At 45.8% G+C, this 72,089-nt stretch overlaps 1 protein-coding gene across 2 annotated transcripts; it reads left to right on the forward strand.

The window, feature by feature from the left end:
- Positions 1-11,207: 11,207 nt before the first annotated feature.
- Positions 11,208-38,758, forward strand: LOC123410814 (1,4-alpha-glucan-branching enzyme 3, chloroplastic/amyloplastic). Of its 2 annotated transcripts, XM_045103755.1 has the most exons (22): positions 11,208-11,688; positions 11,910-11,981; positions 12,072-12,136; positions 12,810-13,487; positions 14,186-14,358; positions 14,426-14,515; positions 15,287-15,362; positions 16,059-16,166; positions 16,382-16,472; positions 16,717-16,818; positions 18,050-18,152; positions 19,114-19,251; positions 19,355-19,417; positions 29,563-29,670; positions 30,738-30,815; positions 31,090-31,197; positions 34,971-35,051; positions 35,192-35,296; positions 36,363-36,448; positions 36,550-36,604; positions 36,678-36,813; positions 38,144-38,758. In XM_045103755.1, exons 1-21 carry the CDS (start codon positions 11,354-11,356, stop codon positions 36,708-36,710), a joined length of 2,748 nt encoding a protein of 915 aa, XP_044959690.1. In that variant the 5' UTR covers positions 11,208-11,353; the 3' UTR covers positions 36,711-36,813; positions 38,144-38,758. The 2 variants fall into 2 exon arrangements, with proteins under 2 accessions (XP_044959690.1, XP_044959691.1); XM_045103756.1 differs by lacking the exons at positions 31,090-31,197; positions 34,971-35,051; positions 35,192-35,296; ... (2 more) ...; positions 36,678-36,813; positions 38,144-38,758 and adding an exon at positions 30,345-30,613.
- The last annotated feature ends 33,331 nt before the right edge of the window (positions 38,759-72,089 follow it).

Here is a 72,089-nt window from a genome sequence, read left to right on the forward strand (position 1 = left end):
TATGCCGAGTGGTATCTGTATCAAACTTTGGCCACTGCTGTTGGCCGTCACATTCGTGGTTCGGTGTGGATAAGCTTGATTCACACCGAGCTGATTGATCGTAGATCCAACTTTGAATTTGAATCGAATATTTTGCTCTTCTTTCGCCAAGTTTTTTTTGACACGATTTTGGCTCGTGGTTTTTGTTTGGCGTTTCTTGGTGAAGCCAATGGAAAACATGAGGAAGCTTTTTTACTTAGGCGACTCTGAGTCGCAGCTAAGTCCCCGAGTGTGACTTTTCGTGCACACTCGAAGTGAGTTGTTACTCATGTAGTTGTCAGTTGTCTTCACATCCACATGAGCCTCAATGAGGGTCTGCTAAGCCTTCGAGTGTATCTCGAGTACACACTCGGAGGAAGCTTTTTACTTAGGCGACTCTGAGTTGCAGCTAAGTCCCCGAGTGTGACTTTTCGTGTGCACTCGGAGTGAGTTGATACTCATGTAGTTGTGAGTTGTCTTCACATCCACATGAGCCTCAATGAGGGTCTGCTAAGCCTCCAAGTGGATCTTGAGTATACACTTGGAGTAAGCTTTTTTACTTAGGCGACTCTGGATCGCAGTTAAGTCTCCGAGCATGTCTTTTAGCGCGCACTCGGAGCGAGTTTGTACTTAGGCGACTCTGGGTAGCAGCTAAGTCCCCGAGTGCGACTTTTAGTGCACACTCGGAGCGAGTTTGTACTTAGGCGATTCTGGGTCGCAGCTAAGTCCCCGAGTGCGTCTTTTAGCGCGCACTCGGAGCGAGTTTGTACTTAGGCGATTCTGGGTCGCAGCTAAGTCCCCGAGTGCGGCTTTTAGTGCACACTCGGAGCGAGTTTGTACTTAGGCGATTCTGGGTCGCAGCTAAGTCCCCGAGTGCGCCTTTTAGTGCACACTCGGAGCGAGTTTGTACTTAGGCGATTCTGGGTCGCAGCTAAGTCCCCGAGTGCGACTTTTAGTGCACACTCGGAGCGAGTTTGTACTTAGGCGATTCTGGGTCCCAGTTAAGTCCCTGAGTGCGACTTTTAGTGCACACTCGGAGCGAGTTTGTACTTAGGCGATTCTGGGTCGCAGCTAAGTCCCCGAGTGCGACTTTTAGTGCACACTCGGAGCGAGTTTGTACTTAGGCGATTCTGGGTCGCAGCTAAGTCCCCGAGTGCGACTTTTAGTGCACACTCGGAGCGAGTTTGTACTTAGGCGATTCTGGGTCGCAGCTAAGTCCCCGAGTGCGACTTTTAGTGCACACTCGGAGCGAGTTTGTACTTAGGCGATTCTGGGTCGCAGCTAAGTCCCCGAGTGCGACTTTTAGTGCACACTCGGAGCGAGTTTGTACTTAGGCGATTCTCAGTCGCAGCTAAGTCCCCGAGTGCGACTTTTAGTGCGCACTCGGAGCGAGTTTGTACTTAGGCGATTCTGGGTCGCAGCTAAGTCCTCGAGTGCGACTTTTAGTGCGCACTCGGAGTGAGTTTGTACTTAGGCGATTCTGGGTCGCAGCTAAGTCCCCGAGTGCGACTTTTAGTGCGCACTGAGAGCGAGTTTTTTAGGCCGGAGTCTGCAAACGCGGAAGAATTTTGAATTGGCAAGAAATCAATCTGCTTTGTATTACTTCAATGATACTTGCTCTTTACATTGCCCCCGTCGGCGGTTATGTGTAGAAGCGCTTCAGGAGATCTCCATTCCATGCTCGCGGCTCGTCCGTTTCCCTGTCGAGGTTGTAGAGTCGATATGCTCCGTTGTTCAGCACCTTAGAGACGATGAAGGGTCCTTCCCAGGCGGGAGCCAATTTGTGTGGTCTCTGCTGATCCACTCGGAGCACCAGGTCGCCTGCTTGGAATGTGCGACTCCTGACGTGCCGTGTGAAATCGCCGCAGATCTTGTTGATAAATTGTTGAGCGAGTCAGTGCCATCTCGCGCTCTTCCTCTAGAAGATCCACTCCGTCTTGCCTGGCTTGCTCTGCTTCGGCTTCGGAGAAGAGTTCGACTCGTGGAGAGTTGTGAAGCAAATCGCTCGGAAGGACTGCCTCTGCTCCATAAACGAGGAAGAACGGGGATCGCCATGTAGATCTATTCGGAGTTGTACGGAGGCCCCACAGCATCGAAGGCAGCTCGGTGACCCACACGTCGGCGGCATGTCCAACTTCTCGCAGGAGTTGAGGCTTCAACCCTTGAAGAATAAGTCCATTCGCCCACTTTGCTTGCCCGTTTGTTTGGGGGTGCGCCACGGATGCAAAATCCACTCGGATACCTTGGCCTTTGCAAAAACCTTTGAATCTGTCTGAGTCAAAATTCGTGCCATTGTCGGTGATTATGATGTGCGGAACCCCGAATCTGGCGATGATGTCTCTGATAAACTTGATGGCCGTAAGGGCGTCGAGCTTCTTGATGGGCTTGGCTTCGATCCACTTGGTAAACTTGTCGACTGCTACTAGCAGATGAGTGAATCCTCCTTGGCCTGTTCTGAATGGTCCGACTATGTCTAATCCCCACACGGCGAATGGCCAAACAAGAGGAATTGTCTTCAGTGCAGACGTTGGCTTGTGGGACTTGTTCGAATAGAACTGACAGCCTTCGCATCGGTGGACCATATCTTTTGCCATTTCATTCGCCTGTAACCAGAAGAAACCAGCTCTAAATGCTTTGGCGATGATTTCTCTTGAGGAGGCATGATGACCGCAGGTTCCCGAGTGAATTTCTTCCAAGATTAAATGTCCCTCCTCAGGGGAGATACACCGCTGAAGGACGCCCGAAACACTTTCCCTGTACAACTGGCCATCAATGACGGTGAAGGACTTCGACCTGCGGACGATCGGCCTAGCTTGGACTTCGTCTTATGGTAACTCTTGCCTCATGATGTACGCAATGAACGACACAGTCCACTCGGGGATGACAGCAAGAATCTCCATGATCAAATCAACCACAACGGGGACCTCGACTTCAGTCGGATCTGTTGAGCTCTTTGGTTGTACTGGCTCCTCTGTAAAGGGATCTTCCTTCACCGAGGGGAGATGTAGGTGCTCGAGGCAGATATCACTCGGGACTGGTCTCCGAGTGGATCCAAGTTTTGCCAATTCATCTGCTGCTTGGTTTTTCAGTCGGGGAACATGGTGAAGTTCCAGACCTTCAAACTTCTTCTCGAGCTTCCTTACTGTGTTGCAGTATGCAGTCATGGTGGGGTTCCTTACATCCCACTCCTTCATTACTTGATTAACCACCAGATCTGAGTCGCCATAGATCATCGGGCGACGGACACCGAGTGTGATGGCCATGCGCAACCCGTAAAGGAGAGCTTCGTACTCTGCTTCGTTGTTGGAGGAATCGAAATGTATCTGCAACACATACTTGAGTTTATCACCCTTAGGGGATATGATCACTACGCCAGCGCCAGAGCCATTCAACATCTTGGACCCATCGAAGAACATAGTCCAATGGGCCGAGTAGATGTGAGTCGGTTGCTGTTGTTCTACCCATTCTGCTATGAAGTCAGCCAGAGCTTGAGACTTTATAGCTTTCTTGGCTTCGAACTTGATGTCGCAATATAGCATCTCCATTGCCCACTTTGCCACTCGGCCCGATGCATCCCGATTGTGGAGAATTTCCGACAACGGAGCATCAGATACGACAGACACCGAGTGGTCTTGGAAGTAATGAGCCACCTTCTTTGCAGTCATGTAGATCCCATAAATAAGCTTCTGATAATGGGGATACCTCTGCTTGGGAGGAGTCAGGACTTCGGAGACATAATATACTGGTCGCTGAACCTTGTACGCTTTGCCTTCTTCTTCGCGTTCGACTGTCAGAACGGTGCTGACGACTTGATTTGTATCCGCGATGTACAGAAGAAGGGGTTCTTTACTGAGCGGGGCAGTAAGAACCGTCTGGGTGGAAAGTAGGGCTTTGAGGTCGTCGAATGCAATTTGGGCTTCGTCTGTCCACTCGAAGGTATCTGATTTCTTCATGAGTTGGTACAGAGGTAACGCCTTCTCGCCGAGTCGAGCGATAAACGTGCTCAAAGCCGCTAGGCAACCCGTGAGCCTTTGAACATCATGTATTCTTACCGACCGTTCCATTCGGATGATGGTCCCGATCTTTTCGGGGTTGACATCGATCCCTCGTTCGGAAACGAAGAAACCGAGTAACTTCCCGCTGGGAACACCGAATGAACACTTGGCTGGGTTGAGCTTGATATCGTACCTACGTAGGTTGGTGAATGTTTCTGCCAAGTCAGTCAGTAGGTCGGAACCTTTGCACGATTTGACTATGATATCGTCCATATATGCCTCCACATTTCGACCGATCTGGTCAAGGAGGCATTTTTGGATCATGCGCATAAAAGTTGCTCCTGCATTCTTCAAACCGAATGGCATAGTGATGTAGCAGAAACACCTGAATGGGGTGATGAAGGCTGTTTTTAATTCATCCGGACCATACAGACGGATCTGATGATAGCCCGAATAGGCATCAAGGAAGGATAAACGCTCGCAACCCGCAGTCGAATCGACAATTTGATCGATGCGGGGGAGCGGGAAGTGATCTTTCGGACAGACCTTATTGAGATGCTTGAAATCGATGCACATACGGAGAGACTTGTCCTTCTTGGGCACCATGACCACATTAGCGAGCCACTCGGAGTGGTGCACCTCGCGAATGAAGTTGGCTGCCAAAAGTTTAGCCACCTCCTCTCCGATTGCCTTCCTCTTGTGCGCGGCGGACCGACGCAGGCGTTCTCGGATGGGCCGAGTAGCAGGATCCACATGCAATCGGTGCTCAGCCAACTCCCTGGGTACACCTGGCATGTCAGCGGGCTTCCATGCGAAAATGTCCTAGTTCTCACGGAGGAATTGGATGAGCTCGGCTTCCTATTTTGGATCAAGGGTGGTGGAGATGTTCGTCGGGGCAGCGGTGTCGTCTGTCGGGTAGATGATGACTTTCTTCGTGTCGCCCACCGACTGGAATGCGGACTCGTAAGCTGGCTTCTTTGAACGCATCAGGTCAGCGGGGTCGACGGTCTTCTTGTACTAATCCAGCTCGAGAATAGCCATCTGTTGATCGGCAATCCTCGACCCCTGCTGCAAACACTCCTCGGCTCGCTGCCGATTGCCTGTAACCGTGATCACACCTTTGGGGCCTGGCATCTTCAGCTTCAAATACACGTAACATGGACGGGCCATGAAACGCGCATACGTCGGACGGCCCGGAATCGCATGGTATGCACTCTGGAAATCCACCACCTCGAATGTCAGCTTCTCCTTGGGGAAGTTCTTGTCAGAGCCGAAGACGACATCCAACACGATCTGGCCGAGTGACTTGGCCTTTCGTCCTGGGACAACTCCGTGGAACTGCATACTGCTCTCGCTAAGCTTGGACATTGGAATGCCCATTCCCTTGAGAGTGTCGGCGTACATGATGTTCAAACCGTTGCCACCGTCCATGAGGACCTTGCACAGTCGGACTCCTTCCACCACCGGGTCGAAGACCAGAGCTTGCCTTCCTGGGGTGGGCACGTGTGCTGGATGGTCCGACTGATCAAAGGTGATCGCAGTCTGTGACCATTTGAGGAACGTGGGGGTGGCTGCGGTTGTCATGTTCACCTCCCTGTTCACCAGCTTCAGTCGACTTTTGCTTTCCACATCAGCAAAAATCATCAATGTTGCATGGACTTGGGGGAACGGATCCTCCTTGTCCTCATCATCCTGCTCGGTGTCCTTTTCACTCGGTTGCCCTTCACCGAATCCTTGGATCAGGAGACGACACTGCCGAGTGGTATGCTTCGGGAATATGGCGTTGCCTTCTTCGTCCATCTTCGTGTGGATTGGACATGGCTTATCCAGGATGGAATTCCCGAACTGTTTCTTCTTGGGGGTGTACTGAGCTTTCCCCTTCCCTTTGAACTTGGCATTTGTAACGGCTGCTGCCTCTGCCTGCGGAGTGGATTGAGCCTTCTGCTTCTGCTTCCGACTGCTGTTCCCATCTCCATCGACGACTGACTTATGCTTGCCGCTACGTATGCGGTCCTCCTCTTCGCCATTTGCATAGCGTGCGGCTATCTCCATCATCTTGCTCATGGAGATGTCGCCTGTCCGACCGAATTTCAGGTACAAATCCCTGTACCGCACGCCTGCCTTGAAGGCGCAGACTGCTTGATGCTCCGTGACATTCTCCACCGTGTGGTAGAGGGTCGTCCAACGCTGGATGAAATCGCGCAAGGGCTCGTTCTGCTTTTGGACGCAGTGCTGGAGCTCCACGAGACCAGCAGGGCGTTTGCACGTGCCCTTGAAGGTCCCGATGAAGACTCGGGACAGATCTGCCCAGCTGTAGATGCTTGACGGAGCCAACTGGTTCAGCCAAGCTCGCGCCGAGCCGTCGAGCATCAGGGGGAGATGTTTCATGGCGACCTGGTCATCTCCGCCACCGATCTGGACCGCCACTCTGTAGTCGTCCAACCACGTTTCTGGCTTGGACTCTCCCGTGAACTTGCTGATTCCCGTCGCCAATCGGAAGTTGGGAGGGATATCAGCTGAACGGATGGCCCGACTGAAGTACTCGGGGCCCGAGACGACGGTCTTGCTTCCACTCGGACGGTCTCTATCGTGACCATCACGGTGGGCTCGACTCTTGTCGACCTTCTTCTGGGCGATGTACCCTCTTGCGTCGGGCCTTGGATCATGCGCGTCGCCGACTGAACGACGATCATCGTGATGCCGAGGTCGTAGGGCCCATCCCGCAGAGGGGTGCGTGAACGGCGACGATCTTCGGTATTCCTGGAACGGCTGCCCCCTCTGCGTCGCTGATGAGAGTCGGGGCTGAAAACCGACCGATGCGTGTTCGCGTGAACATAACTGTTGTGGATCCTGTTGTGCGACTGAGAGACCGCCGAATTTTGCTGCTGCGCCGTATGCAACAGGGCACGGATTTGCTCGATCCCTCTGCGAGCCTCCGAATCAGTCGGCTGGAGAGAATCGGCTATCCTGGTAGCCGCAGCCAGGTTAAGAATGGGTGTGCGGAACACCTCGATGTCGCTCTAGCGAGTGCGTTGACTGACAGAACGACGGTGTTGACGACGAGCGCCGGATGATTCTCCGACCCCGTGCTCGTTCCGACTAGTCCGGAGGGGACTTTCATGGGAATCGGCCATGAGAACTTCGGCTGCAGGCCCGCGACCCAGGTACTCGGAAGGTAGCTCAGTCGGAACTGAGTCCAAGCACTGGGATGGTGGCGCGATCACAACCGATTCGAGCACCGCCACTTGAGAGGACGCGCTCTGTCGCGCCTGGGCGTGTCGCACCCAACGCTGGAGCCAGGGGCGACGGGATCGCTTGTTGCGACTCGTGACGGGGGCGAGGATCGACACCGGGGCCGATGGTTGGAGAAGAAGGATGCCGCGGGAACCGGCACGGAAGTGCGTAGCCCCGCGACTGGGGAGCGTCTCGACGTCGAGGGGCGCATCCCGAAGCCATGTTGAATCGTCGACGATGAAGGAGAGTGCGCCAAAGAGGATCTCGTGACCCATGCACAAATCTCCGCCGGACGACATGATGAAAAGATGAAATCGCAAACTCGCCGGAAGTCACTTAGACGCCTGCCCCACGGTGGGCGCCAACTGTCGTGGGTATAAGTCTGACAGTAGAAGTGTAGGGTACGAAAGGATGGGCAGAGCCTTAGCTACGGCGAGGATGTATGAGTTCAGGCCCCTCTACGGTGGAGGTAAAAGCCCTACGTCTCAGTGCTCTTGGGAGCTTAGTGTCGAGTGGAATATAGGATTACAGTAAAAGCCAACCCCCGCATCAGTGGGGAAGGGCGGCTTATATAGAGTGCGCTGCCCTTCATAATGGCCCGGTGGACAGGGGTGGAATAGTGGCGAATAAATGCCTACGTTACAGGTAACATAAGCCTTAAATGTTAATAATGGTGTATGAAAACGTATGACCGTTGCCCTCCTCGGAGGTTACGATGTACATAATGGAATCCAGTCGGTACGTTAAATACGCTCCGAGTGCTCGTCACCGACTGGATGATGGGGGAGTCCTTAGTTCAGTCGGAACTGTCCAAGGGCCTCGTCCTCTATGAAGGGTAGTCCTTGGGTAGGACCTATAGGGCAGGCCTATGACCCTATCCTGGGACTATAACCCCATCAACCCTCAAATTGGCAATTAAGTTAAACAAACTGTAGTCGCTTATTCATCCCCGTCTAGTCCAGCGAATCGATCCTTTCAACTATATATTCCACTTCAAATTTATCGCACATTTTCACCGCCACCACTTCACGCTCTGAGCTGATCCAGTACGAAATCATGTGTTTGATACTATGGCAGAGGGAGAACTGTTACCTCAGTCATCAACATCAACACTTGTGGCTCCCATAGTGATTGGTTACCTCGATCTGATAGTATATATTTATAATATTGTGTTTCTTTACATAGAGACCCTAGGTTTATCGACCATGGGAAGTATGGAGTGGGCAATGGACGTCGTGCAAGCCCTTAGAGTCTTAACCGTTCTTTGTTTCTGAATCATGTCGCGAGTCTTAGCAACACAAAGCTACTGCAAAACATGAAAGAAAGTTGTATATATCCAGAAAATAGGGGAATGCAGAGAGTATCACATGCAACATCATACACACGCACATGATAATAAGATAGATAAATAACATTGACATGATACATAAAATAAGACACTATGTAAATTGATAAGTGGGTGATGCGTGCAAGGGGTACCACGGATAACTATCTTCGAATCATGGATTAAATTGTCCTACCTTGATCCTATTTTGCATCATGGGGTTACCCTCATAGTTAAGGAGAACCAGACCAACACCTTAAACGTTCTTTGACTACGTCATTTATTCCCAAGGATTTGGCTTGAAATGCCCTACTAATTCTTATTGTTACCATTCTTCGGTGTAGTTCTCCAAGTTTTCCTGCATTCTACCTCCTTTCTTCGACCTTCGGTTCACCGGTATAATTGGTGCTAGGATTGAGAAGAGACAAATCGACTAAATGTTGCATCGACATAATATAATCATATGCATAACGTGGATCTAGTCTGAATCACATATGTGGGATGTGAGGATACGCCTCCGGCTTTGGGGCTAATTTGGTTCGCACCCTGAATTCCATGCCTGAGAAAATCTGCTACCTGGCACCAACCTGAAAAATTGATGTTATCTGCCTGTCTAGGCTAGCCTGGCAGGAGAGTGTTTGGATTCTTTCCTCGCCTGCTAGTTTGCCATCTTCTGATTAAGACATATTTAAATATTTACACGCTTGCTGCAGCGCCTCCAGGCGCAAGGAACCGAACGCCTGGGCTAACCATATGTCCAACAACTAACTTAACCCGGCCAATCACACTCCAGGGGCAGCCAGGCCAGACTGGCTTTTCCTCTCCCACGACACAAACAAAACACCTACCAGGTGGACTCCAGGCAATGTCCAGGCCAGACGTGTGGTTCCGTGGACTCCAACCAAACTAGCCCTTAGCCCATGAGATCTACTCACATACCACGATCAGGTCGTAGACCAAAGTTATTGCAGACATTTTTTCTGGGTATGAACGATTATACCGTCTTACAATCTTGTCGATCACGAGAAAATCTCGAGTACAAGATGAAACTACGGCTGTGGCGGAGATGATGGTTGCAGATGGTGCGAAGAATATGTGAACCTGACAAAGAGTAAAAATGTGTCAAAGCGAGCCCCGGCTCTAAACTCTTCCTTCTTTATATAGTTGTAACCTTGGACTAGGGTTTTAAATGTGCAATAGGTTGAAATGGATCAGGCTCCCTTCATAAAGATGGACCAGTTTGATACCCTGTCACTTAATACGAGCGGTAAACAAGCGGACACACTCATAAAGGTGCTCGACTACCCTTCTGTTGAAGCTGCTACTAAATTTTTAAATGTGAACGATCATCTCGATTTATAGATCTAGTACTGTATGCATTCATTGCTTTTAAGTCTATTTTAGCAACATCTTAACAAAGCAAGGAGATTTAGACTATCCACAATGGAAGGTAACATGAAGTAACTCATTTATGTTACTAGTCTAAGTTATCATAATGGATAGTAACATATAAGTGGTAACATAGAAGTTTACATTTATTAGCATATAGACTCATCTTGTCTTGGTATGTGTGATGTTACTCATAATATGAGTAACTAGCTATGTTATTCAATTTGTCTCTATCCTCGTTAATTAACTGTCACATTATTTTTTTCGTCTAGGTGCCATATATATTATTATCTATGTTATTTTCACTGTAGGTAGTCTTACACAATTTCAAAATTATCAGTGATTATTTGACAAGTGAAAGTGACAATCAAAGAGAATATTTAAGAATATCAAGTGAAAAGATGGATGCAAAATGAGAAAGAAAGAAACAAAGACCCTTGAAAAAAGGGGCCTGCTACGCATCCACCGGCGGATGTTTAGACACCGGCGGATGTTTACTAAACATCCGCCACTTGGAGGACCGTCTGATCCGCTCCGGCCCTCCGATCCGCTCCGGCTAGGCACCCCATAATTCCTGAAACGATGGCTGAGTTGCAGAAACTTTCGCTTTGTTGCAGAAATAAACTTTGGATCCGTTAATTTCTGAAACAATGGTCGAGTTTCAGAAACAATTTGCTTGTTGTAGATTTTTTTTCTTCGTCTTTCTGTAACATAGGTACTTTTACGGTAGAATTTTTTGAACAAATGTCATGTTTCAGGATTTTTTTGCAACAAGGATCAAGTTGCGGATTTTTTTTGCAACGTTCATGGTCGGCTGGCGGCGACCGGATGGCTGACCGGTGTCGGGGCTGAGCGGCTGGCGGCGCGAGGGGGTGGGGGAGGGGAGGGCCCCGACATCGGGGGCGGCGACGCGGCTGGGGAAGCCGGACTACGATGAGCTCGTGGATGCCTGGTCGCTCGGTTGCGTCATGGCGGAGCTGCTCGCCGGCGAGCCACTGCTCCCTGGCCACCGCGCGACCAACCAGTTACTCACAATCTTCCGTGTGCTCGGGTCCATGCCGCTCGTCGCTGTAGGACAGATGCCGCCGACCCGCCGAGAAGTCAGCCGACTGCGCGAGCTGTTCTACGAGGAACGTGTGACACATGCTCATGTGTCGATTGAAGGAGGTGGCGGATGTCCTCCGCTTGATGTTGAGGAATATACTTTTCCTTGAAAAAAACAGAATTCCAGAAGCTTGCCGAAGCGCCAAGCTTATCCCTCTCCAAAACCCCCCATTCCACCTCGCTTCCTCCCCCCGCTCCACCTGCCGGCGCGGCTCGCCCCTATTCGCCATCGCCGCCGCACAATACCATACCACACACCTACACCAACACCAACACCAAGCCCACCGGAATGGCGTCTTGCCCTCTGTTCCTCCTAGCCCCACAACCTCCTCCTCTGCTCGTCGCCGCCCGCCACTGCCGCTCGCCTCTCGCTGGCAGCGCACACCCCCTAACCAGCTGCCGTCACCCCCGCCTCCGCCGCCGGCAGAGCTGCCGCTGCTCCTCGTCCCCCTCTTCTTCGTCTTCATCCTCCTCCGGGCCCCGCGAGCGCTCGCCTCGGCCTCGGCAGCAGAAGCAGCGAACGGAGCAGCGGCCCGGCCGCGGCAGCAGCGCCGTGGACCCCGTGGGCTTCCTCGTCAAAACTGGCGTCTCCGACCGCGCATTCGCCCAGTTCCTCCGCGACCGGTACGTTCGCCCACCGTCTGGTACTCTGGTATGGTTGGGGGAATGGCACCCGAATCGTCTTCCTGCAAACCCCGGCTCCGCCTCGTTATCGAACTTTGTTCTCTCATTATGGAACACCAGAGGCGGGAATTGATTGAGGGTTTTGACGGAAATGATACGCAAATAGGTAGCCAGTAGGTAGGTATCAATCGCTTGTTTGCTTATTGGATTGTTGTTGTCAGGCACAAGGCCTTGAAGGACCGCAGATGGGAGCTGTACTCTCGGTTTATTGATCTAAAAGAGGGCTCCTCTGGGTAACTTTGCCACCATCTTCTCGATTTAGTGTTTTGATTGTGTTCGGGATCTTTGGGGGTGATGCTGGTCTGTTTGTGTTTTCCTGGTAGGTACGAGTTATTGGGAATGCACCGCCACCGGCAGCATCGTGTGGATTTCATGGACTGGGCACCAGGTATTGATCATTTTTGTGTGTGACTAAGTTTGTATTAGTAGATTCTGATATGTGGTCAGATATGATATAATTTAAAATAGAATATAGATTCATGGTTTCGGGAGATGATAAGGATAAACGGTACGGGTAGCAAAGTTTGCCGCCCTTATGTTTCCAGCAGTTAGACTCAGACCTGCTCGATTTGCTTCAACACGCAAGGGCCCTCATTCATCCCATAGTATTTTGATTTTCTACAATTCTGCAATAATACGCATCCACCATTAAATCAATGGAATAACTATTTTTCTTGTTAATGAGCAGCTGGAAATATCCTTAAAATGCCATCTTCCTGGTTTTTATGTTCTTATAGATAGCTTGAAGTGCTCATTAAAGTAATAAATTATATAGTTTGTAATTATAGTTCTTGGCTGTTGTAACCCTGCTGTTTCAGTAGGTTAGTTGTCTTTTGGTCCCTACATTTTTCTCTATGTATCTTGTTTTATTTTCAGCCTGAACATGTTATGTCAGCCACTTTGAACTTGTCATTTTACTTGATTATTGAGATGCTACTTTGTGATTGCGAACTACTATATATTTGGGTATTGCTACAGCCTCTTTGATATAAGTTTCTGTGCTTAAGCATTAGATTGAACATTTGTTACATTCAATTATTGAAAGGAGGATTGTCATGTAGGTGCTCGGTATTGTTCTCTGATTGGTGATTTTAATCAATGGTCGGCAACTGAAAACTGTGCACGAGAAGGCCATCTGGGACATGATGATTTCGGGTATTGGTTTGTGATACTTGAAGATAAGCTCAGAGAAGGGCAAGAACCAGATGAATACTTTTTCCAGGAGTACAATTATGTGGATGATTATGATAAAGGTGACAATGGTGTTGATGCTAAAGATTTAATCCGTAGAATGAATGAAGAGTATTGGGAACCTGGAGAACTAAAGTCACGCATGTCTCGGTGGGAAACAGTTGCAAAGCTATACGAGCAGATGTTTGGCCCAAATGGTCCGCAGACAGAAGAAGAGCTAGGTGAAATACCTGATGCTGAAACCAGATATAAAAACTGGAAAGCCACTCAGAAGGATGAGTCATCCAGTTCATCGCCTTCCTATGATATCATTGATACGGGGCAGGAGTTTGACATTTTCAATTTTGTAACTGATCGAGCATCATTTGAAAAGTTTCAAGCAAAGGCAACTCCTCTTGCTTACTGGGTTGAAATGAGGAAAGGAAGAAAAGCCTGGATAGAGAAATATGTTCCAGCAATTTCTCATAAAGACAAGTACAGGATTTATTTTAATACTCCTGATGGTGCTTTAGAACGCGTGCCTGCTTGGGCAACTTATGTTCTTCCAGGTTCATTCCTACTTATCTCTGTGATGATGATGCCTCCATTGTCACTGCTTCTCATCATATCGAAAGATTTATTAATCTATTGCAAACATTATTTACAGTAATAGTGCACATGAAGCTAGGTTCTGGATTGGTTGCTAGTTCATAACCTTTTGCTTCATGGTTGGTCCTCAGGAAAAAAGATGATGCATTACAAGGGTGCTAGCCAAAAAGAAATAGTCTGTTTTAGTATCTTTGAGAGTGAATCTAGATTATTATGATTTAAGGTTCTATTTTCCCTCCTGTTTTCTTCTTCCCTTTCGCACATGTGTTGTAGGAGGTGGGATAGGAGTTTAGTGAAAACTTGGACATCTGTCCAGGGACTGGTAGTGGTTGAGACTTGAGGATCCCAGTGAACATAGAACATTAAGCTCATTATTGCTTATTTTCATGGGACTCCCAGGGATAATTATGACACACTGACATTATAATGGAGCCGACATCTTCCCTATCTCTTTGCATAGGTTTCTGTTTGAGTTGTAATGTTCATGAACTCACTTCAAATAGTTGTTGTACTTTATGTATGCATTACTGCTATTTCCGCAATGACAATTTTGGATTATCTTGTTAACATGGTATTACTTATCTAACATGCTTCTTTGCTTCTTTTATGTGTAATTTTCTGATGCTGCTTAAATCTCTTCTTTTTTCTTTTTTGGTAGACGCGGAGGGGATGCAATCCTATGCAGTACATTGGGAGCCTCCTCCAGAAGAAATTTACAAATGGAGATTTGGACGACCGAAAGTGAAAGGTTCACTTAGGATATATGAATGCCATGTTGGAATAAGTGGATCTGAGCAAAAGATATCATCGTTTCAAGAGTTCACATCCAACGTATTCCCTAATCCTTGTTTTGTCTGTTTTGGTGGTAACTTCACTTCTCTAACTTCATCCCCATTAGGTACTACCTCACATAAAAGATGCTGGATATAATGCTGTTCAAATAATTGGAGTCGTGGAGCACAAGGATTACTCCTCCGTTGGCTATAAGGTGACACTATGTTGATATAATTAGTATTGATCAATAAGATTTTTTTTGAGTTAAACTGCGTATTATTAATGTTAGATTGCCATAATAAAAATGACAGTGGTTTGTAGTTTCAACATTTGAAGCCTTTCTGATTCATCCAGAATTGACCATGATATTATCATTTTAGAATTGCAAATAAGTACTTGCCGAACCTCCAATTTTGAACTTACAATATGTTTAGACTTTAGACAGCCCATGGTCAACCGCCATGAATCTCATATTGGTTGATCATCATCGGAACTCATAATTTCCAAAGTGAACCTTTTCTCCTTGCTTGCTTGATCTTTATGGATGAATGCATCTATGATGCAGAGGCCGGGGGTAATAAAAGCTTCCATTTCTAAAAAAACTGATATTGTCCCACACTGTTTCAAGTCACAAGTGTGCACATATGGAATGTTGATATTAAACGTAAGCTGAGATACCAGATTGTTTCATAGTAATTTTTAGCAGTTTAAAGAAGCTACTATAGAAACTAGAATATTGTCTAATGTTCAAGTATGCAGCTAGCTTTCCTTTGAGTTTGAGGATATATGAAGTAATGAATATTTTGTCGATGCTAGAGTAATTGATATTGTTAAACTAATTGCAAATGACATTTTTTTCATTTGTAGAGTTATTAGCAGATGTTCTAATTTTAATGATTCTCCATTTGTTATAGATGATAGCAGTGGTCACTGCATCGTGTTAATTTTTTCTCTGTCTGTGTGTTGAAGTGCATTGTAACTGCAGGTCACAAATTATTTTGCAGTCAGTAGCAGATTTGGCACCCCAGACGACTTCAAGAAACTAGTGGACGAGGCACACGGTCTGCTTTTCAAGATCACTATCATCCTCTTACTCTCATAACCATCAAAATCTATTCTAATCGCACATGTGAAACACAGACACATATGAAGCCGGGTTTAATATACCATAAACGTTTATAGAGTGTTCATTTGAAAAGTGAAAACACAATGTGCACATTAGCTCAACATGCAGTACCACTTGTGTTATTTGTGACAGGCACACTTTATCCTTATAAAACATGGCAGCATTTATTCTGACAACAACATAAGTGTAGGAGAGGAGTATACATAGAACAGAGTACTCCTCGTATAACACATTCTCTTTTCTTTTTATTTGTCTCTATAGATCATCTTCTGGCCCAGATGGCGAATATGAGATACATTTTAGTCGAAGTCCTGTAATATTGCCTCTTAGTAGAACATTTTTGTTGTCCATTCGCCATTCTCCATTTTCCTTGATTTTAACATAAGTTGGCATCTAAGCGTGGTAGTTGAAAAGTGTTTTTACAATAGAAGTTTTTTCTATACTGCTGGTCGGCCATCTTCCTAGTGTTTTTCCTCCATTATGTTTCCTTGTGCATTTAAGTTTGGAACTTAAGTGACATCTCTAGCAAGCTTTACGATTGCATACATTATTTTACCATCCAATGTTAAGAATGAGTGAAACACCGATTAACGTATCATCTTTTCTTTGTGCTCATCCCTTCTTTTCTCAGGCCTTGGGTTACTGGTTCTTATTGATATTGTCCACTCCTATGCATCAGCAGACGAAATGGTTGGCTTATCCCTTTTTGATGGCTCTAATGATTGTTACTTCCACAGCGGTAATACAGTTTTTTTTACTTCTTAAAGTTTTGTCGGTGTTCACGAGGAATCATGCGAATAATATATTTGGAAGACGTTAATAACAATATCCTTTTTTCCAGTTGTGCACTTTGAATATTTTACATACTCTATTTCACTTCCTTGTTCGAGGTACTTGTGTGCTTCTCTGGCTCTTTGGTACTTTAACATATTTGTTGTAATGTATCCTTGTCAGGGAAAAGAGGGCATCACAAATACTGGGGCACTAGAATGTTCAAATATGATGATGTTGATGTTCTGCACTTCTTGCTGTCTAATTTAAGTTGGTAAAATAGTGAAAGCTCTGTTCACACTCTTTTCTTTGTTCTTCGGTTTCCTATCTGCTCCCTCCGTTCCTAAATATTTGTCTTTTTAGAGATTTAACTATGGACTACATACAAAGCAAAATGAATGAATCTACATTCTAAATTATGTCTATATACATCCGTATGTAGATAGTGAAATCTCTAAAAAGACAAATATTTAGGAACAGAGGGAGTACATAGTACTTATGGATCTCTTACTTGTTAGGTGGGTCACTGAATACAAGATTGATGGATTCCAGTTTCACTCACTCTCTTCTATGTTATATACCCACAATGGGTTTTCTACATTTACTGGTGCCATAGAAGAGTAAGCGTTAACTACTGTTTACAGTCAACATTCTTTGGCCATCTTGTATTACGTTTTACTGAATTGTTCTCTATTGGACGGAAATGGGACAAGCTCATGTATCCATCAAATATAGATCTGGCACTGGGAGGATCTACACCCCATACTAGCATGTTTTGGGGACAGTACCACTGCCAACTAACATTGAATTTTCTGTTTTTACTCTGCTACTATTTCTCTGTTCTACTCGTTTTCTTGTATCAACATCTTTAATTGTATTTGTGTGGTAAGACAAATGTTGTCAGAACATTGTTCTCTAGCCTACAATGACATGGGGTTGTTCTGACCCTGGTCGTATATAGCATCAAAGTTAAGGAGAGCACTATAAAACAAGGTTCTAGATATTTGATATTCCGAGTCATGTCTATCTACGAGGATCTAGCTAAATTCTCTTTAAAGAAGAAGAATGGGGCTGTAATTCGAGGATCCAAACCTCACGATGAGGGGTGTACAGTCACACCTCCCACCAACCTAGGCTCAGTTCCTGAGAACCGAGATTATGGTGATCTTAGCATTGATCCTATGATCTTGATCCTGTCAACATGAGGACAACCTTGTCAAGCCGTGGATCCTGATGCTGACAACTATTGGATAACATATAACTGTATCCAGAATTATGTCTAGGTTAAATATTATCTGATCTAGGTTAACTCTCAGCATGTCGAACCTGTAAACCTGAATTTGGAGAACATTGATGATACCTTCTTTTCGGTGTGTTTCCCCCATTCCCATCTATATTTCCTACTTCGCTGGAGTTATCTGCTTGTTTGAAACCAATTATAGCCACATAGCAAGATCACAAAACAGGAAAGTGTGAGCATATTTATAGGCAGTTACTGTTTGCTAAGGATCAGCTGCATCCATTTGTCATTGACAAATCCCCATCCAGGAGCTGATGGTACTACGGCTAAACATTCTAAACAATGCAAGCCACATATCAATGTTCTACTGATTTGCAACATAGATGGAAGTCAAAGGGAAGGCCCTCTGCTGGTCCTTGAATGCATATCCTTGTGATCAATTTGGAGTGATCCCGCGTGCAGTGAGGAACTGCCAGTGCTATTCAATGTTCTAATTTTCATGTTCTTTTGAATGTCTCCTCTATGTCTTCATTAAGTACTCATTGCTGTTTATGTAATACACTTGTCACCTTTCTCCAGTCTCTTTATGCTCATTCCAATGTTAATTATAGGTATTGCAATCAATACGTTGACAAGGATGCGTTGATATACATAATTCTAGCAAATGAGATGTTACATGAACTCCATCCAGATATTATAACAATAGCAGAGGATGTAAGTTGCTGCTGTACTAGCTGTCCCTTTCATGTAATTTTTTGTTAATGTGAAATAGTTAGTGGTTTTAGGCATGCAATTTGGTATGGACATATACCACATCCGTTGCAAAATGTAAGGCCTTACACATCCCATGAATTAAGTTTGATCAACAATGAGTTATGTGACACAAAAATAAAAAATCACATGATTGGACTGGTATTAAAAAGCATCTTCAAACGATATATCACTTTTTCGTCACATGACCCACATTTTAAATCTTGGAATGCATGGCCCCCTTAGTTTACCCATGTTGAACTTGGTGCTAAGCTGTTAGAAGATAGTAAATACTCCCTCTGTTGAATCAAACTTGGTGCTAACCTGTTATAAGAATATAAGATAGTAAATACACATTTTAAATCTTGGAATCCATGGCCCCCTTAGTTTACCCGTGTAGAACTTGGTGCTAACCTGTTATAAGATAGTAAATACACATTTTAAATCTTGGAATGCATGGGCCCCTTAGTTTACCCATGTTGAACTTGGCAGTGCTAAGTAGTACTCCCTCCATTCCGTAATGTAGTGCGCCCACGCTTTTCGAGGTTTAAGTTTGACCATAAATTTAACCAAGGTGGGCGTTTGCGGGAGCAAAAATTATACCATTGAATTCGTATTCGGAAGAAGTTTTCAATGGTATAATTTTTGCTCCCGCCGTAGTCCTCCAAGTTGATTAAATTTATGGTCAAAGTTAAATCTCGAAAAGCGCGGATGCACTACATTATGGAACGTAGGGAGTAAGTGATTCTCATATCGAGTCTTGTCTAACAGAGCTAAACAGAACACAAGGCATATATACTTTTGTTCAGTGTCTAGGGATAACTGTTCTCACCGACTATTCAGTGGATGATATTTGCAATTCCAGCAACTGATATACGTTCAGACAACCAGTGCTTCTGTTTCATTTCTTAATTTTATTTTATAGGCAACGTATTATCCTGGGTTGTGTGAACCAACCACCCAAGGTGGATTAGGATTTGACTACTGGGCCAATCTTTCTATTCCAGAAATGTGGTTGTGGCATCTTGAAAATGTTCCAGAGCGAGAATGGAGCATGAACAAGGTTTGCATGCCTAAACTTTCGCATGTCATCATCTTATTGGCACCATGTGTAGACTAGAAGTATTATATTTCATATTTAATAGCTATCTTGGATCATTTTGCAGATTATGAAAGTATTGATAAGCAGCAACCATCATATGCTATCTTACGTTGAAAATCACAACCAGGTTTGCATATATCTTTTTCTGGGTGCCAATTGTATCATCATGCTTAGAAAGAAAATACTCCCTCCGTCCGAAAATACTTGTCCTAAGGATGAATGTATCTAGACTTATTTTAGTTATAGATACATCCATTATATCCATTTCTAGGACAAGTATTTCCGGACGGAGGGAGTAACAGATTATATTTCATACAGACCAAATCTTGTTTTTAAGATCGAGTCACTTCCTAAGACACTTAGCCCATAGACAACTTCTAGTTCCTTTTGTTCTTTATATTGTGTTTCACCCTATTTCCGTCTCAGACTTGCTCAAATGCTCTCTTGTGCATCTTCACTAGAACCTATCATACATGACATCTGTGGGTGTTATGGGCTTAGGATTTAGGCCTTAGCCCGACCTTGATCTGCACAGCTGCATACCACGATCTTAGGGGACCTGCAATCCTGGGAAAGAGAGGCTATATTATAAGTCTGGCTTGCTTTTTATTGATAATTTGATCCTCTTGCAATCAAACTTTGGCTATATGCGTCTATGATGCAGAGGCCGAGGGTAATAAAAATTTCCATTATCTAAAAAACAATTAGCCCATTAACTCAGTTTACTCTTTCCTAACTTGCCTTGAACATTTAAATTCCTGACTTTATACAAAAATAATATTAATTTCTAATCCTGAGCAACTGGCTATGGAGATCGCCTATTGAACCTATGGCCATGTGAAAGGTCTCCCAAGACATTTCTCCCTCTTTCAAAAGCGGCTCATCTCCAGCTGGAACAAGGGTTAATGATGCTTGAGCTCCGCAACATCCTCCAAGTAGCTATGAGATCAGCCCAGTGAACGAGCGCCTACCATAGATCTTCAGCGTGACTGCCACAAAACATGCACAAGGGAGTACGTGAATCAACCCATGGTGCATCAACAGAAGTGTGTCAGAACGCTCCAGAAAGTTAAGCATTGAGGGATCGGTCGCTCTTTCCTCTCCTCTCCCTCTCGCGTCTGTCAGGTCCCTGGGACCGGGGGTACCCAGGCCCGTCGGCCTGCGGCCCCGGACATGAGCGGTGGGATAAGCCTGGTTCAGCCCATCGACGTGCCCGACAAGGAGAATCCTCGTGAGGGCCTGTGCCTCATGAGGTGAGCGCTTGAAGATCGTCGCCAAGGGCCTCGGGAGGGCGCCCATCACGAGGTTTTCCCCTGAGGCCCCCGCGGAGCGAGCCCGTCGAGGGCGATTTGGTCGGGTCCCACGACCCAACTCCTTCATGTGGATGAGGCAGGCCGTGCAGGCGCCGCAGGAGCGGTGCCAGCGATTGCGTATGGGGAGGTTTTCCCCTTCCGTGCTAAAGTAAGGTGGGGTAGCAGGCGTGCACGTGGAGCGACTCCCAAGGGTTTCCTGTTCGGTGCAAGAGGGCTAAAGTTGGAGGCTCCGCTGGACGGAGGTCATCCTCGAGCCCACCAGCGCGTCATGAAGAGAAGCTTTTGCAGGCGAAGACCGCCTTTTTCAGGGCAGACTGCAGTCCTGTCCCCTTTCGAAATGGCCGTTGTGGCAACCCTTCCTGCCAATGTTTTCGGGGGAAGAGGACCAATGCCAGTATATAGGAGAGGCCCGGCCTCCATAGAGGGGATCCAACCTCACCCCCGAGCTAGGGCAAGAACCCACCTTTGTACTTGTTTTCCACCTCAAGCAATCCCACCACAAGCAGTAGTAAGGTTTTACACCGTGAGGTGGCCCAGACCTGGGTAACTGCCGCGTGTTTCAGTTCGTCTCCCTAGCTCGCTCTACCGTAGAGCCGTCGTGAAGCCGTGAGGTAGAACAGGGTAGAAGAGCGATTGCGTCCCAGTGTTCGAACCTTTCCTTGGGTCCGCGAAGCCCCGATTCTGACATTTGGCGCGCCAGGTAGGGGTGCGCAGCTGCTCTCTTGCTCCGGTTTTGCTCCAGCTTCAACGATCCCATGGCTGACGCCCACCGCATGCGCCCCGAGAGCTCGACACCGGACGATCGTTACCGGCCCGCCAGCGTTGTGCCACCGCCGTCTTCGCCCTCGCCGCGCACGGGCAATAGGGCTTCCTATGGCCACGGGCGCATCAAGGAGCCTTGCTGCGTCCCCCGCGGCCTCAGCCTCAGCCTGCGTTCACGTTGATGGATAAGTCTCTGTACTAAGGTCTTTGTGGGGCTGCAACACATTGTCCTTGTGTCCTTATGGCTGTTAGGATAGCATCCTTGACCACCAAGGACTAGCAGATAGGATAGCATCTTAGCAACATCTTAGACTAGCATCTTAGCATATGCTTGGCTGGCTAGCAGCCTATAAATATGTATCCCCAACCCCTCAGGTTGGTATGGCATTGTGTGAGAAATAAACCAACGAAAATTGCCCCAACTCTCCCAGTGTCATCCACGCTATCAATGCTCAGGCTGAAACGACTAACAAGTGGTATCAGAGCTAGTGTTTCTTGTAGCCTGAGCATTTCCTGCCCACCTCTCTCCTCGGGAGCTGAGCAGCCCCAGTCGGTAGCAGCAGTTGCTCCGACTGCCCCTGGTTACCTCCCTCCCTCCGGACTGTCGAGCAGCAGCTCGTCAGAAGCAGCTTCTTCTCCATGCAACAGCCCCCCCAGCGGCGAGCCATGTCTGCAGACCGCTCTTAGCACACGGCTACCTCGAGCACACAACGTTGGCAGGAGGCCGAGCGCGCCGTGGCAAAGGAGCGTGAGCGAGTGGCTGCAGTAGCCGCTGCGGCGGCAACAAGGGCGTCGAGGCTGGCAGCGACGGAACTGGCAGCAGCCAGAGCGGAGGTAGAAGCAGCAGCAGGGGAGGCAACACGTGAGGCTATGGCGGATGCCAAGGCACTCCGCGGCGGCTCCAACGGCTCTGCGCGTGCGGACGACGGCGCCGACGCTGACCACGCCAATGTGGCGCGAGAGCGGACGACACAGTGGGCAGCCGAGCACGCCCGCACACATCACGATGGCGCTCCAGGTGGAGGTACGCACAACAACGGCGGCTGCGACGACCAGGACCGCGGCCTCTACGAGGTCCGGACTATGGTCAGGGATGTTGGTCCCGGTGTTGGGTGGCCTACCCTCACCAAAACCAACTACGTCGAGTGGGCCGCGATCATGAAGACCAGGCTCCAGGTGCGGCACCTGTGGGAGGCGGTCCAGGACGGCAACGTCGACCACCAAGAGGATCGGCGGGCGCTGGGCGCCCTCATCGCCGCAGTCCCGCCCGAGATGCAGTTCTCGCTTTCCAACAAGCGGACTGCCAAGGAGGCTTGGGACGCCATCGCCACGGCACGCATCGGCAACGACCTTGCTTTCAAGTCCACACTGCAGGCACTTCGCAAGGAGTGGGAGAGCCTGGCCTTCAAGCCAGGTGAGGAGGACGTTGATGACTTTGCTCTCCGTCTCAACACTCTGCTGCAGAAGATGGTGAAGTTCGGCGATGCCACCTACATCGAGGAGAGAGTTGTGGAGAAGCTTTTTCGATGCATCCCCGAGAAGTACAAGAAGATGGCTCGCTCGATCGAGTCTTTGTTGGACCTCTCCACGATGACGATCGAGGAGGCGATAGGTCGCCTCAAGGTCGTCGACACCGACGAGCCACAGTCTCTCTTGGGGCCCATCACCACCGACGGGAAGCTGCTCCTATCTCGGGAGCAGTGGGATGCCGGCCTCGGTGTCAGGAAGAAGGGGGAGCCCTCTTCCACGGCGGGCGGCCGCAGGCGCAACAAGCAGCGCAAGGCGCGAAGAGGCGTCTCGGGCAGGGCAGAAGGACGTGCTGAAGGTGATGCCCGCGGAGGCGCCAAGGACGGCGCCGCTGGCAAGCCCAAGCCGGCACAGGACAACAGTTGCCACAACTATGGTTGGCTTGGCCATTGGGCCAATGAGTGTCGACAGCCACGACACGGCCATGCTCACGTCGCACAGGCGGAGGAGGAGGAGACGACTCTGTTCATGGCGCATGCAAGCATCGAGCTACCTTCGACGACACAAGCCGCAAAGGCTCTCCTCCACCTCGACGAGCCAAAAGCGCACGCTTTTCTCGGCGATGGCTTCGGGAAGGACAAGACTGCGAGGTGGTGCCTCGATACCGACGCCACCCACCACATGACCGGTCAAAGGGAATTCTTCGTCGAGCTCGACTCCGACGCGCGAGGCGACGTGCAAGTGGCATAACCCGTCTGTCTCGCTGCCTGTCGGGACGACGAGGCGTGGCAATGGCATGAGCGCTTTGGGCACCTTCATTTCGAGGCCCTGAAGCGTCTAAGTGCCAAGGAGATGGTGCTAGGCCTTCCGTGCCTCGACCATGTGGAGCAGTTCTGCGACATCTACGTGTTGACGAAGCAGAGGCGACTCCCCTTTCCCCAGCAGGCGAGTTTCTGGGCCGAGGAGAGGCTTGAGCTTGTGCACGGGGACCTGTGCGGCCCAGTGACGCCAGCCACACCATGAGGTCGACGCTACTTCCTGCTGCTCGTCGTCAATCTCTCTCGCTACATGTAACGCCCCGGACACACCCGCTGGCGGTCGTTACTCCTGGCGAGATCTAGACTGGCCCCACATATCAATACTAGTCTTTTCTGCGCACTTTGTCCTCACTCATGCGCATCCGGGATCAACTTCCCGGTCGGTCACCCATCCTAGAACTACTCCAAGCCGAGCACACTTAACCTAGGTGTTCTGTCCGAATGGGCTCCCGAAAAAGAAGGAATTCCTTATTGATATGAGTAGTCTATCATCCCTAATAAGCCAGGCTATCACACTACATGTGGGCGATGGTCCTCGGCAGCAAGGGAGAGGCGGCGGACGCCATCAGGCGAGCGCAGGTTGCTGCCGAGGCGGAGAGCGGCCGCAAATTGCGCGTGCTGCGCACTAACAACGACGGCTGTATTTGCGTCGTACTGCGCTGATGAGGGTATCCAACGCCACTACTCCGCGTCATACAGCCCGCACCAGAACGGCGTCGTCGAGCGGCGCAACCAGACGGTTGTGGGGATGGCTCGGGCTCTCCTCAAGCAGAGAGGGACGCCGACTGTTTTCTAGGGAGAGGCGGTGCTGACAGCCGTCTACATCCTCAACCGCTTGCCTACTAAGGCACTCGACGGCAAGACGCGGTACGAGGCATGGCATGGGCGGAAGCCGGCGGTCTCCCACTTGCGGGTCTTTGGCTGCCTCGCGTTCGCCAAGGAGTTCGGCCACATCGGCAAGCTCGACGACACGAGCACTCCTGGAGTTTTCATCGGCTACGCGGTGGGCTTGAAGGCCTACCGCATCCTCGACCCAAAGACACAACGTGTGCGCACGACGCGAGACGTCGTGTTCAACGAAGGGCGAGTGTGGGCATGGGACAAGGCGGTGGACAACGGCTCAACTCGGACGTATGACGACTTCATTGTCGAGCATGTCGACTTCAAGGAATCAGGGGGAGTAAGCAGCTCCTCTTCGCCGAGCACGTCTACCTCAGTTCCCAAAACTCCATCGACCCCGGGTTTGCTACGCTGACGACACCAAAACCGGCGACGTCACGTACTCTAGCACCGGCAGTCACCCCTCCAGTCTCGTCTTCATCAGCACCAGCTCACGCCGAGCACAACCCGGTGGAGTTCGCTTCCCCGCTCACCCACGACGTGGAGCGCATCGATGCATATCATGCGGCGAACCGCTGCGGTATCTTATGATGGAAAATCTACTCGGCGACCAACCGGTGCTTGGACTGGTGTCACGCGACCTGGAGGCGGAGCTACAACTCGCGTGTGAGGACGGCGATCCTCGGTCCTTCGTAGAGGCCGAGAGAGACGCGACATGGCGTGCCGCGATGCAGTTGGAGATGGATGCGGTCGAGCAGAACCGCACCTGGGAGCTCGCTGACCTCCCTCGTCGTTATCGCGTGATCACCCTTAAGTGGGTGTTCAAGCTGAAGAGGGATGAAGCCGGCGCCATCATCAAGCACAAGGCTCGCTTGGTGGCCTGAGGTTTCTTGCAACAGGAAGGAGTCGCTTGGTGGCCATCATCAAGCACAAGGCTCGCTTGGTGGCCTGAGGTTTCTTGCAACAGGAAGGAGTCGACTTCGACGACGCTTTCGCTCTCGTGGCACGGATGGAGTCCGTGCGATTTCTCCTCGCGCTAGCTGCCCAGGAGGGCTGGCGTGTCCATCACATGGATGTCAAGTCAGCGTTCCTCAACGGTGACTTGAAGGAGGAAGTCTACGTGAATCAACTGCCGAGATTTGTGATCCCTGGCTAGGAGGGCAAGGTACTCCGCTTGCGTAAGGCTCTCTATGGCCTACGGCAGGCACCTAGGGCGTGGAACGCCAAGCTGGACTCCACGCTAAAGAAGATGGGCTTTGAGCAAAGCCCGCATGAGGCAGCCGTCTACCGACGGGGCAGTGGAGGAAATGCCCTGCTGGTGGGTGTCTATGTTAACGACTTGGTGATCACCGACATCAAGGATGCAGAGGTGGCGGCTTTCAAGGAAGAAATGAAGGCCACCTTCCAGATGAGTGACCTGGGGCTCCTCTCCTTCTATCTAGGGATCGAGGTGCACCAGGATCACTCCGGGATCGCACTTCGACAGTCCGCCTACGCCAAGCACATCGTTGAGCTAGCTGGGCTCACCGACTGCCAGCCAGCTCTCATTCCGATGGAGGAGAGGCTGAAACTGAGCCGCGACAGCACGACGGAGGAAGTGGACGCTACGCAGTACCGACGCCTTGTGGGGAGCCTTCACTACCTCACCCACACACGACCGAACCTTCTCCGTCGGCTACGTTAGTCGGTTCATGGAGCGATCGACGACGGAGCACCAGCAGGCAGTGAAGAGGATCATCCGCTATGTGGCGGGGACCCTCAACCACGGCCTCCACTACCCTAGGTGTCCGGGGGCGGCACACTTCGTCGGGTACAACGACAACGACCACGCCGGCGATGTCGACACCAGCAAGAGCACGAGCGGGATCCTCTTCTTCCTCGTCAAGTGTCTCGTGAGCTGGCAGTCAGTCAAGCAGCAGGTGGTGGCCTTGTCTAGCTGCGAGGCTGAGTACGTAGCGGCCTCCACCGCCTGCACTAAAGCACTCTGGCTCGCTCGACTGCTTGGTGATCTCATCGTCCGAGACACCAGAACGGTGCAGCTCATGGTGGACAGCAAGTCCGCCCTGGCAAAGAACCTTGTTTTCCACGAACGGAGCAAGCACATCCGACCGAGGTATCATTTCATCCGAAGCTGTTTGGATGAAGGGAGCATCGAGGCGAGCTACATCAACACCACGAACCAGCTCGCAGACCTGCTCATCAAGCCTCTTGGGAGGATCAAGTTCCTCGAACTCTGCTCCAGGATCGGGATGATTCGACTCTCCCACAAGACGACGCACAAGACTTAGGGGGAGAATGATTGATAAGTCTCTGTACTAAGGTCTTTGTGGGGCTGCAGCACATGGTCCTTGTGTCCTTGTGGCTGTTAGGATAGCATCCTTGACCACCAAGGACTGACAGTTAGGATAGCATCTTAGACTAGCATCTTAGCAGCATCTTAGCATATGCTTGGCTGGTTAGCAGCCTATAAATATGTATCCCCAACCCCTTAGGTTGGTATGGCATTGTGTGAGAAATAAACCAACGAAAATTGCCCCAACTCTCACAGTGTCATCCACCACTATCAATGCTCAGACTGAAACGACTAACACACGTGGGGGACTTGAACGCGCAGGACGGGCTGCTCATGGCGAGCGAACTGCTCTGCCACTGCCCGACGAACGGAGGATACGACGCGTGGGCGGACCATGTCGCCGAACTCGTCGTTCTCGCTAGGAGGGCCTTGGCGCCCTACACTACGCTTCGACCCCCACCGTCGGAGGCAGGGGGCTCGCTCGGCCCGCAACCTGAGGGGCCCGAGAAGGCCCTTCCTCATGCCGTGCTCCTGCTCCTTAGGGTCCCGGTGACCGGCCTCGGACCTCAGCCGGCCCCAGCAGCGACGCACCTCGTAAGGCCGACGACAAGTTCTGCGCCCTCCACAACATGCACACCCACAACAATGAGGATTGCCAGGCGATGAAGATCCTCAACAGCAAGCGCGCAGCTCGGCGTCGAGACCGTGTCGCCCCCGTCGATCGCAAAGGAGACGTCGGTGACCACGCCCGCCAACCCCGCGGCAACGGTGGAAGCAGTTGTGCCCGAGACGATGCAAGGCGCGGGTCGCCCCGTGGCGGCCGTCACCCGGACGGTGCCGTCGTGCCATCGCGCCCATGACCCCCAGGCGAGGGGGAGTCGCGCCGAGCGGTGGCGTCTAGGCCTACGTGCCGCAAGATGTCACCCGCTTTCCCCCGCGTGAGGGGTACGCCGGGTGCCACCGTCGAGCCAGGTTCAGGGGCTCCACCTTGGGGCCGTCGGGCACGACCAAAGCGACGGGAAGGCGCCTGGGTTGTGGCGGCCGGTTGGGGACGCGTCGGGCGCGGCGGGCATCGGCGCTAAGGTGCGGTGGCGGTGTGGGCTGGCGCGTGTGCTGGCGGGGAATGGCGTGGCGACGACGCCCAGATCTGGTCGGCACGTGGCGCTGGGAGTGGGCGCCCTTGGCTGCGGCGGCCGCCTCCTGTCGGGGCTCTGCTGGAGGTGGTGGCGGCGCTGCAGTCCGGGTGTTGTAGGCCACCGAGTGGTGATGGCACGACGCGTTCGGATCTACCCTTGTCGCTGCGGGCTGCGGGCGGCCTGGGCCGCGAGCGGCCTTCTCTTCGTGGCGCGGTGGTGAGGGGGCGGCGCGGCAGCGGTTGAGGTGGGCGACCCTCGTCTAGTCGGGCCCTTACGGCTAGACGGCGGCGCTCGGCGCGGGAAGACCTCCCTGGTGAGCTACCTCGACTGCGGCGGTGGGTCGATTTGGTTTCCCTTGTTGGCGGGCGAGCGTTTGCGGATGGCCTCGCGGAGAGCTGTGCCGGCTCCATGGTGGCGTATTTTACGGGGTGCTCGGTTGGAGGGATGGGTGGCTTCAATGCGGCCGCATCACCTATCGCCGGCAAGGGGGGTGCCGGTCCGGATTCGTTCACTCTCTTTCTCCCCCGTTCCTCTACCGCGGGCGGGCTGCGCAGTTCCCCCAGCAGAGCATCTCTGCGGGTGGATCTGTCGGTCGAGGGCTGTCAGTTGGTCCAAAGCCGGGGCCTTTGTGTAGGTCTCGGGGTTGTCTGGTTGCGGGGTGGCGGCCCTAGCGGCGGGAGGCGCGGCGTTTGTTGGCGGAGCGTGCGTCTCAGGTGCAGGCGAGCAACCATGGCCTCACAGGTGGTGTGGTTGCGGGTGGTTGACGGAGTTAGGGTGCAATGGTGGGTTGTGAGCGTCGGGGTACTCCACTTGCCCAGTCCTTTGACTGGCCGACGGTGGTGGCGGCCGTTGACACCGTACCCTTCGTGAAGGCTCCGTCGTGACGCTTCCCCTCCCGTCGTCTTGCTCCGGGTGAAAACTTGATCTTCGCGGATCGAGCGGTGGCGGCTATCCTTGGCCGTACCCCTTCTTGGAGGCATCGCTTTGGAGGCCTGGCTTCGTTGTGTCTGATTCACCTCTCTATTGTTCGCGGTGGGGTGGTGTGTCGGTGCCCGACACCTTTGTATCTTTCCTTGGGTGCGTGCGTTGTTCGGTCTCTTGGATGTATTCAGTGATGATTGCTTTATAATATAAAGCGGGGGGAAACCCTTTTTCGGCAACAGAAGTGTTGATGTTGCACCTAGAAGCATGGTGTTGAACTTCTGGAGAGAACCCCAATGTGAACGATGGCTGGCTGAGACTTGCAGCTTGTATGCCACCTCACCCTAATGAGTTAGCATTTTGGAAGGGCCGTAAAGGTGGCGTCTACTTGTTTTGGTGGAGCTTACCAAAATGATAGCTACACCAAGAAGAACTTGGGACATGTTGGAGTTGTAGCTGTTTTTCTGCCTTACCTGTACAACGAAAGGTAGCCTTGACAATGCATGGGCCCAATAGGCCCTGATGTACCAATTGGTCTTGCCTGTTGGAAGTCCATGCCATTTATAATGGAAATAACGTAGGGTTTCGGAAATGATATGTAGTATTGTGAAACACAAGCTGCAGTGTGTAGTTTCCTCTTTTATAAAAAAAATATATTTTTTTAATTTTTATTCTTCTTGATTGACTTTGTGATAGAATTGTTACATCTGATATTCTGACAGTCAATATCAGGGCGGAAGTCTTTTGCCGAGATAATTCTTAATACAGGAATGTGCTCTAGTGGGTCAGTAGATGATAATTTGATTTTCAAGGCTTCCTCATTGCTCAAGGTATGAGTTTGTTCCTAGCTTGTGACTGCATATCCAATTACCCATCCATGATTGCATCACCCCTTTAAATAGACTTATTAGCTATCGATATACTGAATTTCCATGGATCCATGCTTGTCATTTCCTTAAATTTATTTGTTTTCAGCAATGCTTACATTCATAAATCAAGGGTAGGGAACCAGTTACAGATGATGGAAAATTAGGAAATGGGCCTACCTTGCTAGTATTCTTTAGTAGATCATACTACTTTGAGTCTGCACAGACAGCGCAAAACTTGTAATTTGGATGTGTGCTAGTTTCAACATTTATCAGGCGAATCTGCCTGGTGTTAATGTCACTGCTGTCCGAGATGGCCGATTGTCTTACACTCAAATTTATACATTTAGGATTTAACTATGACATTATCGTTGATGTGATCTCTAAACCCATCCAGAATGTCGTCAATGAGTGCATTTTTGTGTGTGAAACATATGATGAATCAGTGTGAATCAGATGGTAGAGAACATATACTGGCTCAGGAGAACAGGAACAGCCAGGAACCTGTAGAGTGTAGATATAGCCATATGGGGTGCCCAAACACCCCAACTTTAAGCCCATTTCCACAGATTCAACCTGTTTGACCTGCTTTTTTTTACTGGTCGACAACTTGGTCACCTGTACCACTGGGAGTTCAGTTGCCACTCAGGGAGATGCCTAGAATGAGTGACTTGATAAACATGGAACCAGCAAGCCTTTATATGATCTTCTCCTAAGGAAGCTCTTTATTTTCTGGAGTCTGGACTAGTGGTTATGGTAAGCAGCTCGGCTGGATATCCAACCATGTTCACTGGTACATGAGCGTATGCTGCTGGGGCTATATTGATAGAGTTCAACAGGAAAGGCCGCCTGCTATATTATCATCTTTGTGTCAAAGATTTAAAACTAGTAACTGTGAAAGCTAACAGTAAGTCGTGAACTGAGGGATCTTTATATTCATGGTATTTGTTGTAACAACCTTTATACTGGCAAATAGTTGAAGTACTAACAATTACTGCCTGCCACTTTCAATCTTTTTCAACGTGTTTCAGATAATCAAATTAATTACTTTTACAACGAGTGGAGGTGCATATCTCAATTTCATGGGTAATGAATTTGCTCATCCAAAGGTGAGCTACTTACATGGTTTCTACTTCCTCCGTTTCTAAATATAAGTCTTTTTAGAGGTTTCACTAGGGAACTACATACGGATGTATATAGACATACTCTAGACTGTAGATTCACTCATTTTGCTCCGTATGTAGTCCCCTAGTGAAATCTCTAGAAAGACTTATATTTAGGAACGGAGGGAGTAGAATTTAACAGTCTTTATTTATTCCCAGAATTTTGAATCCGTACTCAATTTGTACAAGAGTGTTTAAGTTCTTTGTTGATTGATTGCAGAGAGTTGAGTTTCCTATGTCAAGCAATGACTATTCCTTCCACCTAGCTTGCCGGCAGTGGGAACTATTGGACAAGGGTGTTCACAAGCATGTTTTCAATTTTGACAAGGTATGTAACTATTTTCTTGAATGGGATTTAAATTTACCTGTCAGTTTACTTGTCACTGCAAACTAAAACTCTTATGCCTCATGGAGCGTTGATTGTCTCTGCTATACGCGCACAGTTTTGCACTTTTTTTTGAGTGAATTCCGGTTTTTACCCCCTATTTTGACAGTTTTGACACTAATTACCCCATTTAGTGAGATTTCATTCGTTTTATCCCATTTAGGAAATGTTCTGCCACGATTTACCCTTTTTAAAACTTTGCGAGCCTTCTGTCACATGAACCTTTTTTTCCTGCCTATTTTTCTCTCTGCTGAACCGGTCATCACAACTTCTCCCGATCAGGCCCGACCAGATGGAGGTCGCTTGCATCACGTCCAACATACAATGTCCGAGTCGGCCGCGCGCCACACTCGCCCCTGATCGATTGCATTGTTGGCCCAAACCCGACGTCGAGTACTTTCCAACGACGGTGATACACAACGCCGAACGACGAAGACGAAGAAGCAAGCCGACGTGACTTGACCGATCCATCCGTAGTGCAAAGCTAGCTTCTTCTATCTAGTCTTGCTCTTGATTGATCAGACATCGTAGTTGCTGCAAACAACACAAAACAATACACGTACGTATACAACGGCCAGCCGGCCGGAAGCACGCAGTCACGCACGGGTAACCGATGTATTGCCACAAGAACGTATCGTTCCTGATGATTACTTTATTGCTTCAACTCTCAGCTCCTGGTAAGATACGACCCATGGAGTCTACCGACTCCGTCAAGCTCGCCGACGTCGGCAATGGCGCCATCATGATATGCTCAGTTGTTCTTTCTACTTTGGCGACATAGCTGGACCCCATTAGCTTATGCTCAATAGATGGCAGGTCTATGGCGCCCTCATTCGTACCCTATTCCACATGATTCTGACCATCACTATCATAGCAATTTGTATATCCTGAAATTTCTCGTGACTCATGCATTGGCCGATGAGGCGTTTGATTCAAACAGAGTTAAGATGCTTATTAGAAGATCATGTGTATACGTGTCACCCTTCTAAAACCGAGTTATGCATTGGCCGGCGACGCGAACGACCTGTATTGGTGCGATCATATCGGGTCGTCCGAGTGGGGACAAGCTGCGAGGACCGGTTTAACATGGAGCAAAATAGGCAAAAAAAACGTCGATTTGGCATGCCAGCTGAACCTGACAATTGGGACTTTCCCATCAAGACGCTCACAAAATTTTAAACAGGGTAAATTGTGGCAGAACTTTTGTTAAATGGGGTAAAACGGATGAAATCCCGCTAAATGGGGTAATTACTGTCAAAGATGTCAAAACATGTAAAAACCGGAATTCACTCCTTTTTTTTTTGGCAAAATGATGGTAGTAAGATCAGCTTAGACTTAGTTGCAGAAGTTACTCCTGTCCTGTGTTGGTTGGAAACAATGGTTTTCCATTCTTTCGCTCAATACTAGGATACTTTTATCCCGTTAACTACGGTGAACCCGGGGACCCACTGGAGGGCATTTATATGGGTTGACCCATGTATAGGTGGCCCTGTTGCCCATATGTGCTTAACCATATTTAAAGTAAGTTAAAAGCGTATGGTAGCATATAATGGATATTGCTTGAGGTTTATAATGTAGTTGCTCTAGGTTAACTCTTCATGTGAAGCAAGCATGAAATACAAAAGAGATGCTAGTTTGTTTACCAGTTGATTTTCGAAGTTGCGGTATTATAGTTCTTATAGAGTGGTTACGTAGCCTGAATTTGTTCTTATTCGTGTTAATAATCCTAATTAATTATTACATTCTGGATGTTTCATACCAGTCTTATTCATTACAACAACAACAAAGCCTATAGTCCCAAACAAGTTGGGGTAGGCTAGAGGTGAAACCATTACATATCGCGACCAACTCATGGTTATGGCACATGGATAGCAGGCTTCCACGCACCCCTGTCCATGGCTAGTTCTTTGATGATACTCCAGTCCTTCAGATCTTTCTTCACAGACTCCTCCCATGTCAAGTTCGGTCTGCCCCGACCTCTTTTGACATTATCAACACACTTTAGCTGTCCGCTATGCACTGGAGCTTCTGGAGGCCTGCGCTGAATATGCCCAAACCGTCTCAGACGATGCTGGACAAGCTTCTCTTCAATCGGTGCTATCCCAACACTATCTCGTATATCATCATTCTGGACTCAGTCCTTCCTTGTGTGGCCACACATCCATCTCAACATGCGCATCTCCGCCACACCTAACTGCTGCACATGTCGCCTTTTAGTCGGCCAACACTCAGCTCCATACAACATTGCGGGTCGAACAACCGTCCTATAGAACTTGCCTTTTAGCTTTTGTGGCACTCTCTTCTCACAGAGAATTACAGAAACTTGGCGTCACTTTAACCATCTGGCTTTGATTCGATGGTTCACATCTTCATCGATATCCCCATTCTACTGCAGCATAAACCCCAGATTCGAAAGGTGTCCTTCTGAGGCATCACCTGTCCATCAAGACTAACCTCCTCCTCCTCGTGCCTAGTAGTATTGAAACCGCACCTCATGTACTCGGTTTTAGTTCTACTAAGTCTAAAACCTTTCGATTCTAAGGTTTGTCTCCATAGCTCCAACTTCCTATTGACCGTACATGTCCCCATCCGACTATCATCCACTAGCACAACATCATCCGCAAAGAGCGTACACCATGGGATATCTCCTTGTATATCCCTTGTGACCTCATCCATCACCAAGGCAAAAAGATAAGGGCTCAAGGCTGACCCCTAGTGCAGTCCTATTTTAATCGGAAAGTCATCGGTGTCGCCATCACTTGTTCGAGCACTTGTCACAACATTACCATACATGTCCTTTATGAGGGACTTTGTGCTTCTCCAAGGCCCACCACATGACATTCTGTGGTATCTTATCATAGGCCTTCTCCAAGTCAATGAACACCATATGCAGGTCCTTTTGCTCCCTGTATCGCTATGTCCCCGAGGCCTCTCCACACCTCAATGGGGATACAATCAGGGCCCATTGCTTTGCCTCCTTTCATCCTTTTTAAAGCCTCCTTGACCTCCGGCTCCTGGATTCGTCGCACAAAACGCCTGCTAGTATCATCAAAGGAGTCATCCAGTTGAATGGTAGAGCTCTCATTTTCCCCATTGAACAACTTGTCGAAGTACTCCCGCCATCTATGCTTAAGATCCTCGTCCTTCACCAGGAGCTGGTCTGCCCCGTCCTTGATGCATTTGACTTGGTCAACATCCCTTGTCTTCTTCTCTTGGATCTTGGCCATCTTGTAGATGTCCCTTTCGCCTTCCTTCGTGTCTAGCCGCTGGTAGAGGTCCTCATACGTTCGATCCCGTGCTTCACTCACAGCTCGCTTTGTGGCCTTCTTTGCCATCTTGTACTTCTCTATGTTGTCCGCACTCCTATCCAGGTATAGGGGTCTGAAACAATTGTGTATTTGTAATATTGGCTCTTCTATTGATGGTAATTTTCTGTTGCCAATCTTAAATATTTTGTCTGTATGTGTAGCTAAAGGTAGGTTTAGTGATCTATGTCAGACATTGCATGAGTTAGAAATGTGAAGCGTCACATGTTTTACTACACTGTGCTAGTCACAATATATTCAACCCAAATGTGTTATTATTCAGAATCCTGCAGATCTGTAAGGAACTTTTGATGTTTCTTAAAAAAATATTTGTTTTTTCAACTATTAAAGGCTCCCAGATTATTCAAGTGTTGATTATTTAATCCTACTAACTCAGCAATTCTATCCCAGGATATAATGAGCTTGGATGAAAATGAAAGGGTAACTTCGAGAGGTTCACTCAATGTTCATCACTGTGACGATACAAACATGGTATGGAAGTATTTCAGTTAATAATAGCTCAAACCAACTTTATGAATTAATAGAAAACATGCAGTTACTTTTATTCTGAAACGAATTATGCTTTATCAGTGACTTGTACTGTTGCTAATCATATTTACTAACTCTGGCAGGTGATATCTTTCACAAGGGGGCCTTTCCTTTTTGTATTTAATTTCAATCCAGAAGTCCCCTATCAACTGTATCGTGTTGGTGTGGATGAAGCTGGGGAATACCAAGTAAGTTATGTATACTAAGCACTATTTCTGTTAGCTATGCACACCATTATCATCATTTGATTTGAATATTTAACAAATTCTCAACATAAATTATTCAACTTAATACATGACATCATAAATCTACAGCACCTGAAATTATAATATTCTCATAGACTTTTGACTTATAAATATGTTTGGTTAGTTAAATCTCTGTATCATGTCTATCTTAACTGAAAATAACTCATTTTTTCTAAACATAGTCTTATACCACAAAGTGAGGGAAACTGGGAGAACATTTTATCATGTAGCATGGTGCGAGCTATTACATCTACAAAGCTGTAGTGGTAACAACATACTCCTTCCGTCCCAAAATTCTTGTCTTAGGTTTGTTTAGAAATTAGAAATAGGAGTATTATGTCACAGCCCTAGATAAGTTGATACTTCTATTTTGGGTAAGAAAGTGTTGCTTTTGTGGTCACAAAAAGTTATACTCCCTCCGTCCAGAATTACTTGTCGCAAAAATGAATGAAAGTGAATGTATCTATAACCAAAATACATCTAGATACATCCATTCCTATGACAAGTATTTCCGGATGAGGGAGTAGTATGGATATAGTGGAGCTACCACTATATTATTACAACATTGTGGTGAAAATAATATTAAATGGCTCACCAAAAAAATAATGCTCAGAATGAACTCCGTTTGCTTTGCAGATGAAATGCATAGAATCTCACTTTGATGCAAATACTTGCTAACATCAGATTTAGTTCTGTTACTATCTCATACTCCCTCTTTGCCAAATTATAGTGTGTATATTTCAGATTTAGAAAAATGTATCAACATTTTTTCTATGAATTTCGTCAAAGTTCACAAAGTTTGATTTAGAAAAATATAGTATATGCCCTATAATTTGGAAAGGGGGGAGTATTTCTGTATAAGATGTTACCATATCTCTCGTCTTTTGTCTAGAGTAACACCATTTATTCAGTTTAGGAAGCACTTCATTCTGAAACAACGAACTCATATGCTTCAAGAGCTAGTATTATTACGTTAATATGTATTCACCTTTTTTTAACATTTAACCAGCTTATCTTAAACACGGATGAAACTAAATATGGTGGCCGTGGGGAACTCAAGAGTAGTCAGTATATGAAAAAGACCAGTGACAGAAGGTATTATTGGCAGCAACTGGATAATCTATGCTTTTGTTTGCTGTTCTTTCTGGTTGTATTAGTATTTTGCATCTAACCAAAGCAGGGTAACTTTCTTCTAGAGCTGATGGCTGTCGCAACTCCTTGGAATTGGCATTAGCATCTAGAAGTGCTCAGGTAGGTAGATTACAAGAACTACTAGCCTGTATGACAGATATGTATATATTAAAAAAAGAACACATATTTTCAGGTATACAAGTTGGTTCGAATCTTGAGAATATAGGCCGTCGACAATAATTACTGTGACATACCAAATAATCTATGTCCTCCGAAGATGGACTATCATTTCTAATATTCAAGTTGGAAACATGGGTGACGAAAATGAGGTATGTGCAGTGCGTTGCTACAAGTTTTAATATGTTATTCCTAAATAAGAACATTTTGTTAAAGTGTATATGTGGATTGCCTAGCCTTTTCTATCAGTTCGGATTTTTGGTTGAGTTGGCTAGTGCATGAAGCTTAACATGGTATCAGTTATCTAAAAAATTGTTGATGCCCCCCTTTGTCCACGTATAGGCTTCTTGAGCCATACCTCTGAGTCTGTCCATGTGTTGACTTTCCGCGTCACACGTGAGAGAGGGTGTTGAAGTGTACATGTGGATTGCCTAGCCCTTTTCATCTGTACGAACTTTTTGATTGCGTTGGCTAGTACATGAAGCAAAAATATTTCACTAGCTAAGTACCACTTGTGTAGCTACAAATTTTAATATTATAGTTATGCCAAATTAAGAAATATTTCCACTTAGACTAACATTTATCTTTCCATACCATGTTATATAGCTCAATATTGTGAATAGTCGCAACAGCTATGTTTTTGTACTGAATTGCTTGTATTGCTAGTTAGTCGAGAGGATCTTTTTTGGCTTTAATATAAGTTGGGCTCAGGACTACATATCGATGATCTAGCAGACATAAGTAACACATGCGAAGTGCACACATGCACACACAGAGTCTGTTGCAGACCCTTAATTGTTTGCAATTATGAAAATCACTTCTGTTTAACATATGCGAACTTCAATTAAATGCATGGCTGACCTTTGTTTCACCTTTAAGTACAAAATGCTCCCTTTGTACCTAAATAATTGTAGTTGAGGAGAACCAGACTAGTTCTCTCCAACTATAATTATTTAGGTACAAAGGAAGTAGAAAATAAGTGTTCACAACTTATTTTTGTACACACATATCAATATAGTACGTAATTTGGGGGAAATACACTTTGGTTCCTAGTTGTATATGCACCTTATAGGGGCAATTATTTTTAATAATTAAACAAAAAGTCAAAATAGTTCAAAAGTATTTTTAGGTTAAACTTGACTTTGTTTTGCACTACTATATAAATTCTCATAAAAAAAACATTGACTTCAGGGCAGAAAAGACAAATTATTTTTCCTATTATAGGTCACTATTCACACTATTTTGACCGAAAATTTGCCTTTTCTGAAAAGAAGTCAAAGGATAATTTTCTTTTTGTGGAACTTTTCTCACAAGTACAATGGAATGTCAAGTTTAATTCAAAAATATTTTCAGAATTTTTCAACCATTTATTGAATTGCTATTTTTTTTTCCATATAGGATGTAGGTACACCTAGGAACCAAACGTCCCCGTCCTTTTGGCAGTATTACACATTTAACAGCTTTATTTTATCACCTTCACAGATTGGAGGCAGCATACAAGTCAAGCTCCCCCCAGGGCGACAAGCTCAATGAAAAGCTTTGACTGTGCTAAGAATTTTGGCCATGAGCAAGTTCTCACAAATAAAGCATGCCATTTCAGCTACCGTACACCTGGTGCTTGCCCGGATCTTGAAAGGACCCCGCTAGCATTTGCGAACCCCCTGATCACCTGATGGCATTTTATGCGCACCGGGTAAGACAGGGGGTGGCATTTTGCAATTGTCGCAGGTGCAACATTTTCTTCATGAAATCACCTCATTCCAGATATTAATGATTAACTTCACATAGATGCGCATGTTCTGCCCGATTGATGATGTATGGTTCAGATCGAGCATAATAGAGCAATGTGTTGGATTTGTTACAATGGTGGTTTAATTTTAACTAGTATAAGCTTCGCAGTTGGTCGGTCAGACTGGCAAACAAACGGGGCAGATGATTTGCAGCAACTATTGTTGACGTTAGTATTGGGAAAGCTAATAATTCACTCAGGCTAGTTTCTCATCTTTGTGCTGCAGAAGACAAATACAGCGCCGCATGTTTTTTCTTTTGTAGAGCTTGGTTACCAACAGTTTAATAAAAGCGATGTTTTTTCATGTATGACCAAGTTCCCGGTGCTCATACAGTTTAATAATGCGTGTTGTTACAGCGCAATGTGGTTCGACCTGTCGCATGCGTGCTGTAGCTGACGCGTGACTGACATTCGTTTTGCTAAGAAAAAGAAATAATATTTATCTCATTGCTACCATCGGCAATTTATTTATGACATTCTAATACCCTGTTTGGCTAAACCGTTGATTAGGGGACCGTCCCTTTGCTTGTAGGTTTCCAAATATCTTCAACATATGTACGCTTCCCTACATCACTGTGGAAGCGGCACTTGCAAATCTCGGGAACCAGCCTTTAGACGTACGCTAGGCCAAGTTGAACGGGGCCAATTAGTTTGCAAATTTTAGCAATTATATCAAGTAAAGAAGACTCTATACATGCAAGTCTAAGAGTATAGCAGTGGAAGGTAAAGACATGCACTTATAGGAAGATCAAGCGCAATAGGGACATAAAGATTTTTCTCGTGGTTTCAATAGGTGGTTTTATCGTACGTCTACGCTGATGAAGACTTCAATCCATGGAGGGTAACAACTGCTAAAGTTCACGAAGGGCTTCATCCATGAAGGGTTCACGGAGAGGTAACCTTGTCTATACCATCATGACTCATGTCCATGAAGGACTAGCCTCATTCAGGATAGATCTTCACGAAGTAGGCGATCTCTTTGCCCTTACAAACTTCTTGGTTCAACTCCACACGAAGTCGGAGGCTCCCAAACAACACCTAATCAATCTAGGAGACACCACTTTCCAAAAGGTAATAGATGTGATATGAATGATGAACTCCTTGCTTTTGTGCTTCAAAAGATAGTCTCCTTAACACTCAATAATCCTCTCACAACTTTGACTTGGTAGAAGAGATTGATTGAGCGGAGAGCAACTTGGGGAGGCTAGAAATCAAGATTCATATGGTTGGAGTGGAATATCTTGATCTCGACACATGAATAGGTGGTTCTCTCTTAGAAAATGAATGGGGCAAGTGTTGGCTTGTTCTGAATTCTCTCACTATGAATGCGACGGAGGTGGAGGGGTATATATAGGCATCTCCAAAAATCCAACAATTACAACATCATTTCCCAACTCGATGAAACCGAAGTAAAATGTGGCAACTTTTGGCGTTTCAGTGAGGCTGATATATAATTTTTGGTGAGTCCAATTTTGACTGGCCTAGGTAGTTCCAAGTTTCGGGGGCACCGATTTGCAAAAATCAGAAATTTCGATCCTTAGCAAATGGATGCCAGTGAGTTGGTCACTATTTTCGGTTGTACCAAAATCAAACTTGGTTTCACCGAGAAGGTTGGGTTGCCTCTGGATTCTACCTAGGGTAAAACTTGGTAGGGCCGATTGGGAATAGTTAGTGGCAACAAATTTGAGTGATGGTTTAGACATAATATTTTTGTGGGAGAATTCATGAGTATTTTTGGTGGCTAACTATAAGCACTTGAGCAACCAGATCATCATCGACACCTCATTCCTTCTTAATAGTATTGGCTTTCCTATGGATTCACATGTAATTGTTCACAAAATGCAAAATATAGAGTCTTGAAGCTTGTTGCAAATAGATGTTCCTTGCATCTAGGGGATTTCTTCATAATCCCTTGTCAATCCATTCATTGAACTTTTCTTGAAATATGCTAGATAAAATCTTTAGTTCTATGACATATATGTTGTTATTAATTATCAAAACCACCTAGGAAGAAGTTGTGCTTTCACTCATGGGTCTCCACCGCGGTGGGCAAGCGACGCATCACCTCACGGAGGAGCGCCTCCTCCGGATCTACGAGCATGGAGCATGCGCATCGTCGGGGCGGACCGGGCACAACTGCGGCTATCTCCTGCTACCGCTCATGTCGGGAATCCTTCGCCTATGACTCCGACATGCGCATGTGCACCAAAGTCGCAGGCACGAGCACCCAACGCTTAGCGGTCGGTGCCGGAGCCGGAGGGGAAGGGGATGCATTACGGCGGTGCGACTTGGAGGAGCTGGCAGTGGACTGATAATTCCCATGTGCGAGGAACCATCATAGCACTTTCCAAAGATGGAAGTGTTAAGTATGGAGTGTCGAACCCATAAGGAGCTAAAGGTAAGATCAATACTGTCTCAAGTCCTATCTCCCATTGATACGACTCTACATATACCGAACGTTTGCTTCTATCTAGCAGCGAGAAATAAAACTGCGTTGTGGGTATAAAGAGGATAGCTTTGCATGATATTGGAGAACAAAAATATGAAAAATAGTTGTTGCACTAAATAGAGTTAGAATATATCACAATATATTACAAATAGCGAGCGTGGCATAATGATGGTATGGTGTGCGAAATCATGCCTCCTATCTATGATGATTATTGTGATGACATTTATGATATAAAGAATAAGGATAACCATGAAACTTGTCATCATGATTTTAATTTTCACATGGATTATATCAATCAAGTATCTCATGATAGTTATTTTGTTGAGTTTGATCCCACTACTATGAATGATAAGAATTTTGCTTGTGTGGGTAGTAATAAAAATTCTATGCTTGTGCATCATGAAAATAATGCTTCATGTGATAAGTATATTGTACAATTCCTTCATGATGCTACTAAAAATTATTATGAGGGAGGAACATATGCTTGTAGGAATTGCAATAATATCAAGTTTCCTCCCTATGTGTTTAAAGTTTTGAAGTTATGCTTGTTTTGACTTTCTATGCTAGTTGATTCTTGCTACAGTAAATTGTTTGATTGCAAAATCCATATGCATAGGAAGTGTGCTAGACTTAAATGTGCTTGTCATATGCTTCATGATGCTCTCGGTGTGTTTTAGTTCATTACTTTTATGTGAGCATCATTAAAATCATTATGCCTAGTTAAAAGGCATTAAAGAAAAGCGTTTGTTGGAAGACAACCCAATATTTATTATTTATATTTTTGTGTGTTAACATGGTTAAGTTATTGTATTAATTATTTTTTGTGTCATTCATTACAATAAGGTGCCAATTAAAGCCTTTGGGATAGTGTGGATACTTGCTTGTTTGATTTTGTGCAAAAACAGAAACTTTTACATCAAGTGGTGAGTTTCTGTGATTTTACTAGAGCGTCAAAAAAATCTGAATTTTTTACACAATTTTTTTATGAAAATGCTTTGTATTTTCCTAATTTTTTGAATTTTTGGAGTCAAGTAAGTAAGGTGTTCATTCAGATCTTTATAGGCTGTTCTGTTTTTGACCGATTTTATTTTGCATCCATAGTTTGCTTGTTTTTGTGTTTACATAGCTTATATTGAGTGATATAAATTATGGGAATGATAGGATACAATAGGTATCATGTTAGAACAATTATGAATATTGTCTTGACAATACCTAAGAGAATGACCTATCTTTATTACACTAACCCATCTCACGAAGTTCTGTTAAGTTTTGTGTGCTTGAAGTTTTCAAGTTTTGGGTGAGATACCGATATGAGGTGAATAAGGAGCAGCAAGAACCTAATATTGGGGATTCCTAAGGCACCCCAAGGTAATAATACAAGAAAGACTCAAGCGTCTAAGCTTGGGGATGCCCTAGAAAGCATCCCCTCTTACGTTTCCAACATTATCGATATATCTTACTTGAAACTATATTTTTATTCGTCAAATGATATGTGTTTTATTGCAACATCATGTTTTTTCTCTGTTAGGTGCTATTTATAATCTTATTTTTCAGTAAAAAGTTTCAAGAATTGCGTTTAGAATGCTTGACTTGCATGTGTGATGTGTGCTGTATAAAAACATAAACTTTTCGTGTAGTATTTGAATTACCAGAACATGGAAAGTTTCTGAAATTTTAAAAATTACTTCCACACGAATTATTTATCATGTCCTAAATTTTCATAATTTCCGGTGTTACAAAAGTACACGGTTTTAATATATTTCTACAGACTGTTCTGTTGGAACAAATTGTTGTCATAGTTTTGTTATCTACTTATCTTAGAGTTTCCATTGCTTATATTGGTAGACATAAATTGTGGAAATGATAGTATATAGTACCTAATGTTTGTGTTGGGAAACATCGCATGGGAAACAAAATTTTTCCTACGCACACACACTACCTATCATGGTGATGTTCATCTACGAGAGGAGATTTCCAATATACGTACCCTTGTAGATCGCACAACGGCAATCGTTAAGAAACGCGGTTGATGTAGTGGAACGTCTTCACGTCCCTCGAACCGCCCCACGAACCGTCCCACGATTCGTCCCGCGATCCATCCCACGAACCGTCTCGCGATCCGTTGCACGAACCGTCTTGTGATCCGTCTCATGATCCGTTCCGATCTAGTGCCGAACGAACGGCACCTCCGCGTTCAGCACACGTACAGCTCGATGACGATCTCCACCTTCTTGATCTAGCAAGAGGGGGTGGAGAGATAGAAGAGTTCTCTAGCAGCATGACGGCGTGCCGGTGGTGGTGATGATCTACTCCGGCAGGGCTTCGCCTAAGCTCCGCAGAAATACGATCTAGAAGAAAAACTGCGTGGTATAGGGTCGAGCAACACGTGGCAAAGTTGTGTCTCAAAAACCCTCAATACCTCTAGTATATATAGGAGGGAGGGAGGGGAGGAGGCAGCCTCAAACCCTCAAGGTTTGGCCGAAATTGGAGGTGGAGGAGTCCTACTCCAATCCTACTTGGAGTAGGATTCCACCTTCCCACTTGGAAACTCTTTCCACCTTGTGTTTTTTCCTTCTCAAACCTTATGGGCCTTAGTGGGAACTTATTCCAGCCTACTAGGGGCTGGTTTATCTCTTCCCGTAGCCCATGAGACCCCTTGGGGCGTGACACCCCTTCCGATGGCCCCCGACACCCCTCCCGGCACTCCCGGTACACTACCGATGAGCCCGAAACTTTTCCGGTGACCAAAACAGGACTTCCTATATATCAATCTTTACCTCCGGACCATTCCGGAGCTCCTCGTGACGTCCTGGATCTCATCCGGGACTCCGAACAACTTTTGGTTACTAACACCTATAACTCAACTATACCGAATCGTCACCGAACCTTAAGTGTGCAGACCCTGCGGGTTCGAGAACTATGCAGACATGACCTGAGACACTCCTCGGTCAATATCCAATAGCGGGACCTGGATGCCCATATTGGATCCTACATATTCTCCGAAGATCTTATCGGTTGAACCTCAGTGCCAAGGATTCATATAATCCCGTATGTCATTCCCTTTGTCCTTCGGTATGTTACTTGCCCAGATTCGATCGTCGGTATCCGCATACCTATTTCAATCTCGTTACCGGCAAGTCTCTTTACTCGTTTCGTAATACAAGATCCCGTGACTTACACTTAGTCACATTGCTTGCAAGGCTTGTGTGTGATGTTGTATTACCAAGTGGGCCCCGAGATACCTCTCCATCACACGGAGTGAGAAATCCCAGTCTTGATCCATGCTAACTCAACGGACACCTTCGGAGATACCTGTAGAGCACCTTTATAGTCACCCAGTTACGTTGCGACGTTTGATGCACACAAGGTATTCCTCCGGTGCCAGTGAGTTATATGATCTCATGGTCATAGGAACAAATACTTGACACGCAGAAAACAATAGCAATAAAACGACACGATCAATATGCTACGTTCATAGTTTGGGTCTTGTCCATCACATGATTCTCCTAATGATGTGATCCCGTTATCAAGTGACAACACTTGCCTATGGTCAGGAAACCTTGACCATCTTTGATCAACAAGCTAGTCAACTAGAGGCTTACTAGGGAGAGTGTTTTGTCTATGTATCCACACAAGTATTGTGTTTCCAATCAATACAATTATAGCGTGGATAATAAACGATTATCATGAACAAAGAAATATAATAATAACTAATTTATTATTGCCTCTAGGGCATATTTCCAACAGTTTGAACATTATTATGCAACTTGTCTTGGAAGTACATGAAGTGTTGATTTATTCTTATGTGTATTAACCTATCTCACGAGTTCTTTTCAAGTTTCATGTGGATGAAGTTTTTGAGACTTAGGTGAAACCGGGATATGCGAGGGTTGAAAGAGATACAAACGCTCAAGCTTGGAGATGCCCAAGGAACCCTAAGTAAATATTACAAGAAGTTTCAAGCATCTAAGCTTGGGGATGCTACATATCCCACCTCTTTTCGTTAACAACTATCGGTTAGCCTATGTTGATCCTAAATTTTTATTCGTCCACATGATATGTGCTATTCTTGGAGTGTTTTTTTGTTTTCCTTTGTTGTTTGAAATAAAATATCAGATCTGAAAATCTTTATTGAGAGAGATTCCTCACATAGCTACCTAATTATTTGACTCCTCATTGATCTTCACTTATATCTTTTGAGAGTAGTTTGATGTTTACTCTTATGCTTCAATTAGATCCTAAAAGTAAATTGTGAGGAATGAAATATAATAAATCTGATTATAAATGTGCTTTATTCTTAGTATTAGTTTCACATTTGGTTTAGAAAATAAATCTATTTTAAGTTTGACAACCACAATATTGGTCATACAAGCTATCCATGAATGATTAGTATAAGAAAGAGAACTTCCACATACATATATATTATCTTGGACATATTTATGATTGTGAATACCCATTAATTATTTTCAACCTTGATAAAATAGTTGAAATTGGATAAGGAATACAATGTAATGGTTATGCTTGGGTATGTTTGCATAGAAGTTATATTGTTATGGATCCGCCAACATGTGGTGTTTGTTTAGAACCTTTTTCTAGCAAAAACTTCTTACTAAGTAGAGATACTACTTGTGCATACAAATCCTTGAGCCATGTTTATTCCATTAGAGTCCACAATACCTACATATATATGGTATTTCACTGCCATTCCAAGTAAATTTACATGTGCCACCTCTAAACATTCAAATAAACATCCATTTTCCATGCTAAGTGATTTATTCTCATGATGAGTGTTTATTCATTTTTCATTGCATGAGAGATGCTGGTAAAAAGGATTCCCAGTCCTGCATAATACAAAAATAAATAAACAAGAACTCCCCCTATAAAATTGATTATTTGGAGGGCACCCGTGGATACGGCTAGCCATGGAATGTGTTTGAATGGTGGAGGGGGAGTCAAATTTCAATTCCCTTTAGGAACCGCCAATAATGTGATTGACATAGAAGATATTGAAAACACTACCCAAAATTACATATTCATCTCAGTTTTAAAACAATGAGCTTTGACACCTGTGCAAATCCGTGCTTCCTCTACGAAGGGACACTCTATTTACTTTTATCTTACTTACTTTTCATGTTGAGTCAACTTCTTATTCCAACGTCAGTACATTAGTTGGCAAGCACCATGTGGCTAGGAAGGATTCAAATATATATATCCACTCAAATATATTTGTTCATGATTCATTATTGTTGACAATTATCTTTATGATGAATATATTGGGAGGCGGAACATTAAGCCCCTATATTTATCTGTGTTTGATGGATGTTATTTGTTTTAAAAATATGCTTTGCGTATTAGCAATTATAAAATACTATATGATAATTGAGTATGTGGAGCTCTTACTTAGACTTGGTGATGCATTGAAATTGTTTGATGACTAAGAACATATGATGTTGAGTTTCAAAAGAATGCATTGTTTGAACCATGAGATGTGAATTGATTGCTACTCAACCATGATAATTTTTATGAAAATGTAGCTGGTTATGATGCTAGAAATAGTGATTGAAATTATCAATGATCAAAACTATTCACTATGCTAGCATTCACACTTCATAAATTATTTATTTTATCATTTACCTACTCGAGGACGAGTAGGAATTAAGCTTGGGATGGTGATACGTCTCCAATGAATCAATAATTTATGAAGTATTCATGCCATGTTTGCCTATTTTACAATATTTTTTATAGTTTTGATGCATTTTATATGATTTATTTAGAACTAACCCGAACTGACGCTATTTTCATCATAATTACTATGGTGTTGTTTTTGTGCAAAAAATGAAAGTTCTCGGAATCGCCCGAAACTTTTTTATATTTTTACCCCACTGCCACCTCGCGTCGGCCCTTCTCCCACCGTCCGGCTGCGCCACCACCTCACCCCATCGCCTCGGGCTCCACCACGCCGGATCCGCCCCGTCCCGGGGCACTTCGCCGCCTCCTCCGCCCCTCCCCGAGAACTCCGGCTACACCGGGCCTTCTCGTCAACGCCGGTGAGCCCTCCATTCGGGCTCCTCCCACCACCCCTTCCTTCCTTTCCCCGCCCCGGTTCCGTTGCGGCAATTATCGTCTCGTTCCGGCGCCGATGATTTCCTGTAGGTGGAGGTTGCCTCCTCTCTCTCTCTCTCTTTGTTGAGAGATGTGAGAGAGATAAAAAAAATAAAAGAAAAGGATAATGTATGTATGTACGTATGTATGTATCATGTATGTATGCGTGTATGTTTTGTGTATGCATGTCTGTATGTAAAAGAAAGAAAATATATTGTGTTTATGTATGGATGTAAGTATGTGTTTGTGTGTAAGTTATGGTGTGGCCAATGCCACTTACCGGTGGGGCCAACCCCCCACTCCCACTGACAGGGAAGCCCCACACAAACCCTATTAAAATAAATATAAATATAAATATATGTTTTTATTAATAAGATAAAGAATTAGATATATTATTTAATTAATTAGTTAATTCAGTAAATAGATTAATTAGATAATCTATTGATTAGGATAATTGAATTATCCTATTAGAGTATGACACGTGGGTCCCCCACTAAATTAATCTGATTAATTAATACTTAACCTTAATTAATAAATTGTGTCAATGACACGTAGGACCCACTGGTGAGTTGACCAGTCAACTGCTGATGTCAGCATGACATCATGCTGATGTCATAATAGTATTTAATATTTAATTAAATCTGTTTTTAATTCCTAAAATATTAATAAAACTTTAAAAATTAATATAAAATAAACCTAGCTCAGATGAAAATATTTTCAACATGAAAGTTGATCAGCAGAATGAGACGAACCCGGATACGCGGTCCATTCGTGTGTCACGCGTCCCTAGCATAGCAAACGTGGAACTTTTCCATCGTTTTTAGTCTGACCGGTAGTAGCCAAAGACCCGGGATATATCATGTGATATTCTCCCGACCCGTCTATGAAGGATGTTACTGCGTTAGCTCATGCCTAGCCTGGATATTGCCATGTCATGCTTAGTGTTGCACTTGTTGCTATTATTTATTGTTTCTCCCCCCTCTTCTTAACAGTAGACCCCGAGACTGACGCTGCTGCCGGGTACGCCTACCCTCCCGACGACCAGCCCTTTGTTGCAGAGCAACAAGGCAAGCAAACCCCCTTGATCATTCTTATATCGCCTATGTCTTTCTTCCTACTGCTTGCATTAGAATTTTGCTACTGTTGTAGTTAGCTCCTATATCTGATGCATAGCCAATTTTTGATGAACTGCTACTTTTAGTACCTGCACTTTAAACTGTTTAGTATAGGTGGAGCAGTCATCCCCTCTGACCCCTTAATTCAGTTGCCCCGCTTAATTGTTGAATCTCGATCCCTGATCGACGAGCCAGACCCGAAACAACACTTACACCCCCCTTAGTTGTGTGACGCTACAGAGATACTATCGGGTACCGAGGGTGACACCTAGCGAAGTACTCCTCATGATATCTCTGTAGTACAGCTAGTCGGTCGTGGTTATCGAGGGTGATTCCACTTTCACCATTCCCGATGATGCCTCTGTCGTGCAACCCCTCAAATGTGGGACCCTCGAGGGTGATTCCTCTAGTTTCACCTTGATGGATACATCGTTCGGAATCCAACGAGGGTGATACCTCAGATTCCCCCTGATGTTCCAACCACACAGTTACTTGAACATGTTACTGGGATCTTTGATGAATAGATGTTAGGCGGGTGGATTCCCGCGTATTTGTGTCGATGACTTAATTAAAATGATAATGGATTTGAGTATTTGATCTGGGTTGGTCGAAAGGCCTTATTACGCACTAACCGTCTGTTTGGGAAGAATTATTGGTACTCGACGTCGCGGTATGAGCCGAAGCTCTTCAAACGTCAGCAATGGAGCGGCGTGCGCCCGAGTGGTCCCGAGATGCATAGCTCTTGTATTAAGGGGTGCTATGACTGACATTGGCCGCCCTCGCATCGTGCAGGAGCGCGTAGGGCAAGTGGGCCCACGGCCTCTTTGTGCTTAGGAGTTAGACCGACGGGCTGGCCTTTCTGCTGAGCTTAGGTGGGGCTGCGACGTGTCGATATTCCGAGGCCGGGCATGACTCAGAAAAGTGTGTCTGGCCAGAGTGTTATCGAGCGCGTCGGGGAATATGTTGTGCACCCCTGCAGGGAATAACTCATCTATTTGAATAGTCGTGTCCACGGTAACAGGGCGACTTGGAGTTGTGCCCTGATCTTATACAACTACAACTGTTACTTAACTTGATCTGTTGCCCTGGAATTGCTTCCTCGCAGGGAGTCGAGTGAGGATCTCTAGGCGTGACCTCATTTTAATATTGCTGCAACAATATGACTATTACTTTGTGTTACCCTCTTCTACTCTCGTCTATTGCTGCAAGTCCCTGAAGATGTTAGTCTTCGATAGGACTAGGCCTTCTCTCTATTCTTGCATTGCTGCAGTCAGTCCACATTTAAACCCCTCCTTTGATACTGATGCATACTTAGCTTAGTTCTGATATAAGTCTTGCGAGTACTTTGGATGAGTACTCACCGCTGCTTTGCTCCCCCTTTGCCCCCTTGATCCGTTGCTGCGACCAGATGATGGAGCCCAGGAGATGGAGTTTCCTGCCGACGCCTGCCCCCCGATGGTGGTTTCTTCGTGGAGGCCGCTGAAGACCAGGAGTAGTTAGGAGGTTCCCAGGCAGGAGGCCTCGCCTCGTTCGATCGTGTTTCTTTTGTGCTAGCCTTCTCTAAGGCACCCCATGTTTTATGTTTGTACTCAGATATTGTTGCTTCCGCTGACTCGTGTTTTTATCGAGCTTCCATATTCTAGCCCTCGAGGCCCCTGGCTTGTAATATGAAGCCTGTATTTGTTTTATTTGTGTCTAGAGTTGTGTTGTGATATCTTCCCGTGAGTCCTTGAGTTTGATCGTACGCATTTGCGTTTATGATTAGCGTACGATTTAATCGAGGGCGTCACATAACTGGTCCAGTATCTATAGCAGCAGGGGCTGTGGGTGTAACAATGGTATTGATGTCCTCATCATCCTCCCCTTCTTGAACTGAAGTCGTCCTCGACGGAAGCTCATCTTCCTCACCCAAATATGGCTTCAAATCTGCAACGTTAAAAGTGGGACTAACCCCAAAATCTGCAGGCAGCTCAAGTCTATATGCATTATCATTTATTTTCACTAACACTTTGAAAGGACCATTAGCACGCGACATTAGCTTTGACCTGCGCAAATCAAGAAACCTATCCTTACGCAAATGCAACCAAACAAGATCTCCAGGTGCAAAGACAACATGTTTTCTACCCTTATCTCTAGCAAGTTTATATTTAGCATTCATGCGCTCAATGTTTTCCTTAGTTAACTCATGTGTATTTAATATCAAATCAGCACGTTCTTTAGCATCAAAATTAACCTTCTCCGAAGATGGAAGAGGTAACAAATCAATAGGTGCACCAGGTAGGAAACCATACACAACTTCAAAAGGACACATATTTTAGTAGAATGCAACAGACGGTTATAAGCAAATTCAATATGAGGCAAGCATTCTTCCCACAGTTTTAGATTGTTCTTCAAAACATCCCTAAGCACAGTAGACAAAGATCTATTGACTACTTCAGTTTGTCCATCAGTTTGGGGGTGACATGTAGTACTAAAAAGCAATTTGGTCCCCAACTTAGCCCATAAACATCGCCAAAAGTGGCTAAGAAATTTAGCATCACGATCTGAAACAATCGTATTTGGCACACAATGCAAGCGAATAATTTCACGAAAGAACAAATCAGCAACATTAGCGGCATCATCACTTTTATGACATGGTATAAAGTGTGCCATTTTTGAAAATCTGTCCACGACAACAAATATGCTATCCCTCCCCTTCTTTGTCCGAGGTAAACCTAAAACAAAGTCCATAGATATATCCTCCCATGGAACACTAGGTATAGGCAAAGGCATATATAAACCATGAGGATTGAGTCGTGACTTAGCTTTTTGACTTCTCGTGCAGCGAGCAACAAAACGCTCAACATCCCGTCACATCTTTGGCCAAAAGAAATGTGTAGCAAGTACGTCCTCCGTCTTCTTTACGCCAAAGTGTCCCATCAATCCTCCTCCATGAGCCTCCTGTAACAACAAAAGAGGAACAGAGCTAGTTGGAATGCATAGCTTGTTAGCACGAAACACAAATCCATTATTAATGATGAACTTGTTCCATGTTCTTCCTTCTTTACAATTCTCCAACACATCTTTGAAATCAGCATCATGCACATATTGATCTTTGATGGTCTCCAAACCAAATATTTTAAAGTCAAGTTGTGAAAGCATAGTATAACGACGAGACAAAGCATCATCAATAACATTTGTTGTACCCTTCTTGTGTTTAATGACGTACGGGAAAGTCTCAATGAATTCAACCCATTTAGCATGTCTACGGTGCAGTTTTGCTTGAATTTTAATATATATCCAAGATTCATGATCAGAATGTATGACAAATTCTTTGGGCCATAAATAATGTCGCTATGTCTCCAAAGTCCGAACAAGAGCATATAATTCCTTATCATAAGTAGAATAATTCAAACTAGGCCCACTTAATTTTTCAAAATAGTATGCAACAGGTTTACCATCTTGTAATAGCACACTTCCTAATCCAATTCCACTAGCATCACATTCAAGCTCGAAAGTCTTATTAAAATCAGGAAGTTGGAGTAAAGGAGCACGTGTTAACTTATCTTTCAAAACCGTGAAGGCTTCTTCCTGTGCGGTACCCCAAGAATAGGGCACATCCTTCTTTGTAAGCTCATTGAGAGGTGCAACGATGGTGCTGAAATCTCTCACAAAACGCTTATAAAACCCGGCGAGTCCGAGGAAACTCCTCACTTGTGTGACCGTTTTGGGCTGCAGCCAACTCTCGATAGCTTCAATCTTGGCTTTATCAACTTCAATTCCCTATGGAGTAACAACATAGCCAAGAAAAGATACTCGGTCTGTGCAAAAGGTGCACTTCCCAAGGTTACCAAACAAACGTGCATCACGTAGAGCAATAAAAACAGCATGCAAATGATCCAAGTGTTCCTCCAAAGATCTACTATAAATTAGTATGTCATCAAAGTAGACTACCACAAATCGTCCAATGAAAGCACGTAAAACCTCATTCATTAATCTCATGAAAGTGCTAGGTGCATTAGTCAATCCAAAAGGCATAACTAACCACTCATATAATCCAAACGTAGTTTTAAATGCCTTTTCCATTCATCTCCCAATTTCATGCGAATTTGATGGTATCCACTACGCAAATCAACTTTGGAGAAAATTGTAGAGCCACTTAATTCATCAAGCATATCATCTAGCCTAGGAATAGGATGATGATAACGAATAGTAATATTATTAATGCCTCTACAATCAACACACATACGCGATGTACCATCCTTTTCGGCACTAGAATAATAGGAACAACACAAGGACTAAGAGATTCATGTATATAACCTTTGTCGAGCAGCTCCTGTACTTGACGTATAATCTCCTTCCTCTCCTCTGGATTGGTACAGTATGGTGCCCGGTTGGGTAGCGATGCACCGGGAATTAAGTCAATCTGATGCTCAATCCGTGTAATAGGTGGCAATCCCGGTGGCACGTCTTGTGGAAATACATCAGCGAACTCGTGCAAAATGTTAATGACAACAGGAGGCAAAGAGGGTGGCATGTCCTCAAATGAAAATAATACCTCTTTGCATACGAAAGCATAGCAAAGAGTTGTAGTAATATCCAAACCAGTAATATCAGATTTAGTGGCAAGTAAACAACCACTCTTCAGTTTGATTTCAGGTGCAACACTAGATGATGATTTAGTAGGCTTATTGTGTTGCTCAAATTCCTTCGCTACAATCTGATTTTCACTCTTATGTAGGTCCTGTTTTGCTTTACTAGCTCTAGCAATGTCATCTTTCATAATATGCTCAGGAGACATAGGAAGCAAAGTTATATTTTGATCCTTATGAATAAGAGTATACTGATTTGTTCTAACATGGTGTACAATTTTTTTTAATCAAATTGCCATGGTCTACCAAGTAAAACGGAGCATGCTTGCCTGGGTACCACATCACAATCAACAAAATCAGAATATGTAGCAATGCTAAAATGCACAAGAATAGTACGTGTTACCTTAACCTTGCCACTGTTGTTGAACCACTGGATATAATAAGGACGAGGTTGTGGTCTGGTGGTGAGAGACAACTTCTCCACCATCTCCATGCTAGCTAAGTTGTTGCAACTCCCTCCAGCGATGATGACGCGAACAGAACGTTCCTTTACAACGCCCTATGTATGGAACAAGTTGTGCGTCTGATTTTTCTCAGCCTGTGTTACCTGCACACTTAAAACACGTTGAGCAACTAAGCTTTCATACATGTCAGCGTAGTTAGCAGCCATGTAGTGTGTCTCTTGTTCAGTATCATCGACCCCCGTTCTTTACTTGCAATAAGAGCCAGAGTCTCCTCGTCATAATCACTAGTAGATTCATATCCACCATCCTCAGTAATAATCATCACGCGCTTGGATGGGCACTCTCTAGCATAATGACCTCCACACTTGCAACGACGACAAATAACCTCATGTGTTTGCCCTATGGATGCCATGGATGAAGAAGAGCTCTGTGCAGGACCGGAAGGTGTGCTATTGGCGAAGGGTGGGGCATGGGCCTGTTTCCTGGTATCTGTGGTGGAATTGGCAGCTGAAGTAGGCGGTGCTGATGTAGAAGTGCGTGTGGAAGTAGATGTGGTTCGTGGCGTCCATGAGGAAGTGCGACCTCTAGAAAAATTAGTTCTCGCCAATGCCTGTCGATCCTGCACTTCTCGTTCAGCTTTGCAAGCAAGATGGAATAAAAGAGTGATAGTGTTATAATCCTTATATTCTAGAATAGTTTGAATATGTCTATTTAATCCACCCATAAAACATGCAAGCCTAGCTTCAATGTACTCAACAATACCACATCTAATCATTCCAGTTTGTAATTCCCGATAATATTCTTCTACAGACTTTTTTCCTTGTCTTAAACGCTGTAAGTTTGGAAGTAATTCACGTTGATAATATGGTGGAACCCAACGAGTATGCATAGCAGTTTTCAAAGCAGTCCAAGTAGTTGGAATATTAGCATGATGTATTCGACAATATTCAGACCACCAAACACAAGCAAAACTAGTGAAAGAATAAACAGCAGCAGCAACACGTCTATCTTCAGGAAATTGCAAGCATGTAAAATGTTTCTCTGTTTCTAACTCCCACGTAAGATATATATCTATCGACCATCAAAAGTAGGAATATTCAATTTAAGTTTAGGGAGATGGTCATGATACCGTACCTGAGGGTGTGGTGCATCCCTACCATTGCGATTGTATCCATGTGGACGACCGGCGGCTTGTCGTGGTGGTTGTTGTTCCTGGTGCTGAACTGGAGCAACCTCTCCCGCATCATCGTAATCACCATCATAATCATCATCATAATCCTCATTATGATCAGCCATAGAGACCTCGGTAGTAGCTCCAGGAGGAGCATCAGCAAGAGTAGGAGCAACAGTAGTAGCAACAACACCAAAATTCTGCACTTGACCGACAGGCACACGTCGCGCTCGTAGCCGTTGTGGTTGTGGTTGAAGAGGGACAGAAGCTGTAGCTGGTAGTGGTAAACGGGCAAGCACCTCATTGAACTTGGCGTTCATCTTGGTGTCGAATTTCTTCTCCATACCTTCGAGCTTGTCCATGGCCTCTCCAAAGATGGTCACGAAATCCTGTACCTGGTCAGACATCATTTGTTGAAGTTTATAATGCAGCTCCCGGTTGGTCAGGTTCTTCCAGTCGATCTCCTCGTCGTGTGATCCTGGCATGGTTAGCAGCAATAGGAACACAGAAGAATATGAACCTACAGACTACTAGGAAGTGGTGGTGGTGGTATGTCACAAATCCATCAAGCAAATCCCAATTTCTTACCAATTCTTACCCAGCAGAGGTGGCGATCGGCAACCGGTGTAGTCAAAACTCTCAAAGCTTGGATAGAGCGATTGCCAGGTGGTGTCAAACACACGATGTAGATGTATGTGGAGCTGGAAAGGCTTATAATATGGTAGCAAGAAGGGTCAGCAATAATCAGTTCATAGATGCAAAACTGAAAAGACGCTCAATGACGGTACCGTGCTGGTCCTAGACTAGACCGTACTAGAGACGCGAGCCTAGAAAACCAACGAAGTCAGGACGACACGTACTAATCAAGGGAAGAGCCACTCTGATTTTTCTCTTTTTTTGGCGCCCTTTTTTCTGCGCATTTTTCCCCAGAAAACCACTATAATGGCGAGTGTCTCAAAACTCTTCCCAAGGACCAAAAACAGTTTAGGCACGAAAAAAAATTGACAATTTTTTTTTAATTTCTGAAGCAATTCGGGGCTGCAACGATCAAAAATTGCGACAAAAATCATTATGATGGCGAGTGTCTTAGAACTCTCTAAAAAGCCTAACAAAACGATAGGGATTTTTTCTAACCCCTCAAAATTTTGGCCTAAAAAATGCTCTGAAAAGCATGCCAGACATTTTTCTTTCCGAAACCTACTCAGGTAAGGAAATGCGAAACCGAATGCAAAAGGATCTCAAAATTAACCTAAGGCAGAAAGGATTGTGGTGGATATATGGTGGTGGTATATGGCAGCAGGGATAATGGTGGCGTGGTGGTGGTATATGGTAGCAGCAATGATGGTAGCGTGGAGGTGGTATATGGCAGCGATGAAAGATGGTGCGGTGGCGGCGTGACAACCTGTGAACAGAACTCGAAACTCTAAAGAACTGGACATTAAGACCAACAACTCGACACGATGATGCAACCGCAATTTCAACAAAGCAAACTACTGAAAAGACTATGCAAAGGCTCAGATTGGTTCGGATATGATGATCTAACCCTATTTTTATGGCTTTTTCGTGGACTATAGGTATGAAGACATATGCGATCTAACTACAAAAAATGGTAAAATCTCACCGAGCAATTTGGAAATGTGATACCACTTGATAGAGGCGAAGTTGTCCATGTCTTTCGATGAGATTGTGGGTATCGTTTTGGTGGAGTAGACTTTGACGATCCGACTACGAACGTGTGAGGACGTCGCGCCTTAGCAATCGCTAAACCAACTCCGAGAGGTTATTGACTACACCGGAGCACGATCAACCTGACCACAAATGTCTGTTTCCTGCACACAAACGAAGAACAAGCAAGAAACTAAGATGCAATCAAGATATTGCGAATATGAGAGGAAAGCTTTATTGATGAAGGTGGGGTTCTGTGACGCCTTTGTCTGGTCGTAGAACACAAAGTTGCAGCTAGGACGAAGTTGTAATCTAAACAAAACCCAAGTCTAAACGGTGCCCTAAGGGCTGTATATATGAGGGAATAGAGAGGCAATTTCGTGACCCTTGGAGGAGGGGTCCGAAAACAGCCCTAAACTCAGTTTCCCCACACATACAGACTCTAAAAATAGTCTATATTGTGGTATTTCGAAATTACATGGGCCTGACCCAAAAATAAGGTGGCGCAACACCTATAAAAGCCTATGGGCGAAATTTATAAAGTGGCGTCTTGAATATTTCGTCCAAAGCCTTCATGCTCTCCTTATGGTGGCTTTAGAGTGCGAAAATCACGAGTGGAAGCTCCATTTTTCTCTCCCGCGCGTGCACCTTCTTCTCCATGCTTGATCCCGCTCCAACGGATATCCTTCTTGTCCATGCTAGGTCCTTCATTCATGAGCACAACAAAATTATCTAACTTAGGCAGCATCATATGTTCATGAACATTAGAAGTATTCCCAAGAAACGAAAGTATCTGGTAATTCAATTGGCGTGCACGAGCTCTAGTAACTGGTCCAGTATGTATAGCAGCTAGGGCTGTGGGTGTAACAATGGTGTTGATGTCCTCATCAGACGCATGGCTAATGACGAGGATAACAAATCGTCTTCGTCATCGGGCGAAGGCTCAGACGAAGAAGAAGAGGAGGAACAAGATGAGGCATGATTGTGTTTGAACTTTATATTTGCTTGTGTTTGAACTTTATATTTGTCATGATCTTCGTTGGATGATTTTGACCTATCTCATGCAATTCAACTATGCTATGTTGTTTGAATGCAAAAAATGTACATTTGAAATATTACATAGTGTGGTTGGCTGCTCGCGCACGCCAGACAGGCGTCTGCACGCGCGCGCTGCATTTTTCAACGCGTGCTTGTCGGAATCGGGACTCCACACACCCAAAAGGTTCGAACTTTGGGGTGCGCTCGCTCTCCAACCCTGTTTTATATCTCAACTTCACGGCGACTCTTTGGAGGCTCGATCTAAGGAAGGCGAACAGGAACATACGACAATTTACCTAGGTTCAGGCCACCTCACGGTGTAAAACCCTACTCCTGCTTGTCTGGATTGCTTGAGGTGGAAGATGAGTACAAAGGATGGGTTTTTGCCCTGGTCAAGATAATGGGGATCAGATACTTCCCTTACTACAAAGGCGAGACCCCTCTTTTATACCGGCCTTGGTCCTCTTCCCCCCCCCCCAAAATCATTGGCGGGAGGGGTTGCAGCAACGACCACTTTGAAAGGGGACATGACTGCAGTCCGCCCTGACAAAGGTGGTCTTCGCCTGCAAAATACTTTCTTCGTGATGCGTCGGTGGTCTCAAGGGTGACCTCCGTCCTATCGAGCCCTCAGCCTTAGTCTTCTTGCATCGATCGGGAGACCTTTGGGAGTCACTTTGGGAGCCCGCCAGCTGGCCCCGCTTCTTTATCACGGAAGTGGAAACCCTCCCTATCCATTTCCGTTGGCACCGCTCATGCGCCGCCTGCATCAACCATGCAGAGGCACAGGGCCGTGGGGCCCTGCCATGTTGCCCTCGACGAGCCCGCCTCACGAGAGCCTCAAGAGTAGCCTCGGGACGCTCCCGTCTAGCGAGCGACCCCGCGTGATCCTCGACGATGATGCCTACATGCTTGCCTCGCGAGGCAGGGGCCCTCGCGAGGGTCTTCCTTGCCGAGCTTGCTGACGGGCCGAACCAGGCTTGCCTAGCCGCGTCACGCCCGGGGCCGCAAGCCGACGGGCCGAACCAGGCTTGCCTAGCCGCGTCGCGCCCGGGGCCGCAAGCCGACGGGCCTGGGTACCCCGGGTCCCACAAACCCGACATTGCCGGAGCGCCAACACCGCACCCCATTTTGCCATGCGTGCTGGAGTGAGCGCTCTACCGCGTGCAAAAAAAGTGGATTTGTGCCTGCAAATTTTCTTAGTGCGCCTGTTGGAGTTGCTCTTATATCACATGATCTTTGGATTTGACATGCTTTCTTTGGCATGTTCGGGTCTCATAATGACATCAATATGCTACAATAATCACCATTATTTGCAAGGTTGACTGAAGAAAAAGCTCCTCCTTGCCACTATACTCTCAATGATCATGAGTACAACATGGTCTACTATCTAGTTAACGATATCTACCTTCCGTGGGCTACCTTTTTCAACATCATCTCTAACCCAGTTGACCAGAAAAAGTCTCAATTTGTTCAATGACACAAAGCAACTAGAAAGAATGTTGAGAGGACAATTATAGTTCTTCAATCACGTTTTGTAGTTGTTTGTGGACGTGCTAAACAATAGGATAAAGAGACCTCGTGGTAGATGATGACCTGTTGTGTGATCAAGTATAACATGATCGTGGAGAATGAGGGTAAGGATGTTGTCATAGGTTTTGAGTTTTATAACAAGTGTGATCCTATCGAACTTCCCGACCAAAATCTGATCAAATTTGAGGAGTTTGTTCAAATGCATCAACATAATCGGTATCGAGCAACTTACGAGCAATAGAAGTAAGATCTAATTGATCATCTATGTGCGGTTAAGGGGAACGACAATGTTGAAATATAATATCTGAATTTTTTAATAAAAACTACTACTGCACTTGTTGAGTATAGTGATTAGTTAGGAAACATAAGATAGACTAGGAATTATTTTAGCTTGTCTTGTACTCCAAGTTGATCATGTACTCCTATATATATGCTCATGAGGCTCAAGCAATACAACACAAGTATTCCACCAACCCCTCTATTCCCTTTCGACATGGTATCTGCCGCAAGCTCCTTGACCTAGCCACCGCCACCGCTTCCACCACGTGTTCCGCCCCCGGGGCGGTCGGCCTGCACGACCGCCGCCCGGGGCCACACAGCCCGTACCTACGGTTTGTAAGCCGGCCTTGTTGACAATCTTCCCTAGAGAGTATTTTTTCCTATCTCTTGATCCGGGTTTCTCTCTTTTACAGGTCTCTTGATCGGTGCTCTTCCTTTTTGGTTTTTTGATAGAAGATCGAGTTGCATCGCCCGCCGCCGCCGTCGACATCTGCACACCTCTACTCCGACCTAGGCACGACCATCCTGCCTCCACTTCGACCCGTCGGCCTTGCGTGACGCGGCGTCCAGTCATAGTCGTTGTCCGCGCATCTACCCGCCCATCACTTTACGCTGCTGTCCCCGCCCCACACTAAACAGGACGCGTGCATCACCCACCTTTCGTCTTAGTCGCCACTCGCTGACCGCTTCAGGAACGTCGGTTGCCTTAGGCATGCCGGTTGCCGGCCCCCTCGCCGGCTGTCGGGCCTCCCGGCTTCCTTGGTCTCGTCGGTTGCCGGGCTCGCCGCTGCGCCGGGCCTGCCGGCTACCTCGGCTTGCCGGCTGCACCGGGCTTACCAGCTACCTCAGCTTGCCGGCTGCGTCGGGCCTATCAGCTGCCTCGGGCTCCTCGGCCCATTGCCGGCCTCCTGTGGCGTGCCGTTCCATGCTGGTAGCCGTCGCCTTGGTCTGCTCGGCCAACCCACTTCATCGTCCATGACACTGTCATCATCATCGAGCAGCGCCCCCGACCTCGCGTGCGATCGGACTAATGACCCACCCGTCGCGATCGACTCCATCCGCGCCGTGTGACCGACGTGATCAGTCGGTTCCATGCGCCTCCGCTGGTCCTGTGCAGGCTGTCCCGAGTACAACGCGCCCTTCACCGATCAAGCAACGGGCTGCCACTGCATTGCCCCATCGGGCCACAGCGCCGCCTCCTTATGGTTCTCCCGGCGGTTGCCTCGACCTGCGAGCCGTTGCTACACCGCCCCTCCGGGATGTAGTGCGGTGGCACGCGGTCATGATAACCCACAAGTATAGGGGATCGCAACAGTTTTCAAGGGTAGAGTATTCAACCCAAATTTATTGATTCGATACAAGGGGAGCCAAAGAATACTCTCGAGTATTAGCAGTTGAGTTGTGAATTCAACCATACCTGAAAGACTTAGTATCTACATCAAAGTTTTAGTAGCAAAGTAGTATGATAGTAACGGTAGCGGTGGTAACAGTAGCAGTAGTAAGGACCAGTATAGGAAAAGCTCGTAGGCATTAGATTAGTGATGGATAATTATGTCAGATGACATTCATCATGTAACAGTTATAACATAGGGTGATATGCAACTAGCTCCAGTTCGTCAATGTAATGTAGGCATGTATTCCGTATTTAGTCATATGTGCTTATGGAAAAGAACTTGCATGACATCTTTTGTCCATCCCTCCCGTGGCATCGGGGTCCTAATGGAAACTAAGGGATATTAAGGTCTCCTTTTAATAGAGAACCAGAACAAAGCATTAGCACATAGTGAATACATGAACTCCTCATACTATGGTCATCTCCGGGAGTGGTTCCGGCTATTGTCACTCCGGGGTTGCCGGGTCATAACACATAGTAGGTGACTACAACTTGCAAGATAGGATCAAGAACACACATATATTGATGAAAACATAATACGTTCAGATCTGAAATCATGGCACTCGGGCCCTAGTGACTAGCATTAAGCATATCAAAGTAGTAGCAACATCAATCTTAGAACATAGTGGATACTAGGGATCAAACCTCATCAAAACTAACTCGATCACATGATAGGTCTCATCCAACCCATCATCGTCTAGCAAGCCTACGATGAGATTACTCACGAACGATGGAGACATCATGGAATTGGCAATGGAGGATGGTTGATAATGACAACGACGTCGATTTCCCCTCTCCGAAGCCCAGAAAGGACTCCAGATCTGCCCTCCCGAGGAAGAACAGGCGGTGGCGGCGGCTCCGTATCGTGAAACGCGATGAACTGTTCTCCCTTGGCTTTTTCTGGGCGAGAGAGACTATATAGAGTTGGAGTTGGAGGTTGCGGAGCCACGTGGGCCCCACGAGCCTGCCAGGCGCGCCCTAGGGGGGCGCCTCCTGGGCTCGTGGGCCCCTGGCTCTGTGTCTTTGGGTAATTCTTGCGCCAATATTTTTTATATATTCCACAACAAATCCTCATAAGTTTCCAGGTCATTCCAAGAACTTTTATTTCTCCACAAAAACAACACCATGGCAATTCTGCTGAAATTAGCGTCAGTCTGGGTTAGTTCCATTCAAATCATGCAAATTAGAGTCCAAAAGAAGGGCAAAAGAGTTTGGAAAGTAGATACGATGGAGACGTATCCACTCCCCAAGCTTAAAGCCTTGCTTGTCCTCAAGCAATTCAGTTGACAAACTGAAAGAGACAAAATAAAAACTTTTACGAAGTCTGTTTGATCTTGTTGTTGTAATTATGTCTAACTCATATTCGGATTTTCAGCAAGATCATAAGCTAACCACATAAGCAATAACATTTAGGTCTCATGGTGTACTCATATCATTGGCATAATCAACTAGCGAGCAATAATAATAAGTTTCAAACGTCAACACTTCAATCAAAACAATCATGATACAATATGAACAAATGGTATCTCGCTAGCCCTTTCTGAGACCGCAAAACATAAATGCAGAGCACGTTCAAAGACCAAGGGCTGACTGAACATTGTAATTCATGGCAAAGAAGATCTAGTCACATTCATACTCAATATCAATTAATAGCAAAACATAAAAATGACGGAGGTGCTCTCTAATTGGTGCCTTTTATAAGAAGAGGATGACTTAACAGTAATGTAAATAGATAGGCCCTTCGCAGAGGGAAGCATTGATTTGCAGAGGTGCCAGAGCTCAAGCTTTTAAAACAGAGATAAATAATTTTGGGTGGCATGCTTTCATTGTCAACGCGATGACCAAGAGTTTTCACCATCTTCCATGCTACACATATTATAGGCGGTTCCCAAACAGAATAGTAAAGTTTTGACTCCCCCACCACCGATCGATCACACTCCACGACTAGCCGAATCCTCGGGTGCCGTCCATACCAACAACAATCCAGGGGGAGTTTTGTTTGCAATTATATTTTTGACTTGATTTGAGCATGGAACTGGGCATTCCGATTACCGGCCCCTTTCTCATGAGTGATAGTGAATAAACACGTATCGAGGATAACACGCCTAGCATGGAAGATACTGACCGCCCCTTGTCACCACATGAGCGATTCAGGCATACAAAACAGATTATTATTTTAAGATTTAGAGAGTGGCACATGCAAATTTACTTGGAACGACAGGTAGATACCGCATATAGGTAGGTATGGTGGACTCATACGGAACAACTTTGTGTTTATGGAAGTGGATGCACAAGCAGTATTCCCTCTTAGTACAAGTGAAGGCTAGCAAAAGACTGGGAAGCGAGCAACTAGAGTGCGACAGCAGTCATCAATATGCATTGAAATTAACCAATGTTGAGTGCAAGCATGAGTAGGATATAAATCACCATAAACATGAATATCGTAGAGGCTATGTTGATTTTGTTTCAACTACATGCGTGAACATGTGCCAAGTCAAGCCACTTGAATCATTTAAAGGAGGATACCATCCTATCATACTACATCATAATCATTTTGAAATTCATGTTGGCATCCAAGACAAACCATAATAAGCTCCTAGCTAATTAAGCATGGCATCAGAATCTATGATCTCTAAGTTGTCATTGCAAACATATTTCTCTCATAACAAGGCTGAATTAGGAACGATGAGCTAGTCATATTTACAAAAACAAAAAAGGTCGAGTTCATACCAGCTTTTCCAGGCTCAGTCACTTCATCATATATCGTCATTATTGCCTTTCACTTGCACGGCCGAATGATGTGAATATTAATAAGAGTGCTCGTGCATTGGACTAAGCTGGAATCTGCAAGCAAATTCAGAGGAGAATACACAGTAATATGGCTTTTTGACGGATAAACAATAATGCATACGAGAGCCACTAATCATTTTAATCACGGTCTTCTACCTCGACCCAAAGGAAAAGAAAACTATTTACACGGGAAAGCTCCCAACAAGCAAAAGAAGAATGGGAAATTTTTTTGGGTTTTCTTTTTAATTACCACTAAGCATGCTGGAAAGTAAACTTACAACTATTTTTTTGTTTTTCTCATTTTTAAACAAACACACGAGAAGAATGCAAGAAAAATAAGTAAACTAGCATGGATGATACAATGGAGAAGTGTGAACACCGACTATCAAAGTGAATGTGTGAGCAAGAATATAAAGTCGGTGAGAAACACGTTGACGGGGATATAGCCCTAGGGTAGGGTCATAGGTTTGACCAATACGTCCTACCCAAGGGCACCTCATTATTAGTTTAAGGAGTACAAGGGAAATTCCTACTGGATCGTGACAACATCTAATCCACTCAGTACGGATCCACTCAGACAAATACATTCCATCCACTCGGATGACAGTCAACCACTCGGCCGTATGACTCACTCGGTCATGCAAATACCAACAGTCGGCAAGACATCTGTAGTGGGATGACATTGTGGCAGCAATGCCCCATCTTGTAACATAAGAGGTGAGGAGGTGGCGCACTCTATATAAGCCACACCCCTCCACATAGCTGGGGACATCTTCTTCTTCTCCTCCTTCGGGCTCATTCTTTCCCTCAAGCTCTGGCTCTCTCTCTACACCATGTAACTCATGTCCATGACAGATAAAACAAAGCCTCTCCGGAGCACGAGACGTAGGGTTGTTATCTCCACTGTGAGAGGCCTGAACTCGCTAAAACCACCATGTCACCATGTGCATCTTGATAGATCATGCTCCGTTATCCTACCCTCTTTCTATTGTCGGAATCGTTACCACGACATTTGGCGCCCACCGTGGGGCATCGCGTCTATTGAGCCATGATGCAAATGGTATTTTCTTCAATCTTGACTAACCCAAGCTGTTCTGGGATGATCTCCCAGAGATCAAACAATCATCATCGAATATTAGACTATGGGAGTCCCGGCCATCACACAATCTACGGATGAATAAAATGCTAAGTATCAGGGAGTTCCTCTTCTCATCTTGTCTTTTTTACATTAAATTATCTAACAATGAGTTGATCTTTACTCATGTAAGAGCATCGGCGTGGTTCGCCCGTCGTCTCCGACTTCTTCTGCAGAGCCGACGCCACACTTCCATGCATCGACGTTGACGCCGACCGCCTGTGGTTGTCTCCGGTCGCGACGTTGTCGTCAATCCCTCGTGCACGACGGCCTCTTCATTCGGTCAGATGCGTTGCGACGTCCTCGACGTTGAAGGTGCATATCCGTCGACGCGTACATGCCGAGGGCAGGCTGCAGCCAACGCACACGGCTCCGGCGACCACAACCCGACCGGAATGCCATAGTCAGGTTCATCGTGCTTGGCGACAACATTGTGTCCGTAGAGGCGCTGCTCGATGCCGAGCACACCCTCGATCTATCCGTAGAGCCCGCCGGTGTCGTCGTGTCCGCCAGCATGCTGCTCCGGCATCCGCAGCTCGACCTCGAGCTGTCAGTGCATGACGGCGCCATCATGTCCGTCGACACGCTGCTCCGGCAGCCGCAGCCCGACCGCGACGTCGACAACGTCCACACCAAGCTCCCGAGCTATTCTCCGGTGTCTTCGATGGCTCGTCCCCAGCGAGTTCGATGACCACAAGATTGTGTCCAGCAAGACACACGGCGCAACAATAAACATCATGCAGTGAACGCGTCGTGGAAAATAGAAACGCCCGTAGCATGCAAGACCTACCTTAACTCTTGCTTAATTACCGCTAATTCATATCTCTTGCATGCAGATCGTGTGTCAGATGTGAGTAACTCCTCCATCAATGCATAGTAACGTCTTCTCCATCAACCAAGCGGAGTCCTTCAAACTAGCTGGCGGCTCGGCACCAAGTCAACCTTCTGCACGGCCACCAGGCCACGGACATCGCCGACGCCGTCGTCGGCTCGTCGCCTCCGACCTCGCCCGCGAGGTAGACGAGTGCAACTCCACACATGGACGCTGGCACCTTCCGCTCATTGTCGTCTCCGACCTCGTCTACGACGCAACCGACTGCACCTTCACGCTCGGCACCAGGTCAACCTTCTGCACGGCCACCAGGCCACGGACATCGCCCGCGCCGTCGTCGGCTCGTCGCCTCCGACCTCGCCCGCGAGGTAGACGAGTGCAACTCCACACATGGACGCTGGCACCTTCCGCTCATCGTCGTCTCCGACCTCGTCTACGACGCAACCGACTGCACCTTCACGCTCGACACCAAGTCAACCTTCTGCACGGCCACCAGACCACGAACATCGCCGGCGCCGTCGTCGGCTCGTCGCCTCCGACCTCGCCCGTGAGGTAGACGAGTGCAACTCCACACATGGACGCTGGCACCTTCCGCTCATCGTCGTCTCCGACCTCGTCTACGACGCAACCGACTGCACCTTCATGCTCGGCACCAAGTCAACCTTCTGCACTGATGCACGTTCTAGCCAGATCCACTCGGACATTTTGCATACCTCGAGTGCCGATGGATCGTTCGGCAAGCACAAGAATCACTCGGGCAAACCTTCATTTTGTCCGCTGGCTATCTTGAGCAGGAAACCCGATCACCAGCGCTCATGTCGGCCTCGTCCTTGGCTGCGCCGGCCCGCAACTCCCGCGCTTGGACTGCAGCCAGCTGTTCATCGTCCTCATCGCCACCTCTCAGCTGTCATCGAACACTGGTGAAAGTGCATGCTATGCCCCTAATCGTCTTTTGGTGTTAATGACAACACATACATAGGAAACTAATCCTATTTGTTGAGTGTATCTCAGGATGGCAAGTACTTTAGTAGATTAAGATTTATGTGCCAAAGGTTGCCTAAAAAGATTGATGATTTATATTTCGAGAAGACTCAGGATTAAGAAGAGATGATGTAGAGTAGTCTTTTGAGTTTACTGATATTGAGTATAGGGATCCCACACTATTAAGAGGGGATCACAGGCTTTGCGATAAACTTGCTCATACCACATCTCTACAATCATATCAAACACCACATACTATCCACTCCGTCTTCAACTCAATACATGTCCAATTACCTCGGACATCCGGCTCCCTCCGGACGTCCGAGGGCCGGAAGTCCGGCTGGCTTCGGAAATCCACAGCCAGGCACCAGTAGTCTGTAAGGCTTATATCTCGGAAATCCGGCTCCCTCCGGACGTCCGAGGGCCGGACGTCCGGCCAAGCTCCGGAAATCCGGAAGTCAACACCAGTAGAATGTGTGCCCTATATCTCGGAAATCCGGCTCCCTCCGGACGTCCGGGCGCCGGTTGTCCGACCCCCGTCGGAAATCCAAAAGCCACCACCAGTAGAAATTTTGCTGTATAACACGGACTTCCGGGCCACTCCGGACGTCCGTATGCTGATGAATTCAAATATGTTCAGGCACATCTATAGGCCTCGGATGACCGACCCCTGTCGGACGTCCGTCCGCTGATGAATTCAGAAGAGTTCCAGTTATGCCTACAGGTCTCGGACGACCGACCCCTGTCGGACGTCCGGCCCCTCACGGTGTTGGAAATATGCCCTAGAGGCAATAATAAATTAGTTATTATTATATTTCTTTGTTCATGATAATCGTTTATTACCCATGCTATAATTGTATTGATTGGAAACACAGTGCATGTGTGGATACATAGACAAAACACTGTCCCTAGTAAGCCTCTAGTTGACTAGCTCGTTGATCAAAGATGGTCAAGGTTTCCTGACCATAGGCAAGTGTTGTCACTTGATAACGGGATCACATCATTAGGAGAATCATGTGATGGACTAGACCCAAACTAATAGACGTAGCATGTTGACCGTGTCATTTTGTTGCTACTGTTTTCTGCGTGTCAAGTATTTGTTCCTATGACCATGAGATCATATAATTCACTAACACCGGAGGAATGCTTTGTGTGTATCAAACATCGCAACGTAACTGGGTGACTATAAAGATGGTCTACAGGTATCTCCGAAGGTGTTAGTTGAGTTAGTATGGATCGAGACTGGGATTTGTCACTCCGTGTGACGGAGAGGTATGAGATGATCATGTTGTAATAGATAATATCGACTTGCACGTCGATGGTACGGCAACCGGCAGGAGCCATAGGGTTGTCTTTATACTAACGTTTGTGCTTGCAGATGCGTTTACTATTTTGCTAGGATGTAGCTTTAGTAGTAATAGCATGAGTAGCACGACAACCCCGATGGCGACACGTTGATGGAGATCATGATGATGGAGATCATGGTGTGACGCCGGTGACAAGAAGATCGTGCCGGTGCTTTGGTGATGGAGATCAAGAAGCGCATGATGATGGCCATATCATGTCACTTATGAATTGCATGTGATGTTAATCCTTTATGCACCTTATCTTGCTTAGAACGACGGTAGCATTATGAGGTGATCTCTCACTAAAATTTCAAGACGAAATTGTGTTCTCCCCGACTGTGCACCGTTGCGACAGTTCTTCGTTTCGAGACACCTCATGATGATCGGGTGTGATAGACTCAATGTTCACATACAACGGGTGCAAAACAGTTGCACACGCAGAACACTCGGGTTAAGCTTGACGAGCCTAGCATGTGCAGACCTGGCCTCGGAACACATGAGATCGAAAGGTCGAGCATGAATCGTATAGTTGATATGATTAGCATAGAGATGCTTACCACTGAAACTATTCTCGACTCACGTGATGATCGGACTTGAGATAGTGGATTTGGATCATGTACCACTCAAATGACTAGACAGATGTACTTTTTGAGTGTGAGTTCTTAAGTAATATGATTAATTGAACTAATTGTCATGAACATAGTCTAATGGTCTTTGCGAATTACGATGTAGCTTGCGCTATAGCTCTACTGTTTTTATATGTTCCTAGAGAAAATTTAGTTGAAAGTTGATAGTAGCAAACTTTGCAGAGGATTGTCCTCGTTGCTGCGCAGAAGGCTTATGTCCTTAATGCACCACTCGGTGTGCTGCACCTCGAGCGTCGTCTGTGGATGCTGTGAACATCCGACATACGCGTTTCTGATGACTACACGATAGTTCAGTACAAAATACTTAATGGCTTAGAAGCAAGGCACCGAAGACGTTTTCAAACGTCACGGAACATAAGAGATGTTCTAAAGAGATGAAATTGTGATTTCATGCTTGTGCCCTTGTTAAGAGGTACGAGACCTCTGACAAGATTCTTTGTCCACAAAGTAAGGGAGAAAAGCTCAATCGTTGAGCGAGTGCTCAGATTACCTGAGTACGGCAATCGCTTGAATCAAGTGGGAGTTAATCTTCCAGATGAGATTGTGATGGTTCTCCAAAGTCACTGCCACCAAGCTGTGAGAGCTTCGTGATGAACTATAACATATCAAGGATAGATACAATGATCCTTGAGCAATTCACGATGTTTGACACTGCGAAAGTAGAAATCAAGAAGGAGCATCAATAGTTGATGGTTAGTAAAACCACTAAGTTTCAAGAAAGGCAAGGGCTAGAAGGGATACTTCGTGAAACGGCAAAACAATTGCTGCACTAATGAAGAGACCCAAGATTAAACCCAAACCCGAGACTAAGTGCTTCTGTAATAAGGGGAACAGTCACTGAGGCGGAGCAACTCTAGATACTTGGTAGATAAGAAGGCTGGCAAAAGTCGAAAGAAGTATATTTGATATACATGATGTTGATGTGTACTTTACTAGTACTCCTAGTAGCATGAATGTATTGGATACCGGTTCGGTTGCTAAGTGATTAGTAACACGAAATGAAAGCTACGGAATAAACGGAGACTAGCTAAAGGCGAGGTGACGATACGTGTTGGAAGTGTTTCCAAGGTTGATATGATCAAACGTCGCACGCTCCCTCTACCATCGGGATTGGTGTTAAACCTAAATAATTGTTATTTGGTGTTTGCGTTAAGCATGAACATGATTGGATCGTGTTTATTGCAATACGATTATTCATTTAAAGAGAATAATGGTTACTCTATTTTCTTGAATAATCACCTTCAATGGTTTATTGAATCTCGATCGTAGTGTTACACATGTTCATGATATTGGTGCCAAAAGATACGAGGTAATGATGATAGTACCACTTACTTGTGGCACTGCCGCTTGAGTCATGTTGGTATAAATTGCATGAAGAGGCTCCATGCTGATGGATCTTTATACTCACTTGATTTTGAATCACTAGTGACATGCAAATCATACCACATGAGCAAGGCCTTGTTTTCATTGAGATGAAACAAGATAGTAACTTGTTGGAAGTGATACATTTTGATGTATGCAGTCCAATGGGTGCTGAGGCACGCAGTGGACATCATTATGTTCTTACTTCAATGACGATTTGAGTAGATACTAGAGTATTTGCTTAATCAATCACAAGTCTGAAATATTGAAAAGTTCAATTCTGTTTCGGAGTGAAGTTCGTCGTAACAAGAGGATAAACTGTCTACGATATGATCATAGAAATGAATATATGAGTTACGAGTTTTGGTACGCAGTTAAGACAATGTGGAAATTGTTTCGCGGTTCATGCCACCTAGAACATCATAGTGTGATGATGTGTGTGAACGTCATAGCCACGCACTATTTGGTATGGTGCATGTTGTGATGTCTCTTATCGAATTACCACTATCGTTTATGGGTTATGCATTAGAGACAACTGCATTCACTTTAAATAGGGCACCGCGTATTTCCGTTTGAGATGACACAGTATAGACTGAGGTTTAGAGAAATCTAAACTGTCGTTTCTTGAAAGTTTGGGGTTTCGACAATTATGTGAAAAAGTTTCAGTCTGATAAGCTCGAACCCAAAGCGGATAAATGCATCTTCATAGGATATCCAAAACAGTTGGATACATCTCCTATCTCAGATCCGAAAGCAAAGTGTTTGTTTCTAGAAACGGATCCTTTCTCGAGGAAAGGTTTCTCTCGAAAGAATTGAGTGGGAGGGTGGTAGAACTTGATGAGGTTATTGAACCATCACTTGGACCAGTGTGTAGCAGGGCACAGGAAGTTGTTCCTGTGGCACCTACACCAATTGAAGTGAAAGCTGATGATGGTGATCATCGAGCATCGAATCAAGTTACTACAAGTCTCGTAGGTTGACAAGGTCGCGTACTACTACAGAGTGGTACGGTAACCCTGTCTTGGAGGTCATGTTGTTAAGCAACAGTGAACCTACGAGTTATGGAGAAAGCAATGATGGGCCCGGATTCCGACAAATGGCTGGAAGCCATGAAATCCGAGAGAGGATCCATGTATGAAAACAAAGTGTAGACTTTGGAAGAACTACTTGATGGTCACAGGACTATTGAGTAAAGATGGATCTTTAAAAGGAAGACACACGATGATAGTGATAAGTCACTATTAAGAAAAGCTCGACTTGTCGCAAAGATGTTTCCGACAAGATCAAACAGTTGACTATGATGAGACTTTCTCACTCGTAGCGATGCTAAAAGTCTGTTAGAATTATGTTAGTAGTTGCTGCATTATTTATGAAAGATTGCATGTAGGATGTCAAAACATTGTTTCCTCGATGGTTTCCTTGAGCAAACATTGTATGAGATACAACCATGAGGTTTTGTCGATCCTAAAGATACTAGCAAGTATGCAAGCTCCAGCGATCCTTAAATGGACTGGTGCAAGCATCTCGGAGTTGGAATATACACTTTGATGAGATGATCAAGGATTTTGGGTTTGTACAAGGTTTATGAGAAACTTGTATTTCCAAAGAAGTGGGTGGGAGCACTATAGAAATTCTGATAAGTATATGTGGTTGAGATATTGTGGATCAGAAGTAATGTTGAATTTCTGTAAAGCATACAAGGTTGTTTGAAAGGAGTTTTCAAAGGAATACCTGGATTGAGCTACTTGAACGTTGAGCATCAAAGATCTATGGAGATAGATCGAAAGCGCTTAATGGAAGTTTCAACAAGATGCATGCCTTGACAAGTTTTGAAGGAGTTCAAAATAGATCAGCAAAGAAGGAGTTCTTAGTTGCGTTGTAAGGTGTGAATTTGAGTAAGACTCAAAACCCGACCCCGGCAGAATAAAGAGAATAGACGAAGGTCGTCTTCTATGCCTTAGCCGTAGACTCTAAAGTATGCCATGCTGAGTACCGCACCTGATGTGTGCCTTCCGGCAAGTCAGTTAAAGAGGTACACAAAGTGATCCAGGATAGAATCACTGATCAGCGGTCAAAGTTATCCTTAGTAACTAAATACACTAAGGAATTTTTCTTGATTATGGAGGTGGTTAAAGAGTTCGTCGTAAAGGGTTACGTTGATGCAAGCTTTGACACTAATTCGTATAACTATGAGTAGTGAAACGGATTCGTATAGTAGAGTAGATATTTGGAGCATTTCCGAATAGCACGTAGTAGCAGCATCTATAAGATGACATAAAGATTTGTAAAGAACGCACGGATCTGAAAGTTTCAGAACCATTGACTAAAACCTCTCTCACGAGCAAGACGTGATCAGACCCCAGAACTATATGGGTCTTGGATTCGTTGGAATCACATGGAGATGTGAACTAGATTATTTACTCTAGTGCAAGTGGGAGACTGTTGGAAATATGCCCTAGAGGCAATAATAAATTAGTTATTATTATATTTCTTTGTTCATGATAATCGTTTATTATCCATGCTATAATTGTATTGATTGGAAACACAGTGCATGTGTGGATACATAGACAAAACACTGTCCCTAGTAAGCCTCTAGTTGACTAGCTCGTTGATCAAAGATGGTCAAGGTTTCCTGACCATAGGCAAGTGTTGTCACTTGATAACGGGATCACATCATTAGGAGAATCATGTGATGGACTAGACCCAAACTAATAGACGTAGCATGTTGACCGTGTCATTTTGTTGCTACTATTTTCTGCGTGTCAAGTA

This window comes from Hordeum vulgare, chromosome 7H (genome assembly GCF_904849725.1).
Source record: "Hordeum vulgare subsp. vulgare chromosome 7H, MorexV3_pseudomolecules_assembly, whole genome shotgun sequence".
In the NCBI taxonomy this organism is placed as follows: domain Eukaryota; kingdom Viridiplantae; phylum Streptophyta; class Magnoliopsida; order Poales; family Poaceae; genus Hordeum; species Hordeum vulgare.

What these genes read in the sequence shown, in the direction of transcription:
- LOC123410814 (XM_045103755.1), top strand. Translation starts at nt 11,354, where the DNA reads ATGGCGTCTTGCCCTCTGTTCCTCCTAGCCCCACAACCTCCTCCTCTG. An exon ending in TTGCTGTCTAATTTAAGTTG is followed by an intron (nt 16,473 to 16,716) that starts GTAAAATAGTGA and finishes CTTACTTGTTAG; the next exon opens with GTGGGTCACTGAATACAAGA. An exon ending in ATGAAGCTGGGGAATACCAA is followed by an intron (nt 35,297 to 36,362) that starts GTAAGTTATGTA and finishes ACATTTAACCAG; the next exon opens with CTTATCTTAAACACGGATGA.